The sequence below is a fragment of the Dromiciops gliroides genome, chromosome 4, assembly GCF_019393635.1.
Source record: "Dromiciops gliroides isolate mDroGli1 chromosome 4, mDroGli1.pri, whole genome shotgun sequence".
Taxonomy (NCBI): Eukaryota; Metazoa; Chordata; class Mammalia; order Microbiotheria; family Microbiotheriidae; genus Dromiciops; species Dromiciops gliroides.
The window spans coordinates 173,545,080-173,617,168 of record NC_057864.1 but is presented as its reverse complement, the minus strand read 5'-3'; the positions used below and the strand labels follow the sequence as shown (position 1 = coordinate 173,617,168).

At 37.7% G+C, this 72,089-nt stretch overlaps 1 pseudogene; it reads right to left on the bottom strand.

The window, feature by feature from the left end:
• Nucleotides 1–32,575: 32,575 nt before the first annotated feature.
• On the bottom strand, nt 32,576–65,267 carry LOC122754782 (annotated as a pseudogene).
• Between the last annotated feature and the right edge of the window lie 6,822 nt (nt 65,268–72,089).

Sequence of the window (72,089 nt, the reverse complement as noted above, 5' to 3'; positions counted from 1 at the left end):
GATTTGAACTTAGGTACTCCTGAATCCAGGGCTGGTGCTTTATCCTCTGCGACACCTAGCTGCCCCTGCTCCACCGTCTCTTGATGGTGTTCCTTGTCCAATTCTCATGACAAGCATTGCTATCTTTATTAATTATTAAATATTTTATATTATAGTTCAACAAGACTCCCCTTCAGCAAAATGATGTCATGACCTTTAGAAAGGCTTATAAGATCACAAAATTTAGAGCTAGAAGACACCTTAGAGATAATCCAGCTCATTCTACATAAGATGAAACTTAGTCCCAGAAAATTTAATTTACTTTTCCAAAACCACAGAGGAAGTAAGTAAAAGAGACAATATTTGATGTCAGATACCCTGACTCCAAACCTGTTGATTGTCCATTGCAATACATTGCTTCTCATCCTCACTCCCCACCTCACATCACATTAAACACCTCATCAATTTTGAGTTTCATATTTAAGTTCATAGGAATCCTGGCCAATTTTCATCAGAGTTTTTTTTTTTTTTTTTTTTTAGTAAGGCAATTGGGGTTAAGTGACTTGCCCAGGGTCACACAGCTAGTAAGTGTTAAGTGTCTGAGGCTGGATTTGAAATCAGGTACTCCTGAATCCAGGGCTGGTGCTCTATCCACTGCGCCATCTAGCTGCCCCATCAGAGTTTAAATACAAAGCCTTCTTTTGTTAATCAATGAAAAATTCCTGAATGAGGCAAACCTTGGAACTAACCTTCAAACATATGAAATATGCTGTAATAAAGGAGAGAGATAATACAGTCTAGGTGTGGGTTCAGAGACAGAATAAGGAAGATTGAGTACCATGCTATCTCCCCTCTGATGGATCTTTCTTCATTCTGTAGATAGAAAGTATTACTATCTTAGTCAATACTATTCAATCTACTCCAAAAATTATTTACTAAATAACTACCTACTATGTGGAATTACTGATGAGGATAAACACACACACACACACACACACACACACACACAAAGTTACTTCCCCCAAAGAACTTACATTTTACTAAGTAGATCCCTTAGGGCACTTTTGGCTACTTTTTTTCTTTCCAAATATTTATTCATGCAAAATGGAAAAAACTTTATTAAATATTGAATTCATCCTACTTTTTAAAGTTATCACAGAAAGGGAAGAATTATACTAGCCTTGCTGGGTACTTAATTTTATCTCAGGAGAGATTATCTCTTGCATTTTGGAATAGATGCACACATGTATACATACATGCATATATACATATATGATTGTACCTATATGTGTGTACATGTATGGATATATACATATATGTGTGTACACATATATATGTATGGATATATACATATATGTGTGTACACATATATATGTGTGTATATGTATATGGACTATATGTGTGTGTATATATATGAACTATGTGTGTATATATATGTATACATGTGTGTGTGTGTGTATATATATGTATATATATATATGGACTAGCCTTTAAATTCTTCACTGATACTCCCATTTAAGAATTTTAAAAGTTGGGCTAGCACTTCCTAGTTCTGTGCCTCAAATCTAGACTACCTTGTACCCAAGAAGCAATGAATGTTTTGGGCAAGTTCAGGTTTAAAAGCTTTGCTTAGAATCACCAAGGCCTTTTCTAAGGTTATCTCCATTCAAATAAGCCTTTGTTAGTGAAACTGTGTTTTTTAAAGGGCTAGAAGTATTTATCCTGAAGTACTTCCCCAAATGCCAAAATCTCAGGCTTCGTTATGGAAAGTATGTAGGTTAGGAGAGAAGCACACAATGATTTATTTATTCTGAAGTACTTTCCCAAGTTCCAAAACCTCATACTTGGTTGTGGAAAGTGTGTGTAGGTTTGCAGAGAGTCAAGAAGTCAGTAGTGAGGCATTGGAGAGATAAAGGAGAGAGGAAGAGATGAGGGAAATAAATTGGTCTAGAAATAACACTATTTTGCTTAAGGCAAGAATAGTTGGACTCCTAAATAACTTCAATTTAATCCAAAGAAACATATAATTTCATAAGGCTCACTAATGCAAACAGGAATGACCAAGTCAAACTACTGTCATCATTTTTTTGGTCTATTGTCTTCCCCAAAATGCCTGGAAAAGGAATGTTTCCAATGATTGATATTTCACTTCCTCTTCCATCATCAGTACAATTAAGAATGTCTCCCCACTGCACTGACTTCTTGGGGAGCACATGGGAAATCTAAGGAAACTTCAAAAGAAAACAGAGTTGTAATGTATGTTTTTTTTCTGACTTTATCACTTTTTTCCATGAGACAATTCTGAACCCAGGGAATTCTTTCTTTGCTTTTCCATTCTTGATGAAGTAGGATGTGGAAATTAGATGGAATAACACCATATTCCCTCTCCCTTCACCACTGATTCACTTTATACCAAGGATACAGGAGGAAGTTGGGAGATGACTAAATGAAGCACCCCACAAGAAGGAAGATATTGGCTCAAGGAGGGAATAACATACACACTCATTTAGGTGGAGTAATCCATCTAACCCTGCAGGAAAATAGGAGGGAAGGGGATAAAAAGAGAGGGGCCAAAGAAGGGAGGGCAGAGTGAGGGAGGGGACAGACAGAAGCAAATAGCTTTTGAAGAGGGATAGGGTGAAAGAAGATAGATAATAGAGTAAATATCATGGGGAAGGGAATAGGATGAAGGGAAACAGTTAACAATAATAATCTTGAAAAAGAGAAAAGGGGGGAAATTGTACAAAAATATTTATAGCAACTCTTTGTGGTGGCTAAGAATTAGGAATCAAGGGAATTTCCATCAATTAAGGAATGACTGAAGAAGATGTGGTGGTATATGATTGTAGTGGAATGGTATTTTGCTATAGGAAATGACAAACAGGATGATACCAGAAAAAACTGGACTCATATGAACTGATACATAGTGAAGTGACCAGAACTGGGAGGGCATTGTGCATAGTGACAGCAGTATTGTTCAATGAGCAGTTGTGAATTACTTAACTACTCTCAGCAATACAATGATCCAAGACAATCCCAAGGGACTAATGATGAAACATACTATCCACTCCCATAGAAAGAACTGATAAAAAGATCACTTGTAGATTGAACATATATAACCTATACCAGATTGGTTGCTGTCTTGTGGAGTGGGAAGGAAAGGGAGGAAGGGAGAAAAATTTGGAACTCTAAATCTTATGAAAATGAATGTTGAAAACTTCCCTTACATGTAACTAGAAAAAATAAAATAAATGTAAAAAAAGCACATGCAAAAAAAGCACAAAAAAATCTCTCTCTTGACCCAACAATTGCCCAAATCTGTCATCCTACATATCTCCTCCAGATTAATTTAATAAACACACACACACATACCATCACTACTACACTCATTGACACCACTTTACCTTTCTCACTCACTTCTCACTCCCTTTCACTTTGGCTTTTAAGTTTATAATTTGACTGAAATTGTATTCTCCAAAGTTATGAATGATCTTTTATTTATCCAATTCAATGGCCCTTTATCATTTTTATGCTACTTGACCTCCCTTCAATATCTGACACTATTAATCATCACTCCTCTTGGATAATCTATCCTCTTGGTTTTCATGACATTCCTCTCTTGATCCTCTTTTCTAAGTGCTTAACTGTTCCTACTAAGTCTCCTTTACTGGATCATCATCCATATCTCATCACCTAACCAGGGCTGTTATGATTAAAAAATTCCAAGAGACCTAATTTCTGGTTAATTTAATAGCTTTATTAATAAAGCTATTATGTTTGTTAATAAAAGGATATTCATTTGGCTGTCTTTCTTAGACTGAAGACCCCTCATGGAGGCGAGCTCACAGATTACATGTCCTTTGAAGAGTAGGTGTTCTTGAGGGGTATACTCAGGTCTAATTGGTAAGCACAGTGGGAGGTGGTCTATATTAAAATGAGAATATTGAGGTAGTTGACTTGGGACACTCAAATCTTGTCAAAGAGTCATCAATTTCCATATTACCTGTCTTGCCAAAATGGAGAATTAACACTTTCCAGGATTTTTCTGAGCAAATACAATGAACAGGAATACACCATTAGCCCAAACTTAGAATTTCTTTGACTATCTGATTAGATCTTGTCCTGAATAAATCTCTAAAAAAGATTTCCCACACTAGTTGTTTTCCAGATGAGGAAATAAAAAAGGGGAAAACTTTGGTCCTGATTCAATAATTAGTCACTAAATACAAAAGAGAAATATTTATTTCTCACAGAGTATACCCCAAGGTTCTGCCCTTGATCCTTTTCTCTTCTTACATTCTATTTGTTAACTTCTGTGTCTTTAATTATCATCTCTATAAGGTGACTGTCAGATCTATATATCTAGTACAAGTCACTTCCCTGAGCTGCTGCCATATATCACCAATATGTCAATTTGCATGTCCTATAGTCACCTCAAACTCAACATGTCCAAATCAGAACTCATTATATTCCCTCAAATATCTACCCCTCTGCAGAATGTCTTCATTTCTATATAGGGTGCAAACATTCTCAGTCATCTCGACTCATCAGCTCAGCGTCATGCTTAACTCCTTTACTCCATAAGTCCAATCAGTTGTTCCCTTGTTAATTCTATTTCTTTATATAATTGCACCCCATTTCTTCACGTCTGCCAAAATCAACCCAAAGGGAAGGTATTAGGTCATCATTATGCCTCATCTGGATTATTGCAACAACCTCCTGATAGGTCTCCCATACTCAGTTCTCCCCATTATCTAATCTGCCCTCCAAACAATTGCCAAAGTGATATTTCTAAAGCATAGGTCTGGACATGTCATTTCTAGACTCATTAAATGTTTGAGCAGCCCTATACCTGTAGGACTAAATACAAACTGCTTCTTGCTCATACCTCTTTGCTTATTTATTTAATGTAGTTATATATGTTTATGTTTGTGTATATATATATATATGTGTGTGTGAGTGATACATGTGCAGGTACATATACATGTACATGTACATAAACATATACATATATACATAAAACATTACACATTGTATACATCTTACACCTCCATGTCTTTGCACTGTCAATTTCCCATGCCTATAATGCACTTACTTATCTCTTTTTCTTAGAATACCTACCATCCTTCAAAGTTCAGCTGAAATGGCCCTGGAAACTAGGATTTTTATAATTCCCTCAGTTATTAATGGCTCCCTCAATAAAAAATGACCTTGATTTTATTTCCTACTTGTTTTGCATGTATTACATATATACATTGTTGTCTACCCTGATGGGAATATTAGCCTTGAGGGCAAGTAATATTTAATTATTTTCTTTTTATTCTTTTTTTTCAGCAACAAACATTTATTTTATTTTTTCCAGTTACATGTAAGGGTACTTTTCAACATTCATTTTCATAAGATTTAGAGTTCCAAATTTTTTCCCTCCCTTCCTCCCTTTCCTCCCCGCTGAACAAGACTGCAACTAGGTTATATATGTACAATCCACATGTGTTCTTTTTATCAGTTCTTTCTATAGCAGTGCATAGTAAGCTTCCTCATTAGTTCCTTGGGATTGTCTTGGATCATCGCATTGCTGAGAGTAGCTAAGTCATTCACAATTACTCATTGAACAATACTGCACAATATCCTCTCAGCTCTGCTCACTTCACCATACATCGATGTTCATTAGTCTTTCCAGGTTTTTCGGGAATCATCCTGTTTGTCATTTCCTGTAGCACAAGACCATTCCACTACAATCATATAGCACAGCTTTTTCCATCATTCCTCAATTGATGGACATTCCCTTGATTCTCAATTCTTAGCTTCCACCAAGAGTTGCTATAAATATTCTGTACAATTTTCCCCCCCTTTTCTCTTTTTCATGATTACTATTGCTAACTGCTTCTCTTCCATCCTATTCTCTTCCCCATGATATTTCTTCAAAAGGGATTTGCTCTGTCTGTCCCCTCCCCCATTCTGCCCTTCCTTCTTTTGCCCCTCTCTCTTTATCCCCTTCCCCTCCTATTTTCCTGCAGGGTTAGAGAGATTACCCAGCCCAATTGAGTGTGTACCTTATTCCCTCCTTGAGCCAATTCTAATGAGATTGAGGTCTTTGAGCCAATTCTGATGAGTGTTAGGCTCATTTACTGCCTAGATTAAATAAATAACTCAACCCAATTGGGTGTGTCTGTTAGTCCCTCCTTGAGGCAGTTCTGATGAGTTTAAGGTCTTTGAGCCTTTTCTGATGATTGTAAAATTCATTTACTGCCCTGCTCCTCTCCCATCTCTTCCCCTACTTCATAAGCCTTTTCCTGTTACTTTCATGTAGGATTTCACTTCTGCCCTTCCCCCTCCCCCAGTGAATTCCCTTCACGCCTCAATTTAACCCTAAAGATGTTATCATTTAGCTAAGTGACACAGTGAAAAAATCATCACCCCTGGACCCAGGGGAATCACAGCCAAAACCTGGCCTCAGACACAAAACAGTCGCCCACTGTACTACCCCAGGTATGTCCCCCAGCTCCATTTTTTTTTTATGGTTCTCTAGGGTCTTGTATTTGAAAGTCAAATTTGCCATTCAGTTCAGGTCTTTCCATCACAAATATCTGAAAGTCTTCTTTTTCATTAAAGTCCCATTTTTTCTCCTGAAAGATAATGCTGAGTTTTGCTGGGTAGGTGATTCTTGGTTGTAACTCCATTTCCTTTGCCCTCTGGAATATCATATTCCATTCCCTCTGGTCCTTTAATGTAGAAGCTTCTAGATCTTGTGCTATCCTGACTGGGCCTCCACAGTACTTGAATTCTTTCTTTTTGGCAACTTGCAATATTTCCTCCTAGACTTAAGAGCTCTGGAATTTGGCTATAATATTCCTTGGAGTTTTCCTTTTGGGATCTCTTTCTGGAGGTGATTGGTGGATTCTTTCAATTTCTATTTTAGCTTCTTCTTCTAGAATTTCAGGGCAATTTTCCCTGAGAATATCTTGAAAGATGATGTCTAAGTTCTTTCCTTGATAATGGTTTTCAGGTAGACCAATAATTTTCAAATTATTTCTCCTGGACCTATTTTCCAGGTCGGCAGTTTTCCCAAAAGATATTTCACATTGTTCTCTATTTTTTTATTCATTTGGATTTGCTTTATTGTTTCTTGGTTTCTCATAAAGTCACTGGCTTCCATTTGTTCAATCCTAATTCTTAGGCAATTATTTTCATCAGAGAGCTTTCGTACCTCCTTTTCCATTTGGCCAATTTGGCTTTTCAAGCTGTTCACATTTTTCTCATGTCTTTCCTGCTTCTCCCTCATTTCTCTTTCCATTTTTTCCTCTACCTCTCTAACTTTTTCTTCAAAGTCCTTTTTGAGCACCTCTATGGCCTGAGACCAATTCATATTTTTCTTGGAAGCTTTAGATATAGGGGCCCTGATGTTGATATCTTCCTCTGAGGGTGCCCCTTGGTCTTCTTGTTACTGAAGAAACTTTCTATGGTCCTTACCTTTCTGTGTCTGCTCATCTTGCCTTTCTTTTACTTGACTTTTAGCTCCTTAAAGTGGGACACTGTTTCCAGGCTGCAGTATCCCAAGCTTAAGAAGTCCCAGGTGGTATGATTTAAGGAGAATCAGGTTCTTCACTTGCCTGGCCTGTTCCCTGGTCCTTAGATGACCCCAGACCAACTTGCTAATCAACTATCTTTGTGTATTGTGGTTGTTAGCTCTGATGAGCCTTGCTCCTCCCCGACCTGGGCCACTGCTACTTGAGCCTACCTCCTGGTTCTTAGCAGGGGTGTAAAATCCAAGTTCTGCCTTAGCACCAGCATAGACTCCTATAGTCTCCCCCCTGCCCAGGGCTCAGCCCACTCACCAGACTGTGAGCTTAGTTCCAGATGACACTGGTGCTTCAGCTGATTCAGAGGCTCTGGGGGTCTGCTTCTCTGGTGAGGCCTTCCTGGTACTGGATCTGTGTCAGGGTGACTGTGGGGTTGGGCTTGACTCCTGTATTAGCACAGCAGCTCCCTCCTTTTGACCTTCCAAGCTGTTCTTGGTTAGAAGATGATTTCAGCACATTCTTCTGTGAGTTTTGCTGCTCCATGAATTTTCCTATGGCGTTATTTGGATGTTTTTGGAGTGATCATGTCATGAGTTTGGGAGCTTACTGCCTTTCCTCCACCATCTTGGCTCCCTTCTTTGTATTCTTAATACCTAAGACAGTAGTGGGCATAGAGTTGGTACTTCAAATGCTTGTAAATTGTTTAACTTTCGGGAGGGTTTCCAGAGACAAGACATGGACCATATTTTAGTAATCCTGAGTCATATTTGAAGTCATGCCATTGGTTATGAATAGAGGTCAATAAAGGGATTTCTTTTCCTTGATGGACTTTTTTTTTGATGATGATGTCAACTGCCTGAGAATCTGTACAGAGAATATCTTTGGTCTATGAAACAGAAGAACTTTGATGGAACCAGTGGGCCATTCTCTAAGTTGTCAATAAGCTTTTATTAAGTTCTGTAGTGTACAGTCATTATGGTAAGTATTAGCTATACAAAGAAAAACAAAAACAAAAAACAAGTCCCTGTTTTCCAACAGTTCACAGTCTAATGAGGGGAGATAATCTATAAATAAAACATCTGCATAGATATACATATGTGCATATATGCATTTATGTAAATACATACATATACCTATGTACACACATATATATGCATATATATGCATGTATGAATAACTCTCAGAGGAAAGGAAATGGCATTAAGGATCCAGAAAAGTTTCTTATACAAGGCAGGATTTTAGCTGAGATTTAAAGACAATGGAGCCAGAAGCGTGATATAAGAATTCTAGGCATAGGACAGAACCAGCAAAAAGGCAAAAATTCAGGAGACAGAGTGTCTTGTGAAGGGAACAAAGGTCAGTGTGACTGGTTCATATTGTACATGGAAGGAAATAAAGTGTAAGAAGACTACAAGAGTAAGAAGCAGTCAGATTGTGAAAGAAAGGCTTTAAAAAATGATTTTATATTTTATCATGGAGGTAACAGAGAACCACTGTTTATTAAATAGGGGTTTAAAACATTAATAACAATAATAAATAACATTTATGTAGTGCTTTAATGTGTGCCAGATGTTGCTCTAAGTTGTAATTATCTCATTTTGATCCTTACAACAACCCTGGAAGGCAAGTGCTATTATTTTCCTCATTTAACAAATGAGAAACTGAGGCAAACAGAGTTGAAGTGACTTGCTCAGGGTTAAATATCCTGGAAGTGACTGAGGTCAGATTTGAACTCAGACCATCCTGACTCTAGGCTCAAGATTCTTTCCAGTGTGATATGTCACTACCTCTGTCATAGTCATAAATAACACTTAAGGAAAATCATATTGACAGTTGAGTAGAGGATGGACTGGAGCAAGCAGAAACCTGAGGTAGGGAGATGAATCAAAAGGCTATTGTCATAAGCCAGAAGTGAGGTATTGAAGGCTTGTAGCAGAGTGATAGCAGTATCAGGGGAAAGTAAAGGGCATAGATGAGAGATATTACAAAGGTGAAAATGGCAGGACTTGCCAAGTTATTTAATATTAGAGATGAAAGAAAATGAAGACTGAAGGATGATACATAGGTTGTGATCTTGAGTGACTGAAAGGATAATGGTGCTCAACAGTATTAGGGAAGGTAGAAAGAGGGGAAAGTTGATGGGAGGCTAATGAGTTCTCTTTCATAAATGTGATGTATGCCTATAAGACAGCCAGTTTAATATATCCAATAGACAGAAAGGGATACAAGACTGGAGGTCAGGAGGGCATGAACAAATACAGACCTCAAAATCAGCAGCATAGAGATAATGATTTAATTCATAGAAGCTGATGAGATCATAAAGTGAAACATTTTAGAAGGAGAAGAGGGCCGGGAAGAGACCTCTGGAAGACATCCACACTTACTGAAAACAACCAGGATGAAGATTCAGAAAAAGAATCTGAGAAGAAGTAATGAGACAAATAAGAGAAACAGGACAGCGCAGTGTCACAAAAACCTAGAGAAAAAAGAGCATCAGGGACTAGAGAGTGATCAGTGGTATCAAAGAGGTCTCTGGGGTTGTCAAGTCAAAAAAAGTGAGGACTGAGAAAAGGTCACTGGGTTTGTTTTAATAGTAAAATGACACCTACTCTCCATAGTCTTAAAGCTGGCAGGGCATGAGCTGGTACAAGTTGCTATTCCTGCTACATTGTCCTAAATGTCACCTGGGATGCCCACGAAATGCACAGGGAGCTTGAACCTGTGTCACACTAAAGATTTGTCATTAGCTGCTGCAGTAATGCTTTATTTCAGTGACATTGTATAATTCTCAACTCTTGACAACTGATTAACTTTATTGTGGATAATAAGAATGGAATAATGTCTTCCTTGAAATGAAATCTTTGCCTAGATGTCTTATTCTGTCCTAATCATAATCCGAACAAAAAAGTCTACATAACCATTCTTTTCTTTAGCAAGGCTACTCTCATCTTGGCTATCTCTGATGAATTTAATTGGTGATAAATAATAGAAATTGCTGAAAGAGAATTATGAAGCCCATTCCTGCTCCCCACCTTGTGCAGCCCAATAAATTCTTAAGTGCTTTGTATAGTTTGGTATTAATGGGCTTAAAATGGAATGAGAGAACTGATTCTTTTCTCCTTGCCCTAAAGTTAATACATATTTGCTCCCATTGAGTCCATCATTTTAGAAGCAGTAAAATATAAGTGCAGTTAATAATATACTGCAATGTTTGGTGTCCTGAGACCTACTGGACTTGTACCATTTCCAGAATGTAGGGATAGTGTATATTTATGACTTTAGTATCTCTAGAGTTCTTTTCTTCCTTCTTCCTCTTCTGCTCTCCTCTGTCTTTCTCTGCCTCTCTGTGTCTGTCTGTATCTCTCCCCCTTCCATTTTGAAAAGCTCTCTCTTGATAGGATAGTTATTTCTGTACTCTAGAAATCTGAGAACTGTTTGAAATATAAGTCTCTTTTAATGTTACTTATCCTCTGCCATTTTCTATAGGATTTTTGGAATTTTTTGAGCCCTGATACCCTTTACAGAGCTGAAAAGACCACAGGATGTCATCAGGATTTCTGAGTTCTTGTTCTGATCCATTTCTGACTGACTGTGTGACCTTCAGAAAGTCGGTCCCCCTCTCTTAATTTAGATTGCTTTTCTATAAATAAGAAGAGGGAGTAAGACATGATGTTTCATTTCAATGTGAGGTAAATTTATTGAGTGCATCTTTTATGATTTTATGAAATATTAATTAAATGATACATTATATTGAGCAGAACTCAAAAACCAAAAATGTCCCACTGCTTTGCCATTCTCACAATTAGATTCTGTATGACTGTATCCTAAGTTTTAATTGGAATTTCCAATTTATTTTGACATAGCAGGCATAAAGCTGGATTCTATTATTGTTCACAGAGATGCCCTACAGCAAAATCTACACAATAGGGGGCTCCAAAAATGACAAATAATGATTGAGCACATACCCCCCTCCACAAACTCTCCCCTTCTCTACTGTCTTTTTTCCTTCAAATAGCTTAATGTCATCATTTTTCATCTTTGTACATGATAGTTAATGCAAATAGTGGGTATTTATTAAATATTTGTTGATTTATTCTTTTTCTGTCAAATGTGCTATCTTGCAATCTTCACCAGTTTGGAGGAATAAAATGATTTAAGTTGTTATGATGGCCCTGCAATTGGAGAGAAAGAGTTAATGAAACATGTGGAGGTAGAAAGAGTCTTCCTAAATTAATAACATGATGGGTAATAGAAAAGAAAGAGTCAAGGATGATGCTGAGGTTGTGAATCTGAGTGACTAGAAGAATTCTGGTACCTTCAACACAAATAGAGAAGTTAGGAAGGAGTGACTTGGGGTGGGGGGAGAGGGGGGAATCTTCTCCCAAACCAGACAATGTATACCTACCATTGATCTTCACAATATCTCAGATTTGAAAGGGATTACAATTGTCTGCTAATCTAACCTGAACAGATATTTCTTCTATAATATACATGACAAATCAAAGGATATGAACAGGCAGTTTTCAGATGAAGAAATTAAAGCTATGCATAGGCATATAAAAATGTTCTCAATCACTACTGATTAGAAAAATGCAAATGTAAACTACTCTGAGGTACTACCTCACACCTATCAGATTGGCTAGTATGACAAAAAAGAAAAATGTTAAATGTTAGAGAATATGTGGGAAAACTGAAACACTAATGCACTGTTGGTGGAGTTGTGAACTGATCCAACCATTTTGGAGACGATTTAGAACTATGCCCAAAGGGCTATAAAACTGTGCATACACTTTGACCCAGCAACACTACTACTAGGTCTGTATCCCAAAGAGATCATAAAAAGGGGAAAGGAACTATATGTATGAAAAATATTTATAACTGCTTTTTTTTTGTGGTGGCAAAGATTTGGAAATTGAGGGGATACCCATAAATTGGGGATTGGCTGAACAAGTTGTGGTATATGAATGTAAGAGAATACTATTGTGCTATAAGAAATGAAGAGCAAGCAGATTTCAGAAAAACCTAGAAATATTTGCATGCACTGGTGGTTAGTGAAATGAGCAGAACCACAGTAACAACAACATTGTGTGATGAGCAGCCATGATATATTTTACTCTTCTCAACAATACAATGATCCAATACAATTCCAAAGGCCTCACGATGAAAAATGCTCTCCACATCCAGAGAAAGGACTATGGAGTCTGAATGCAGAATGAATCATACTATTTTCATTTTTTTTTTCGTTGAGGTTTTTCCCTTTTGTTCTGATTCTTCTTTCACAACATGACTAATGTGGAAATATGTTTAACATGATTGTACATACATATCCTATATCAGACTGGTTGCTGTCTTGTGGAGGGGGGGAGGGAAGGGAAGGAGAGAGGAAGATTTGGAACTCAAAATCTTATAAAAATGGATGTTGAAAACTATCTTTACATGTAACTGGAAAAAATAAAATTCTATTAAGATTGATAAAAGTGACAAGGGATATTGAAATTCTGTTTATATTCTTTTAATGATGGGGAATTTACTACCTCACTGCCCTCAGAGAGCAATCTATTCCACTTAAGCAATTATAAAGTTTTTCCTTATATAAAATTTAAAATCTATATCTTTATAAATTTATAAATAAAATGTCTTTACAAATTGAGCACATCTCATGCTTATAGTTCTGCCCTCTTGGCTCAAGCAGAGCAAGTCTAATCCTTCCACCCCATTTTCAAAATTTCAAATACTTGAAGATAACTAACATGTTCCCCAAGTCTTCCCTTCTCTAGACAAAAAAGTCTTAGTTCCTTCATATCAAACTCAACAAGCCACAGAACACAGGATAGTGCTGATTTCTGAACTTACTGTTGCAGACACAAATGTTTTTTAGCTTGTGGAATGAATCCAAGTTATGGTCAATTGCTCTGATGAACCAGATTTTGCCTACTTCTGTCCTTTAATTAAGATAGTTGCCAATCAAAGTGGCTTGTTATCCTGTTAATTGGAGGTAGATAATAACTACAACAATGATTGGAGAAATAGACCCACCTGGGCTTGAGTTACAATGATTGCTTCATGACATTTCTGGTTTTAGCTCAGAGCAACCCAGCAGTTGCTGCTTAATCCTACATCACATCAACTGACTCCACTGCCTCTTTTTTTGTGATAGCCAGGTTCCTCAGCTAGTCCCATTTCAGTCCTAATTTGGATATATCAGAGTGTTTTAATTGGCATTTAAGTAACAGTTACAGGGCTAATGCTACACTGAGATTCCATTTCAAATGACAGGAGATGAATCCCATAATGAAGGAATTTTTTATCTTTCTCTTGAATGGCATGCCTTTCCTGGGTAGGCAAACTCAGTTTGCCTACTCCTAGTTTGGTCTGTGTTGTGCCCTCTGAACCACCAAGAATTTCCATCTGTACTGTTCCTAGTTCACTAGAACTTGCAACATATTTTGCTACTCCCATTTAAGGACCACAGGGCCTTACCATCTGCCCTATAGCTGTACCCTAAGGACTCCTAAAACTTGCCTTTCTCCAACCTCTGGAGACTGAGAACTACTGGACCTTTCTATCTATACTGAATCTAAATTCTCCAATATGTGTTATCTTCTTCAATCCAAATATAACCTCCTTGAAAGAAGGAACTTAATGTTTTCTCTTTATATCCTAAGACTTTAGCAGTGTTTGGCACATGGTAATTGTTCAACAAATGCTATGGGTTTTATTCATTAATTCATTCATTATTGACAGTGTAGTTAAAAGAACTAGACCTGAAATCAAGAAAGACAAGTTAATTAGTACTCTAGCTAGTTTTACTGTTTGATTATGGTCAAGTCAATTAACTTCCTAAGCTTCAATTTTTCCATCTGTAAAATAGGTGAATGAGATAATCTGTGCATCACCTATTATAAAGGACAAGTGTAAGAAAAGCTCGTTGTAAATGTTAAAGCACCATAGGAAAATGTATTCTTAAAGGAAGATTCCATATTTACCATGGGGAAATACACAAGATTATTTTGGAAACTTGACATCCATGTATATATATATATATATATATATATATATATATATATATATATGTGTGTGTGTGTGTATATATATATGTATATATATATGTATATATATATATATGTATATATATATACATATATATATATATATATATTTGTATACTATATGGTATTGGGATGTTTAAGGGATTTTTACCAAGTCCTTTAAGTATCTGAGTGTGGATACTTCCTTACAGGATGGTAAGAAGTATCATACTCCACAAAACCTTCATATAACATCCTTAGGATTTTGATAGTTACCCCTGAGGCAAAGAAAGGAAGCCTAGGTCCTATCTAGATTGACAATGTAAGGAAATAAATAGGAGACTTGAATACATGAACCTCTTTTTTGTTACAGAACTTTGCTTTCCTGGAAAACTCCAAAAACTTCTGAGGATGTGGCTAAGGGAGCAAGATGATTCTTGGAAAAGACACATATCTTCATTGCTGTCATAAGAAGATTCAGCAGAAATATACTGACTTCCTAGCTCCTTTCTAGAGCTTTTGAGAAAATCATGAGCATTTGGAAGAGAATGGTCTCTCCATTTTTCAGAGGAAGCAGAAAGCAATTGAGGATGTTGGTACCTAACTTGGAGGTGGTGGGGGAAGACCTCAGTGATATTGACCAAATTTGTGCAATAGATGCTATTAATTGTTAATTCCAGAAAGTCAAAACCTAAGATGATTTTCTTGGGGAGGTAGGTGTTATTATTGCTCCCACTTTAACAAGTGAAGAAGCTGAGACTAGGAGAGGTTAAGTAACTGGCCAGGGTCACACAAAATTTAGGGCAAAGTTGAACTCAGGTCTTCTTAACTCTAAGTCCATTCCTCTAACCACTGCACCAATTAGCTGTCTCAGGCTTTCTGAATCCTTCCCCATTGGTTTTCTTACACACACACACACACACACACACACACACACACACACACACACACACCCTTCTATCATCTTTGTGCCTCTTGTTCAACATGCCTAGAAGAAAAACGTACCTAGCCCTAACCATAACCCTGGAATAACCTTTCTCTTCACGTTTGCTTCTTAGAAATCCATTTTTTTGGAATCTCATCTTAAATGCGACCTCCTTCAAGAGACTTTCCCTGTCCCAAGGACTAGCTTCTAGAGTCTCTGCCCTGACTCTCCTGTACTCCTGAAAATCACTTGGAATTTCTTTTGTTCATCTGTATAAGTGGAGGGAAGATCTATACCAAAGTTCTTCATACCAATGAAATCAGTTAGTCTAGTCAGAAAACACAGACACACACACACATTTCCCCATTAGAATATTGAGATTAGAGATTTTTTGAATTTTCTGTCTTTGAATCTCCAGACCTACCAAAGTGCCTATTTCATAGTAATATAAATATTTATTAATTAATTGTTCATCATTGTTAGATTAATTGCTCCAGAGGGTCCAATGGTGAGGTAGTAAGTTACCTGATTTAAAAAAATCCTCAGACAGAAATGGATATTCTAAACTACACCAGGATCCCTTACACTCATGATAGAAGGTTAAAAAAAATCAACCTTCTATTTTTATGGAACTTTAAGATTTACAAAATGCTCCCTACCATAACATCTTTATGATGAAATTAATTGTGCAAGTCCTCATAACCCCATTGCATAGATGAGAAAACTGAGGCTCAGAAAGTTTAAGTACTTAACCCATGATCAACCAACAAATCGATCCAAAAATTCAGAACCATTTTCCTAAACTCTAGATCCAGCCCCTCTCTCCACTTCACCCCAATGCCTGTTAGAGATGGGAAGGGGGCCTACATAAGTAAAATTGTATTTGCCTCATGCAAAAGAATTAAAAACTCCTTATTAACATTTAAGTCAATTTTCTTCTTGGATAACATCAGACATCTTAGAGGAGCAAGAGGGATATTATCACAGTAATTCCTGGAAGGTAAAAAACAGTTGACTTTGGGTTCAGTTCTGAAGGTGTTGGCCTTTTTATTTTAATGGCACATTCTCTATGCCATGCATGGCAGATTACTTCTATAAATCTTATTAACTGTGATGGGAGTTGCTGTGCTAATCTCCCACGAAGCACTCAAATAGCTCCCTTAGTGTCCTCATGTGTTTTGTGTGTCAGGTTTGAATGGGAGCCAGGAGAATGCTATCTGCTCAGTGGTAGAGCAAAGGTTGCCAAAATGTGGGTATGAGTAAGTTCTCACACACGCAAAAGTGTGTGCTTATGAAGCACTATGTACAGTATGCCATGTTGATGATGGCAGGGGGAGGATGGAGTATAGAAAAACAACAGAATACAGCACCCTTGCTTCAGAGTATTTGTAATCTGCTGAGAAAGTTGAACACAAACACTGTTACATTAAAAGTAACATCAGTGACTCCATTTTGCCTGTATCCACAATTTTGTGAAGCTAAGTTTTTTTAGGAAGAAGTAACAAGATTCTCCCCCTCACAAAGGTCACCTAACTTAAGGAATATCACAAAACCACTCCTCTCCCTCTCACCTAAGAAACCAGTGTCTCAATCCCCATAATTCTGTTTTGTTTTGTTTTGATTTTTTGTTTTTTTCACTCTCCTCCAATGTTATATATTAACTTTGTAGAATCAAGATTCTGGGTCCTGGAGCCTTAGATCAAGTTTGTTTTGCAACCATATGCATTGCTAAATAAATCACTGTTTGGATCTAACAAATCAGTTTCTATATTCCACCATAATGTTTATGGTGACCAATGAAGGGGCTATGAGACCTTGAGTCTCAGATTTCAAATCTTTTTGTGACAGTTGGGACTTCATTGAAATAACACTTTGGGGTACTTTGTTAAGATTTCTACCAATGGAGTTCTTCAGCAAAGGACTGTCCATACCCAGGCTTCCATGTCCTCTGGAACCATACCTAGATAGTAGCTCCTTAGAGTGGAGTGGTCCCTGATGAGGAACCACTTAGGGAAGTTCTTAGAGGCCTTAGAAAAAGAAAAGTTTCTCATTCAGAAGGAGATAACTAAGGATAGAGTTTCTAAGAAATGCCTGAACAGAGGCATAATATAAAAAGAATTCTTAAAAAGGGTGGAGTTTCAAAACATTCCTCTCAGCCATGAATAATATCAATCCAGAACTTAATCTCCTGTACTTTTTGATTAAAACTTTCAGTGGGAGATAAGAAGGCAAAACTCCATCAGTGGATGCTTTTTATGTGTCTAGACTGTCATATTGTCTGTGCTTTGTGTCTTGGTAAATCAAACTAATTTTTTCCTATGGTCTGATGAGCCAAAAGAAAAAGAATGTAAGGGAGTCAAAATTTTTCATAGTTTTCATAAAGAATATCTCTCCCTTTCCCATCCTTTCTAAGTCTGGCCAAGTCAGGGAGGCAAACAAGAAACAACAGACATAAGCAGAAAGTTAATATTTTTCTCCCTGTCTGCAGGAATTTATGGCATTTTAAATTTGTGATGAAAGATAGGTTCTCTACTATAAATTCCAAATTATAGTTTGAATGTTTCCAGAAATGCTGAAATATTTTGGTGAGTTTGGGGTACAACTCTATAGAATGGGGAAAAATTAAATTCTGTGAAAGTTACATGGAAACAGTGCTTAGACCTTTTATTACTCTTTCCTGGAGAATGACAGATTTATTGTTTTAGGGTAAGAAAAGAAAGTGATTTCACTGATTAGAGAAAAAATAGGGTTGCAGTTTAAATTTAAGAATGTTATTAAAATTTATTTCTTGATCATGGAAAGAAAAACTTTTAAATCAGAGAGTAACTTAAAAGTAAGTAAAATTTACTCTGGAAGAATTGGTTTTGAGTTACCATTGTAGTTCTATGAATTATATGACAGACTAGAAGCAAAGTCACCAAAAAGTATTGGAATAGACCATGCATTTGAAAGTTTTTAAGAACCCCAAAGGCAACAGTATTTCAATTAATTGGTTTTGTGTAAAAAAAAGAACTTTTGCTAAATACAGTAGAGTTAACATTAGTTCTATGGATAGTCTGGGATATGACTGGAATTAAAGAATAGAGGAGTTAAGCAAGTAGAAAAAAAGTAATAGAAGTATCATGTCAGAATAAGGAAAGAAAAAAGAAAGATTCAGTTTTGAAAGACTTTAACCAAAGTCCACTGGAAGAATATAACAGAAAAAAAAAACAGAAAGTTTAATCAAGTAGTAATAAGAGGAATGGTAGAAAGCTACAAAAGTGGTGGTCTATACTGAGTGTGAATTGTTGGTTTGAAAGTAAAGGACTTAGAAATTTTGGACATGAGGTTTGAGAAGGGTTTTCATCTCAATCAGATAAAAAAGATATAAGAGATTTTATTTGGTTATTCTTTTTTTTAAGGTGAGGCAATTGGGGTTTAGTGACTTGCCCAGGGTCACACAGCTAGTAAGTGGTTAAGTGTCTGAGGCTGGATTTGAACTCAGGTACTCCTGACTCCAGGGCGGTGCTCTTTCACTGCACCACCTAGCTGCCCCTGGTTATTCTTTATAATGTGGAAAACAGTAGAACTATGTTTGCAGCATTAAATTATTGGGAATAGCATAACAAAACTCTGTCCTTGCAGGACCATTACAGGGACATGTTTTAATCCTTATGTGAAGAATATACACTTGTAATTTCATGACTACATAACAAAAGTTATGTCTGCAATGTCCATATTTCAGAAAATCTTCATGAATCCTAAAAGAGGGTTAATAATACAACATTGTCATTTGAAATCTTTGGCACTAGACTAATTGAAAGTAGCTGGCCCTATAATCTGAAGTACTAGAAGTAAATAGTCTTTGGGAAAATTGAGCTACAAAATATTTTCATGTGAGATAAAAAATCGAAGGCTTTTTCTGATTAAATTTCATCCTGCAAACTGAATTATGTGGTCTCATTTACAGTGAGATGTGTTCTCCTACAGGATATTTTTGGTAAATTAGAAATTAATGGAAGAGACATTTCGTATTAGTAGTAAGGCAACATGTTCAGGAAATTGCATGGATTGGGGGAAAACTGAGTAATAATCCAGTTTTGACAAATTTATTAGCCATGTGACTTTAAGGCAAGTTATTTCACCTCATTTTACATCCATGTCCTAATCTGTAAAAGCTATCCCCAACAAGGATCATATGAGGATCACTTGATTGCCAAAGTGCTTAGCATGGTGCCTGACAAATGAAAAGCACTATATTAATATTAATACCTGTAAATACTCTATATTGGTCTTGAATGCAATGAATATAACATGTCAAAAGTGATGAAAATTAATGATTTTATTTGTAAGATATTTTGGAAATGCATTTAATCAAATTGATGTCACTTGACTGGCAATACATTTTGTTTCATGTTTTAAATACATGATATCATGAGAGACAGAGCAAAGATTGTGGAGAAAAAGCTAGCAAGTTGCCTAAGCTCTCCTGTGGTTCCCTCAAAAAGAACATTAAATCAAGCCTCTAAACAGATTCTGAAGCTACAAAACCTATAAAAAGACAGAGACATAGAATCTTCCAACTCTAGATAATTTAGAAGACTTCAGGAAAGGTTGGTCTCACTCAAGCAAAAGGGGAGCACAACTCAGTTCAGCACGGCATAGCAAAGCACAAAGGAGGTCTTGGGAAGTCAGAAGGAAGCTTTTGGCCACAGCAGAACAACTGAGGCCCCTTGATCCTGGCTCCGCAAGCTGGTGGCTCAGCAGGCAAGTTGTGAGATCCACCAGAACTACTTGAGAGGGCAGGCTGCCAGCTGGAGGACCACCTACAGGCCATGCAGAGCCTGGAGGAAGAGCAGGGAGCAAGCCAGGGCAGTGAGGAAATCCACAAGCCACAGAGGCCTCAAAGTACAAAGTTAGTGACAAGCCCCTATCCCCTTGCACAAGAAGCTTGAAACAGTGACCCTTGTGCCCCAGGAGCCAACCTCAACTTTAAAAAATAAGCCACAATATCAGTAAGAAACAGAAAAGATCTCTTACTATTGAGAGCTTCTGTGTCAACAGGAAAGAGGAAAACACAAACTCAGATGAGGACAAAACTATCAGATTGCCTACATGTGAAGCCTCCAGAGGGAAGACGAATAGTTCTTAAGAAGAAAAAGCCTTCTTGGAAGAGCTCAAAAAGGTTTCTAAAAATAAATTGAGAGAGGCAGAAGAAAAATGGGGAGAGAAGTGAAAGGAACATAAGAAAATTATGAAAAAAGAATCAACAGCTTGGAAAAGGAAGCAAAAATATTGGCTAAAGAAAGCAATTCCTTAAACATTTCATTTAAATGAGCTCCCGAAGTCATGACACGATCGCTCCAAAAAACATCCAAATAAGGTCACAGGAAAATTCCCGGAGCAGCAAAACTCACAGAAGAATGTGTTGAAATCATCTTCTAAGCAAGAACTGCTTGGAAGGTCAGAAGGAGAGAGCTGTTGTGCTGATACAGGAGTCGGGCCCAACCCCACAGTTACCCTGATGCAGATCTAGTCTCAGGAAGTCCTCACCAGAGAAGGAGACCCCCAGAGCCTCTGAATCAGCTGAAGCACCAGTGTCATCTGGAACTAAGCTCACAGTCTGGTGAGTGGGCTGAGCCCTGAGCAGGGGGAGAGACTACAGGGGTCTATGCTGGTGCTAAGGCAGAACTTGGATTTTACACCCCTACTGAGAACCAGGTGGTAGGCTGGAGTAGAAGTGGCCCAGGTGGGGGAGGGACACAGGCTCATTGAAACTAACAACCACAATACACAAAGCTGGTTGATTGGCAAGTTGGTCTGGGGTCATCTAGGACCAGGAAACAGGCTGGGCAAGGGAAGAACCTGATTCTCCTTAAATAATACCACCTGGGACATCTTAAGCTTGGGATACTGCAGCCTGGAAACAGTGCCCTACTTTAAGGAGCTAAAAGTCTAGTAAAAGAAAGGCAAGATGAGCAGACAGAGAAAGGTGAAGACCATAGAAAGTTTCTTCAGTAACAAGGAAGACCAAGGGGCACCCTCAGAGGAAGATGTCAACATCAGAGCCCCTATATCTAAAGCTTCCAAGAAAAATATGAATTGGTCTCAGGCCATAGAGGTGCTCAAAAAGGACTTTGAAGATAAAATTAGAGAGGTAGAGGAAAAAATGGAAACAGAAATGAGGGTGATGCAGGAAAGACATGAGAAAAAAGTCAACAGCTTGAAAAGTCAAATGGAAAAGGAGGTACAAAAGCTCTCTGATGGAAATAATTGCCTAAGAATTAGGATTGAACAAATGGAAGCCAGTGACTTTATGAGAAACCAAGACACAATAAAGCAAAACCAAATGAATAAAAAAATAGAGAACAATGTGAAATATCTTCTGGGAAAAACTGCCGACCTGGAAAATAGGTCCAGGAGAAAAAATTTGAAAATTATTGGTCTACCTGAAAACCATGATCAAGGAAAGAGCTTAGACACCATCTTCCAAGATATTCTGAAGGAAAATTGCCCTGAAATTCTAGAAGAAGAAGCTAAAATAGAAATTGAAAGAATCCACCAATCACCTCCAGAAAGAGATCCCAAAAAGAAAACTCCAAGGAATATTATAGCCAAATTCCAGAGCTTTTAAGTCTAGGAGGAAATATTGCAAGATGCCAAAAATAAAGAATTCAAGTACTGTGGAGCCCCAGTCAGGAAAGCACAAGATCTATCAGCTTCTATATTAAAGGACCAGAGGGCATGGGATATGATATTCCAAAGGGCAAAGGAAATGGAGTTACAACCAAGAATCACCTACCCAGCAAAACTCAGCATTATCTTTCAGGAGAAAAAATGGGACTTTAATGAAAAAGAAGACTTTCAGATATTTGTGATGGAAAGACCTGAACTGAATGGCAAATTTGACTTTCAAATACAAGACCCTAGAGAACCATAAAAAAAAAAATAATGGAACTGGGAGGCATACCTGGGGTAGTACAGTGGGCGACTGTCTTGTGTCTGAGGCCAGGTTTTGGCTGGGATTCCCCTGGGTCCAGGGGTGATGATTTTTCCACTATGTCACTTAGTTAAATGATAACATCTTTAGGGTTAAATTGAGGGGTGAAGGGAATTCACTGGGGGAGGGGGAAGGGCAGAAGTGAAATCCTACATGAAAGTAACAGGAAAAGGCTTATGGAGTAGGGGAAGAGATGGGAGAGGAGCAGGGCAGTAAATGAATTTTACAATCATCAGAAAAGGCTCAAAGATCTTAAACTCATCAGAGCTGCCACAAGGAGGGATTAACACACACACCCAACTGGGTGGAGTAATCTCTTTAATCTGAGCAGCAAATGAGCCTAACACTCATTAAAATTGGCTCAAAGACCTCAATCTCATTCGAATTGGCTCAAGGAGGGAATAAGGTACACACTCAATTGGGCTGGGTAATCTCTCTAACCCTGCAGGAAAATAGGAGGGGAAGGGGATAAAGAGAGAGGGGCAAAAGAAGGAAGGGCAGAATGGGGGAGGGGACAGACAGAGCAAATCCCTTTTGAAGAGAGATAGGATGAAAGAAGTTGGATAATAGAATAAATATCATGGGGAAGAGAATAGGATGGAAGAGAAGCAGTTAGCAATAGTAATCATGAAAAAGAGAAAAGGGGGGGAAATTGTACAGAATATTTATAGCAACTATTGGTGGAAGCTAAGAATTGAGAATCAAGGGAATGTCCATCAATTGAGGAATGATGGAAAAAGCTGTGCTATATGATTGTAGTGGAATGGTCTTGTGCTACAGGAAATGACAAACAGGATGATCCCTGAAAAACCTTGAAAGACTAATGAACATCGATGTATGGTGAAGTGAGCAGAGCTGAGAGGATATTTTGCAGTATTGTTCAATGAGTAATTGTGAATGACTTAGCTACTCTCAACAGTACAATGATCCAGGACAATCCCAAGGAACTAATGAGGAAGCATACTATGCACTGCTATAGAAAGAACTGATCAAAAGAACACTTGTGGATTGTACATATATAACCTGATTGCAATCTTGTGGAGGGGGGAGGAAAGGGAAGGAGGCAGGGAGAAAAATTTGGAACTCTAAATCTTATGAAAATGAATTTTGAAAACTACCCTTACATGTAAATGGAAAATAAAATAAATGTTGGTAAAGAAAAACAACAACAACAAAACATTTCATTTAGCCAAATGAAAAAGGAGGTGCAAAAGCTTACTGAAGAAAAGAATGCCTTAAAAATTCAAATTGGACAGATGGAAGCTAATGACTCCATGAGACACCAGGAAGCAGTCAAACAGAATGAAAAGAATGAAAAATTAGAAGAAAATGTGAAATACATCATTGGAAAGACAACTGACCTGGAAAATAGATCTAGGGGAGACAATTTGAGAATTATTGGACTGCCTGAAAGCCATGATCAGAAAAAAGAGTCTAGACACCATATTCCAGAAAATTATTAAGGAGAACTGCCATGATATTATAGAAACAGAGGATAAAATTGTCATTGAAAGAATCCACCAATCACCTCCTGAAAGAGACCCCAAAAGGAAAACTCCAAGAAATATTGTAGCCAAATTCCAGAATTATCAGGTGAAGGATAAAATAAACCAAGCAGCCAGAGAGAAGCAATTAAAATATCATAGAGCCACAGTCAGGATTGCACAGGACCTGGCAGTTTCAACATTAAAGTATTGCAAGCCTTGGAATATGATATTTTAGAAGGCAAAGAAGCTTGAATTGCAATCAATAATCAAGTACCTGGCAAAACTGATCATTCTCTTTTAGGGGAAAAGATGGACATTCAATAAAATAGGGGAATTCCAAGGTTTCCTGATGAAAAGACCAGAATTGAATAGAAAATTCAATCTTAACATACAGGACTCAAGAGAAGGTTAAAAACTCAATAATGTCAAACTGTTTACATCCCTACTTGGGAAAAATACTTATGACTCTTGAGAACTGTGTGTGTGTGTGTGTGTGTGTGTGTGTGTGTGTGTGTGTGTGTGTGTGTGTGTGTGTGTGTATATATTTGGCCAAACAGAAGGATTATACACAGAGGGTATAAATACAAATTGTCTTTGCTGTGATGATATAAATAAAATTAAGGGGTGAAAAAAGGAGTATATGGGGAGAAGAGGAAAGCGGAGGTGGAATGGGGTTAATTACATCATATGATGAATCACAAAAAAACCTATTACAATAGAGGAAAAGAAAGGAGGGGTGAGCATTGTTTCAACCTTACTCTCATCAGATTTGGTACAAAGAGGGAATAACATATATGCTCATTTGGATAAAGAAATTTAGCTTATTCTTTAGGGAAGTAAAAGGTTAAGGAGAAAGGGGGGAACTGATAGAAGGGAGGGCAGAAGCAGAGCAGAAAATGGTAAAGAAAAGGTAGGGGGGCTTATAAAGAGGAGAGAAGATTGGGGGATGCAGGGATCGAAAGTAAAATGCTGGTGAGGAAGAATAGGGTGAAAGAAGGGGAAAAAATACAAAGGGGGTAAATAGGATGGAGGGAAATAGACAGTAAAAATAACTGTGAATGTGAATGGGATGAACTCTGCCTTAAAATGGAAGTGAATATTGGAGTGAATTAAAAACCAGAATCCTACAATATGCTGTTTACAAGAAACACTTTTGAAGGAGAGAAATACACACGGAGTAAAAGTAAATGGTTACCACAGAATATATTATGCTTAAGCTGAAGTAAAAAAAAGCAGGGGTAGCAATCCTTATCTCAGACAAAGCAAAGGCAAAAATAGATCTAATTAAAAGAGATAAGGAAGGAAACTATATCTTGATAAAAGGTATGATAGATAATGAAGTTATATCAGTACTAAACATGTATGCACCAAGTAGTAAAGCATCCAAATTCTTAGAGGAGAAGTTAAATGAGTTACAAGAGGAAATAGACAGTAAAACTATATTAGTTGGGGATCTGAATCTTCCCCTCTCAGATTTAAATCTAGCCACAAAATAAGTAAGAAAGAAGTTAAAGAGGTGAATAGAATGTTAGAAAAGGTAGATATGATAGATGTCTGGAGGAAATTGAATAGGGATAGAAAGGAATATACAATTTTCTCAGCCTTACCTGGCACATATTCAAAAATTGACCATGCATTAGGGTACAAAAACCTCATAGTCAAATGTAGAAAGGCAGAAATAGTAAATGTATCCTTCTCAGATCATGATGCAATAAAAATTACATGTGATAAAGAGCCATGGAAAGGTAGACTGAAAATTAATTGGAAACTAAATAATCTCCCATCAGTCCAATTTTAATTTTTCAGGCCTTATATTCCTCAGTAAGCTTTTGCACCTCTTTTTCCATTTAGCCATCTTTCCCTCCCATTTGGCCAATTTTTCTCCCATTTGGCCATTTTTTTCCTCTCATTTGACCAATTGTATTTCTTAAGGAGTTGTTTTCCTCAGTCAATTTTCTTGTTCTTTTTTACATTATAACTCATTTCTCTTGTTTCTTTATCCATTTTTTCTTCTATCTCTCTCATTTGGATTTTAAAAGCCTTTTTGAGCTCTTCAAAGAAGGCTTTTTGGTCTTGAGACAAGATCATCTTCCCACTTGAGTCTTCACTTGTAGGCATTTTGACAAACTCATCTGAGTTTCAGTTTTGGTCTTCTCTTTCACCATAGAAGCTGTTAATGGTAAGGGTCCTTTTTTTTTTCTTGCTCATGTTGTAGCCTATTTTTAAACTTATAAATTGAAGTCTGCTCCTGGGCCACAGTGTTTGCTGTTGCAAGTTTCTTACTACTCTCAGCTACCCCACTCTCAGCTGTGTCAAGTTGCAATAGTGTGAGCTACCCACTGAGAAGAGCTGTGCTGAGCTGAGTTGCTAGCTGAGCTGAGCAGTGCTAAACCTACCTCCCCTTTCACCCAGGTGAGACAGACCTTTCCTGAAATCTTCTTAATTATTTCAAGTAGGACTATTGTGTCTCTGTTTTTGTAGGTTCTGTAGTTCCATAATCTGTTCAGAGGCTTGATTTAATGTTGTTTTTGAGGAAACACTGGAAAGCTCAGGCAATTTCCTGGCTTCTCTCTGTCATCTTGGTTAAGTTGTGATTAGTTAAATTTTGCCATATGAGGTAATTTTCAGAGGACTGTAATTTGATATTATTCTGAGTTTTATTTCCAGTGAGATTGTCTTAATTGCCATGAAGCCAATAGTCCACCATTCAAAGCAAATATCATATGATGCCCCCAAAAAATATGCAGTCAAACAACTGCTACAGATGGATGTTTGCCCCTTAGAAACATTGAGGAGGTGACTCAGCTTTCCCATTGTGCTATTTCCTTTATGAACAGAATATTATACCATTCTGAGCTACCTTTGGTACCCTATGAATAATGAGGATCTTTGCCACATGATTGGCTGTTAAAAGAATCAAACAGACTTATGGGAGTTTTCTCCTATATAGCTTATGTCAGGTCAGTCTGTGCCCTTGAGGGGAAATTCTTGAAATCATTATAACCACATCCCCTTTGCTTTCATAGCAAATTTTTATAATCAGGGCAGGTGAACAGTGAAAAATTTCTCATTGCAATATTAAAATATCTCTGAGTTAGTATAATAGGATAGAAGTATGAAAAATCTTACTATTTCAATATGAATTTGCAGTCAATTGCATATCCTAAGAAACTAAATAAATGAGTTCTTGGACTTGTCATCTACTTACTAAAAGTTATAATTTATATATAAGACTATGTCCTTGAAGTATATAATTCTTTGAGAGTGATATAGCAATAATATCCTTTGGGGGCGAGGGAGTTGACCATGACAAAGATTTAAGAATACAACAAAGATGTAAAAGTCTTCTAATTAAATGTTGTAGTAAATTTTGAAAGAGCAACAGAATCAACTTTTCCTTAAGAACTAGGAATATAACTGGGCAGCTAGGTGGAACAGTGGATAAAGCACTGGCCCTGGATTCAGGAGGACCTGAGTTAAAATCTGGCCTCAGACACTTGACACATACTAGCTGTGTGACTCTGGGCAAGTCACTTAACCCTCATTGCCCTGCCAAAAAAAAAAAGAACTAGGAATATATATATATATATGTGTGTGTGTGTGTATGTGCATACATATGAATGTAAATAAATATGCATGCATGCAATTGCTTTTCAAATGTGTCTAATGGGATACATAAAACTTGAATATATTTTAGTAATAGGTTTTAAAAATTGGATTAAAGATATTACATATAGTTTGCATTGATAATTGTATAGAAAGAGAAATTATTTTGCTATTTTGAAATCTCTGATAACATTAAGAGCAGAAGGGTTCATTTTTCAAGTCAGGCCCTCATGGATTCTTTTTAAGACTCTTTCTTTAGCCTATTGATGTCAATGTCCATAACAGTTCAGGGTTTAAATAAAGACGGAAACAACAACTTATATTAAAAAAAAACTGAAATTCTCTGAAGTTTCAAGTGAATTATGAGTTCCTAATTTTATGTTCTTCTCATTGTTCTGTTGTTTATAAGATCCAAACCATGAGTCTTGAGCTGGTTTTCATCAAAAAAAACTAATTATTGGAAAACCAAATTTAAGAGGCTGTACTAAATTATATTGTCTTGTTACTGGCAGATTTTGGCAAAATTGTCCAGGATTCACTGCAAGTGACTTAAAACCAAAGGAGATCTACTAGGTGGAGCCACCTTCAGAACTTCCCTGAGAATGAGACCTATTATGGAATGTCTAAGGTAAAATGTTTCCAGGGACCAGACAACTAACAGACACATCTAGGATCAAGATGAAATGTGTAGAATAAATGGACATTGGGACTAGGTCACCAGATTACAGGTGAATTATGTTGTTTAATATTTATTATAATTATTTTATTATTTCAACTTTTTGTTCCATGGTATTGTTTGCTGAGTTTTCTTGCTTACTTTGGTGACATGTAAATCTTCCCTCTCAAATTAGTCCATGGTGACCGCTCTAAGTAATTTGATTTGTAGCCTGATTTGATTTACCTATTGAGTCTATTTAACAAGGTTTCTTTCCTTATGGGATATATGGGCTTTCTACTCTGCTTACACTCTTTGTGTGTCTCACCCTACCACTTTGATTCCCCTAAAGGTAGACCATCAGTCTGTCCAGAAATCCTTGATATATGAACCAGATAAATATGTGGTTCTGGGGGGTTAAGAACCTCAGGATCAAAAGGAAGAATGTTACATTAAAAACAATGTTGATGACAATTTTGCCTTTATCTACCATTTTATGAAGCTAAATTTTAGCTGCTTGTAAGTCACATAGTTTGGAGATATCATACAGTCATTTCCCCTCATAAAGAATATCTGTCTTAAGTAATATCACAAAACTGCTCCTCTTTCTTTCACCACAGTCTCACCTGATTCTCTCCACCAATAAGAAACCTTGTGTTTCTGTACGTATAATCCTTGTTTTTTTCCTGATTTTTTACTTTCTTCAAGTCCTATGTTAACTTCAGGAAATCAGGTTCTGGAACTGGTTTGTTTTGCAACCACGTACATTGCTAAATAAATCATTTCCTGGATGTAGTTACTCAATTTCTTTATTCCATCATAACATACATGAAAATGTTGTGGGTTTTGTTTTGGGATTTTTTGGTTGTGGGTTTTTGGTATTTTTTTTTTTTGATCCTGACTACTGATTTCCTTGGTATAGTATAACTACCAGTTTTCTTGGTTTAGAGCATCCCTCAACATCTTGTCTATGATTTATTATTTTGAAGAATTGCTGAGGACATTTAGAGGTTAAGTTATTGCCCATTGACGACCATTAATTTATGTGTCAAAATTAGAACTCAAATCCAGGTCTTCCTGACTTTTAAGTCCACCTTCTATTCATTATTTCTTTTTTGATTATATGTTTTTACAAAATTTTATTCATTTTAAACTTAAACTTAAAAATGAGAAAAGGAAATAAAAAGGACATTTCCATGTACACAGCAGAACATGAGAAGTTTTAACATAAAACAATAAATTTGGGGCAGCTAGGTGGTTGCGGTGGATAAAACACTGGCCCTGTATTCAGGAAGACCTGAGTTCAAATCCATCCTCAGACAGTTGATACTTGCTAGCTGGGCAAGTCACTTAACCCTCATTGCCTCACAAAAAAATAAAATAAAACAATAAATTGTCATTTCAAGAAAAACTCTGTAATAAATACTACACATCATTTTCAAAGGTACCTAGCTTTTCTTTGCTTCCATCTAGGTTTTCTTTTGCTCTCTGCTGTGTACTTTTTATTTCATCTTTTTTCTCCCTCCCTTTCTCTCCCCACCCTAAAGAAGGCTATTATTAAATTCAGATAGAGAAAGAGATAGATAGATAGATTGAAGCATGTACATATATGCACATATACCCTAATAAACATATGTAAGACTCTAACTATGCATATTTCCACTTCTCATGTCGTTCTCTGGAGTTAGCATCTTCCTTCATAGTTCAAGTCTTTCCATGTTTTTCTAAATCAACCAGTTCGTCATTTCCTAAACCACAGAAGTATTCTTTATTTCTTTTCTTACTTTCGTATGGCATTTAAATGTTTTTATTAATGTATCTTGTTTTTGACATCTCATGGTTTTCCCCAGTTTCCCTACACACCCCTCCTAGAGAGCCCTTCCACTAAAACACATAGCATTTCATAGCACACATTAACGTTTGTAAACCTACTTTATGTTGCATCTCATTAGAATTCCTTCAGCAACCTAATGATGTACTGCCCCACTGAGACTCTGAAACATTAATTGGCTTGCCTATCATCACCTAGTTTATCAGGGTCAGGACTTGAACCAAAGTTTTCTTAACTTTAAATCTAAGGTTTTAACAATGATATCATTATTCTTCTCAAAAATTAATAGGAACAGAAAAAGGCAACCCAGTAAGACAAATGAATATACTGAATGAAGCACATATGAATAATGGTTGAGGAAAAGAAGAGGCATTTTGTCCTATTCTCTGTGCTTCTTCAAAGCTGGATTATGGCTCAACAATAGCATATACAAGTTAGTACCCCCTAACATAGTTCATTTGATCCAGGTAACCTGAAAACTCACTGATGTCAGAGCAGTTTTTAGGAGTTGGAGGCATTCCAGATCAACAGAAAATTATCTCCCTTGCCTCTTGGATCACCCCTACCTTCATGTTTACGGTTCTATTTCTCTTCCACATCCTTTCTGTGAGCTTTTGGATGTTTAGTCACCACCTTTACCTTTACCACCTTGTTTTCTCTAAGGTTGGATGGGACCCGTGACTCTTCCAGGACATTATAATAGAAGTACAATTATCCAGAGAAGGAAAGCCTCTTGATCCTACCCAAGCATCTTTTCCCCTTAACACTACTGTTCTAGTTTATTGTTCCCAGGGAAACCATGAAGTAATAAGCTTATATGGTTTGTTACACCACTTAGAGAAGTTTATAAAATATAGCAAATCAATAAAATTCTCTCTCATTTAGCTTGGGATCCCCCAGATAAGCAAAAATCTCAACATTCAGAGAGAGTTCACATTCTCTCATTGCCTTTCGATTGTGTCTATACACTGCTGTTTCTCCACTGTCCACTTTTTGCTGACGTCCCCTTCACTTCAGTAAGAACATAGAACAAAAGCTACTATCCAGCTATAATCAAACATTATCTAGATAGTATTCAAACTAATTAAACAGGAATAATAAATTACACAGAATCATAGATTTAATACTGGAAGGGACCTTAAAGACCATCAAGTACACCCCCTCATTTTACATATGAGGAAACTGAGAGAGGACTAGTGACTTTCCTAGTCATACAATTTACAATTATCTGATTTGAGATTTAAACCCAGGTTTTCCCGATTACAAATCCAGCCTCCTAACCGATATGAGACATTGTTTATTACTTTAAAGACTTTGGAACAAGAAAACAGTCTCCTAAGGAAGGAGGAGGAAGAGAACAAGAGAGAAGCATTGTCAGCATCCTACTCATGCAAAATCAAGCAGCCACAACCTCTTATTTCAGCCCCAGGTGATATTTGTAAGATTTAACCTCCTGATTGAAATAATGGAATCAGCTAACAACTCCCTATATCTCTTGCTCTTTGCTTGAATCTTTGCTCATCCCTGTGACCTGGTGCTACTAAGTCTCTTGATTGTTCCTCTTCCAAGTGAGGGAAAATGACAATGGGGTTCCTTTAAGAACCACTCAAGTAACTAAGCACTGAATAGGGCATGGATTCTGGGTTCTCTTCCCCACCCCCCTAAAAAAAATCTGGGATGGGTTTTGCTAAATAAGGTGTTTTTAAATATGATCCAAGGATTCCTAGTGGTTCCTGAAGCCTGTTCATGGTATCCATGAGGTCAAAACAATTTTCATAGTAATGCTAAGATATTATTTCTTTATTAAAGTACTTCTCCCCTTTCCAACTATACTTCCCTATGATACTGAATACCATTATGTACTTCAACCCAAAAAATTATTTGAATAAATTGAATTCAGAAGCATTTATGAAAAGCCAGATATATTTTATTAAATCAGACATTAGACTTGCAAATAATATAAAATAATACCTCTCTTCCAATTATCTACCTTAGAAAATGTATTTGTTTCATAAAATATTATTTATGTTTCTATGTAGTATATTTATTTTTGTTATTCTAAATAAATTAATAAATATTTTCATTTTTTCAGTTTTCATTTCTAATATGGTAATATATATTTATATATACCAGGTAAACAAAAGGTTTTAGAATCCTCAATAATTTGGGGGGGGGGTTGGGGGGGAGGCATGGCTGGCAAGTTTATTGGATGGGTGTTTCAGTACAAGAAGCAGATGACAAAGTTAAGGCAGCTCCTGGGCCCCACCCTCCATGGGGAGGCTCCCCAAAGCCCTTCCAACCCCAGCTTCTCCAGAGAGATATTGTCAGGAAAAACTAAGCCGACTTCTGAGCAGTCCAGAGAAGATGGCCCTTCAGACCTTTGGGGTCGGAGCTTCTTACAGCAAGTGGCTGTGTGGGCCCGAAGAGGAAAGACTGTCTAAAGGGGAGGTCACCCACCAGCAGCCTCATCATTGGGGTCCTCTCCCCTACCTGGGCTGCATCCCAGAGAAGCCTCTCTAAACGTGAGGGGATGACGGTGCCATTCCAGGGCAAGGCGGGGCTCAGTTACCATCGCTGCCCCCCCCCCCCAGGGCCTGGGAGAGGGGGAGGGAGGGGCTCCACCAGAATAGTGAGAACTTGGTGTCCGCAAAAACCTCATTCATGCAAGTCTCAAAGAAGCGTTTGAAGGCCAATGACGGACTGGACACCAGCTTTGTCCTCAGTGAGTTTGCTGAATTGCTTGAACATGCTTGAACATTCGGCCCACGTCCTGGGCAAATTCCTGGGGGGAGTCGTAGGGATGTGATAGCTTCTCCTACAGGCGAGCTCTGATCAGAGTGAGGTCCAGGGTGCCCGCCTGCTCTGCTGAGGGAATGGGGTATGTTGCCAGTCGGTGCAGAGGACGGCAGGGCTCATGACAGAGTAAGGCCAGCAGCACACGCTCACACTTCTGCTGGTTGGTAGGCGACAGCTTGGCGGGGCAGGTGTCCACATCAGAGGTCAAGGCCACACTCTTGGGCCAGAAAGAGATACCTCATCTTTACAGTCCACCACCTCCTGGCACAGGAAGCATCTCCACTCCTCCCTAGGCACCTCCTGCACAGTAGGCAGGTGGCATTCCAAATGGAAGAAGAATTCGCACTGGCTACATATGACCAGGTCACCTGGCTTCTGGCTGACAAGGCAGATAGTGGTGCTGTCATCCACAGCTCCAGGGACACTAGTGGCTGCATCAGGCCCACCCAGCACTTCCAGGCCAGAACTGGTGCTGCTGCTGGGTGAAAGTAGGTGAGGGCCCTCGGGTCCTGAGGCCTCCAGGGAAGGCAGGAGCAGCGGTTTTGTCTCCAGCCACTCCACTCCTGGGCGGGGGGGGGGGGGGGGGGGGGGGGGGGGGGGGGGGGGGGGGGGGCTCTGATGGCAACCTCAGTCTCTTCCTCCTTAACCATGGCCAGGGGTGGCATGTGAGCCCCCCCCCCCACCATGACAATGAGGTTGTAGTGCTCGTTGGTGGTCCCAGGGAAGACTTTGAAGACAGGGGCTGGCTGTCCGCTGTGAGGTCCAGATCAAGGCTTTCCAAGCTCACTCCAGGTACCTTCTACATAAGGCCACTCACTTCCCCATCACCATATCTGGAACTTTTCATCCCGGACACATTGGGCTCAGCACTATAGGGATCACCTGAGGCTTAGTTCCCATAGCCCTCCTGCAGGTCCATGGCCTGATTGCCTCCAGGCTTGCCGGGGAGGGGGAGGGGCCATGGAGCCAGCACCACTCCTCTCTGAAACAATCTTGCCAAAGGCCTCAGCACTTTTGGTCCAAGCCTTGAGGTCCCACTGGAACTTCATGTTCCCCTTGGGCTCCACACAGCCCATGATCATCTTGAGGGCCAGGTGAAGCTGGAAGTAAATCAGCTTCTTGGAGAGCAGTTGGGCAGTATTGTTGTCACTCTCCAAGGCCCAGGAGGCCAAGTGTAGGATGTGCTCCTGGTGACGCTGGATCTTGGTCATGGTCCAGTGCTGGTGCTCCAAGTGCTCCTGCTGCTCCTCTGTCACCTTCTGGGTGTCATTGCCCTCTATTTTTAAAATTCATTTGGATTTGCTTTATTATGTCTCAGTTTCTCATAAAGTCACTAGCTTGAGGGGGCGGAGCCAAGATGGCGGAGGAGAGGCTGTGACTCCCACAAGCTCCAGATAAACCCGTCCATTCACGCCCAAATAATGCGGTAAAAATCAAAACCCAGAACAGCCTAATGCACATAGGAACAGAGTGAGACTGTTTCTCCGCAAAAGAGGGCAATTCTGATCACCTACTGATCAGGCTGAACAGCTCAGCGCAGTCCGGACCCTGCCAGGGAGAGTGCCTCCAACACGTCAGAGTCTTCAGCACCAGCAGCTTCTGAGGCTCCGATCACGGACTGGTAAGGGGGTTCGGAGGTAGGCCGGGGTGAAGTGGAGGCAGTATCTGCTGGAGTTGGGGCAAAGCGCCCTGGGTCTGAACCAGTGGGCTGAATCGAGTGGTGGTGGCCCAGTGGGGGAGGGGTAAAAGCACGCCAAGCTTCCGACCATAGAGAATCAGAGTTCAATCAGACTTCTGTTTCCGGGTCAAAGAGAAAGCAGCTGTGATTACTCACAAGCCAGGCAGGCTGAGAAGAAGCCCAATCACCCCCTGGGCCACGCTGTAGCAGGAACAGTGTGTCCGGGAAGCAGCGCTACACTTTAAGGAGTAAAAAGCCAAGAAACAGTAAGCCAGGATGAGTAGGCAGAGAAAGCAGAAGACCATCGAAAACTTCTTTGGGGGAAAGGTAGACCACAATACATCCTCAGAAGAAGAAGATAATAATAGGGTCAAAGCTGCAACATCCAAAGCTTCCAAGAAAAATATGAACTGGTCTCAGGCCATGGAAGCTCTCAAAAGGGACTTTGAAGAGAAAGTAGGAGAGATAGAACGAAGATGTAGAGAAAGAGAGGAAGGAATGGAAAGAGAAATGAGAGCAATGCAGGAGAGTCATGAGAAAAAAGTCAACAGTTTGAAAAGCCAAATGGAAAAGGAGATTAAAAAACTGTCTGCTGAAAATAATTGCCTAAGAATTAGGATAGAACAAACGGAAGCTAGTGAGCTTATGAGAAACCAAGACACAGTAAAGCAAATCCAATTGAATGAAAAAATAGAAGGCAATGTGAAATATCTCCTTGGAAAAACAGCTGACCTAGAAAATAAATCTAGGAGAGATAATTTGAAAATCATTGGACTACCTGAAACCATGACCAAAACAAGAGTTTAGACACCATCCTCCAAGAGATTGTGAGGGAAAATTGCCCTGATATTCTAGAAGCAGAAGCTAAAATAGAAATGAAAGAATCCACCGATCAACCTCCTGAAAGAGATCCCAAAGGAAAACCTCCAGGAATATTATAGCCAATTCCAGAACTCCCAGGTCAAGGAGAAAATATTGCAAGCAGCTAGAAAAAAGGAATTTAAATACTTGTGGAGCTCCAATAAGGATAAGCAAGATCTAGCAGCTTCTACATTAAAGGACCGGAGGGCATGGAATATGATATTCCAGAGGGCAAAGGAACTGGGACTACAGCCAAAAATCACATACCCAGCAAAACTAAGCATCATCTTTCAAGAGGCAAACATGGACTTCAAGGAGAAAGAAGACTTTCAGGCATTTGTTATGAAAAGACCTGAACTGAATAGAAAATTTGACTTGCAAATACAACACCCTGGAGAAGCATAAAAAGATAAACAGGAAAAAGACTCATGAGGGATATTAAAAGATCAAAACTGTTAACAGTCCTATATGGGAAGATAATACAGAAGACACAGGTCTGAACTGAATACGAAGGGAAGTATGTTTTGTTCTTTGTGGGGTGTGTCTTATGTATGGGGCCGGATTTGGGCTTGGGGCCTCCTGGGTCCAGGGCTGGTGCATTGTCCACTGTGCCACCTAACTAACCCATAATGACATCCTTAAAAATAGGGTTGAGTGTAGGAGAAATAGACTGGGGGAGGGGGAGAGGGAGCGATGGTCTGGGGAGAGGTTGTTCATATGAAGGAAACAAGAAAAAAGCTTATGGAGGGGAGGGGAAGAGGGGGTAGGAATTGGGGAGTGTTTGAACCTTAATATGAGAATGACTCAAAGAAGGACTAACATACATTACTCAAGTGGGTATAGTAATATATTTTGCCCTGAGGGAGGGGAGGGAGATAAGGGGGGGGGAGGGGAAGGAGGAAGGGCAGATTCTGGGAGAGAGTAGTAAAAAGCAAAATACTTTCAAGGAAGGTGAAGATGTTCTGCATAACAGCACAAGTATGAAATATTGAATTGCTTGATTTCATAGGGAGGGTTGAGGAGAGAGGGAAGAAGAAAATTTGGAACATAGAATTAGCTCAAAGACCTTAAACTCATCAGAGTTGGCTCATGGAGGGAATAACATTCACACCCAGTTGGGAGGAGTAATCTATTTAACCTTACAGGAAAGTATGAGGGGAAGAGGATAAGGAAGGAAGGGTGAAAAAAAAGGGAGTGCAGAGTAGGGGAGGGGACAGTCAGAAGTAAAATACTTTTGAGGAGGAATAGTTTAAAAGAAGATGGAAAATAGAGTAAATATCATGGGAAGGGAATAGGATGGAGGGAAATAGTTATGATGACTTTGCTGGGCTAATATGAAGAAAATTCTTTGTCAAGTTTAAGGTACATTATTTAGGGTATGATGAACAGGATACTATTAGAAAAACCTGGAAAGACCTACATGAACTGAAGCAGAGTGAAATGCACTGTATACAAAATAACAGCAATAGTGTAAAATGATCTGCTGGGAAGCATGCGGTTATTTTCAGCAAGGTAATGGTCCAGTATAACCCTGAAGGACTATGAAAACGGCAACCCATCTACAGAGAAAGAAGTGATAGTATCTGAAATAGATGGAAACACATTTTTTTTCTTTTCTTTTTTTTCTTTTTTGGTGAGGCAATTGGGGGTGGGTGGCTTGCCCGGGATCATGTGGCTGGTGGGTGTTGGTTGTGTGGGGCCGGATTTGGGCTCGGGTGCTCCTGGTTCCAGAGCCGGTGCTCTGTCTGCTGCACCACCTAGCTGCCCCTGGAAACACATTTAAAAAAAAAAAATGTTTTTTCTCTTTGACAATTCCTTAGTCTGAAGTTTTGGGAGTTTTTTGACTGTTTTTTTCTCACAACCTAGCTAATGTGGGAATGTTTTCCATGACTACTCATGTATAATTTATTTTGAAATGCTTGGGTTCTAGTGGGTGGGGGTGGGAATAGAGGAGGAAGAGAAGTTGGAACAATTTTTTTTTTAAATTGATGTTAAAATAAATTTGTTTTTACATAAAAAAAATAAAGTCACTAGCTTCCATTTGTTCAATCTTAATTCTTGGGTGATTATTTTCTTCAGAGAGCTTTTGCATCTCCATTTCCATTTGGCTTTTCAAGCTGTTGACTTTTTTCTTATGACTTTCCTGTATCACTCTCATTTCTCTTTCCATTTTTTCCTCTACCTCTCTTACTTTGTCTTCAAAGTCCTTTTTGAGGGGCTCTATGACCTGAGATCAATTCATATTTTTCTTGGAAGCTTTGGATGTAGGGGCCCTGAGGTTACCATCCTCTTCTGAGCATGCACCTCAATCTTCCTTGTGACTAAAGAAACTTTCTATGGCTTACAACTTTCTCTGCTTGCTCATCTTGCCTGTCTTTTACTTGCTTTTTAACACCTTATAGTGGGGTCCTAATTCCAAGCTACACTGTCCCAATCTTCAAGGGTCCAAGGTGTTTTGATTTAAGGAAGGGCAGGTTTTTCACCCACTTGGCCCATTCTTTGGTCCATAGATAACCTCAGGCCAACTTGCTAATTAACCAGGCAGCAAAACTGTGTGCTGTGATTGTTAACTCTGATGAGCCTGTGCCCCTCTGCCACCTGGGCCTCCTCCACTCAATGTTTCTTCCTGATTCTCTATGGGGTAGGACTACCAAATTCCTCCTCAGCTTCTGCAGACACCCCTGTATTCACCCCCCACACACACACTGTGGGCCACCTGTTTAGCCCTCCCACCCAACCATGAGATTAGTTCCAGAAGACACTGGTGCTGCAGCTGATTTGGAGGCTTGGGGGTAAGTTCCTCTGATGCAGCCTGCCTGGGGCTGGATCTGTGTCAGCATGATCTCAGGGTTGGACTCCACTCCCAGCCTAGCACCTCCTCCTGCCAAACTTCTAAGCCATCTTTGGCTGGAAAATAATCTCAGTCCATCTTTTTGTGGGCTCTGCTGCTCCAGGGGTTGTCTTATGGCTGTGTTTCAAGCTTTTTGGAGTAATTGTGTCAGGAGCACTGAGCACTTCAAGTAGAAGGAATTTTAATGGGTATTTAAAGGAAACCAAAAAAGACAAGGAGCTAGAGATGAGGAAGGAGAGAATCCTAGGAATGAGAAGCAAATGGTATAAATTCCCAGAGTCAGGAGATGAAGTGCCCAACAACAGGATCAGTCAAGAGGCCAATGTCACTCTAGTATTGGAGAGTATGTGGAGGTGGTTAGGGTGTAAGAAGCCTGGAACGACAGGAAGGGATCATGTTATAAAAGGCTTTAAAAGCCAAACAAAGGATTTTATATTTGATCTTGAAGCCAATAGGTACCAAAGGAATTGGTTAAGGGTGCAGAGTAGAAGATTTAACATGGTCAGATCTGTGCTTTCAAAATATCACTGGAAATTGATTGGAGGTTAACCTGGAATAGGGTGAGATGAGGTGGGGAGACCAATCAGCAAGATATGGTAATAGTGTAGACACAAGGTCATAAGGGCCTACCCAGACTGGTGTCAGTATCAGAGGAAAGAAGATAGTATATAAAGAGGTGTTATATAGCCTTACACCTAGTTTCCATGCCTAAAATGCAGCATTTATAAAACACCCTAATGCCACATTTTTAGCTACATTTAAGTATTTTAGTGAATATTTGATTTATAAAATTTAATTACTGTCAATATTAAAGCATTAAGATTGTAAGGTTATATTTATTATAAAATAGTAGTCAAATAATGAAAATATTCAGCAAGGAATGCCTTCTGATACTATATTTCATAAAGCAGAATAGGATGCCAGTTCTTTTGTAACATGGTAATAGATCCTTGCATTAAATTTGCACATTAAACCCATGTAATTAGTAAAATTGATCCTTTAATATGCCATTCTATCCATTCTTAGAAGCCCTCAGTTTAAAGCACTGAGATGTTTCATTATCAGACATTCCACATATCACTACAAAGCATCTCTCGGTAAAGATGGTAAATTATAGTCAAAAAAGGTGAAAATTAAGCGACTATTATGTTATATTGAGCTTTTAACACTAACTGAAATGATAATTTTAGAGGCAGGGGATGTGAACTATTTCTGTAATTAAATGGCATTTCTTTATAGAGCAGATTTTAGTCCTTTAGTCCCCAAAGGGTCATAATTTGCTGTACTTCCCTACCTGCCATTAACTCTCTAGTAGATTTCAGAACTAGCCATTGGTCTTGGAAACGAGGGTCAGCCTGGCATAGTAGACAAAGGACTAGACTGTAGGTCAAAAGATTTAGAGTCTAGCCTAGTCTTGTCTAATACCCTGTGTGACCTTCATAAAGACATATTTTCTGAGTTTCCCTTTTCTCCTCTACAAATATAAGGATAATTTGACTAGATTATCTGTAATATCCCTCCCAAATCATAGTATTAAATGAATTACCTTCTTGGGAAATATGAAACCATAGGTTCACTAGATTTTAGAGCTGACCGTAGAAACCATATGTCCTTTTTCAGGGGAATAAGGTGAGTCCTGATAGTGGAAATACCTTGCTCATGGTTGCATATTAGATCATGAGCAAGTTGAGAGCAAAAATTTCTTTTGTCTTTTTCTGAGTGTGTATCCCTAGCACTTGGCACAGTGTCTAGCACACACAAGGCATATAATACATGCTTCTGGACTTGACTTAAGAGAGGAAATAAAAAGCAGAAATAAGATTTGAACACTGGTATCATGATTCCAAATTCAGTGCCCTGGCCCCATATACTGATGTGTATTTAGTAAAATAAATAACTATTTTTTGATTGTTTAGAGGTAGACCTTCCTGAGAGCTGATATATGGACACCATAGTATCTCAAGATTCCTTCCAATCCGATGACTCTGTGACCTCTAATTTCCCAGGATTGTAAAGGGTTTTACCACCCTTATGTATCATAGAATGTAAGATGAAAGGGTAAAAAAAGAAAAGGAACAATGGTCCTATAATCTCTATTTGTTCTAGTAGACTTCTTGCTATCTACATAATAAATATGTAATAATACATTGAAATTATAAATAATCCAACTTATTATTGTCCAGAGGAATTCAATGCAAATTCTAAGTCTGATCTACTCTCAGCAAGACACACATTTTGGGTTGTTTTCCAGTAGTGCAAAGGGTTTCTGTTGAATTATCCTAATTTTTTTAGCTGTATGTTCTAATGGTGCTTTAGATGTTTATGTTTGCAGATGACATTGTGCTTATTGAATCAGTGCTAGAACATTAAAGGGCTTCTTTAATGTTGTTATAGCCATTCATATAAGAAAAAAAGCAAGTTGAGAGAAAATATATATTGGCCGAATTATTACATGCACTTAGATGCCTATTAGATTACTCCATCAATGCATATTTCCTGGACTAGATCTGCTGATGGACAATAAAGTGGTCTCAGAATTGAATACAAAGAGGAGACTGTGACATTCTCACAATCACAAGTCATGTCCTGATGCCAAATCCCATCATTTTAACATGAATATTCTCTTGATGATATATGCACAAATCCTGAAGCATAATGATCCCTAAAGAATAAAAATTTCAGGTATTACAAAGGACAATGTTAGTATCAGTAGATTGTGGAATATTACCAACAATGACTTGACTTGTATGGAAGGAATAGCATAAAAGGCATTGTCAGAGACAAGCATTACTAAAAAAGGAGGTATACTAGTTGTGTAGAAAGAGCACATGATAATTAATGAACCACATTGCTGTCTTGTTGCTTATTCAGTTATTTTCAATCATGTCTGACTCTTTGTGAGCCTCTTTAGTGTTTTCCTGGCAAAGATACTGGAATGGTTCACCATTTCCTTCTTTAGCTCATTTTTGAGATGAGAAAACTGAGGCAAACAGGGTGAAGTGACTTGCCCGGTGTCACATAGCTTATAAGTATCTGAAACCAGATTTGAACTCAGGAAGATGAGTCTAGTCTTGGCACACTATCCACTGCACCACCTAGTTGCCCCAATCTTGTCTTGTTGGTTTCTGTGTAATGAAAAAAATACCTAAAAGAAAGGTTTGGATCTCATAAATCTTCTAGAGACATGGACTAGAATTTAGTAGGCAAAGAAGGCATAGATAGTTTCTTATTCTGACTAGAGTAAGAAAATCCATGTGAATTAGATCATGGAGAAGTAAACAGGAACACGTGGATTTATAAGTTAATTCTATCAGATTTTCAAATAACAATTATCTCCAATTTTACATATATGTTTATAAAATCTTGATAACCAAAATAGGTAGAACCCAAGTAGAATAAAATATTATATATCAACATCCCTAACACTAATAATACTGAATAAAATATATCAGAGATTATACAGAAACATTTTTTAAAAAGCTAAGAGTACCCTAGAAGAATACTTCATCGTTTGGCCTCTTCCTTTGATTGATTAGTTCTTCCTAGAATTTCCATTTTAAATAAAGTGCCCATACCCATCATATTTACTCCCTCATTCCTCTCTGGGTTCTGTTCCTGACTCTCTGACTTCTGCCATGCTTCTGTGCACATAAATACTCTTTACATGCCCATTGGGGAGCTTTCTTTTAAGTGCTTTCTTCCCCAGGCAAAAAGTAAGCTAATTGTGGACATGGACTGTATTTCTTTTTCTTTGTATTTTAATCCTAGCTCTTAGCACAGTATCAGTCACATGGTTGAGTGCTTAATAAATACATATTGATATGATCAGAATGTATTTATATTAAGAATTTAGGTTCAGTATTAAGAAAACATAGTAAATAATACTAATTATAAAAACATGAAATTATATGATTGTGTCAGTTGCAGAAAATTTTTCAACACAGTAACAATCCCTTTTCATACTAAAATACCTGGAAGCATAGAAATAACTAGAGGTTTTCTTAATGTTTTATATGTGTGTATGCATGTATGTGTGTGTGTGTATATATATATATATATATATATATATATATATATATATATATATATATATATATATATATATATATATATATAAATAAATACATATATGTGTGTGTGTGTGTGTGTTCTTCAAAACCAAGAGTAGACATCATCTATAATGGAGTCATATTAGAGACCTTTTCAGTAAGCTCAAAAATAAAACAAAGATGTTAATCATTATAACCAATTATTTTATATAGTCCTAGAAATACTTGGCTATAGCAAGAAGAAAAGCAAAAATTAAAAGATAAGCATAAACAAAGAAAAAAACAAAATTATTACTTTTGACAGTTGCTTGATAGTTTCTTAGAAAACCCTATAGATAAAACTAAAAAGTTAATTAAATTATTGATAATGTTAATAATGTAATAGGACACAAAATAAATCTATAAAAAGTATTCTTTCTATGCACTGCTTCTTCTCTCTCCACCCCTCCTCCCCAAATCAGAAAGGGCTTAATTAAAAGAAATTCCATTCAAAATGTTTATGAAATGTATAAAATATATGGAAATACACTTCCAAAGACATATACAGAAATTGTATGAATTTAGCTACAAAAACATCTTTGCAAAAATAAAGAAAACAGAATTGGAAAGGAATTCATTGCTCAAGATTGGGCTATACTAATATAATAAAAATTATAATAGATCTAGGGGTAGCAAGGTATCTCAGTGATAGAGCACTGACCCTGAAGTCAAGAGGACATGAGTTCAAATCCAACTTCAGACACTTGACACTTACTAGCTGTGTTATCCTGAGCAAGTCACTTAAGTCACTTAACTTCAATTGCCTCAAAACATCTGAAGCCATTTCCAGTTGTCCTGATGTATGTGTGTGTATACATATATATGTATGTATACACACACATGCATATATATATACATACATACACACACACACACACACACACACACACACACATATATATCCACTGAATTCAGCTGGCTATGGAGGACAGAGTGAGGTTTGTGACTTTGCTTAGCGTTTCCTCACTTAAATCCAATTCCTTGCAAGTCATGATATCTGTCATGGTCCTCTTTGGGAACAAAAGACAAACAACAATAACAATATATTTTAAGTTAATTTGCAGATTTAATGCCATAACAACCAAACTCTCAAATGATTATATGAAAGAACTAAATAAAATATATTGAAATCTACCACTATTACCCAAAGTTCAAGAATTTCAAAAGTAATAACGGAAAAATTGTGAAGGAAGGGAGCTATCAGTACCAGTTCTTAATCTATATTAAAAAGCAGTCATCATAAATACTGTTTGGTAATATTTAAAATAGAAAATCTGGTCAATGAATAGATTAATAAGACCTAGAAGCAACAGAACATAGTAACAGTGTTTAATAAGCCCTAGGACAAAAACTACTAGGGTAACGATTCAGTGTTCCACACAAACTGCTAGAGAAATTAAAGAGCAATCTGTTCTTAATTCCAACAAAATGTTATATTATAAAATGTCGTATTATAAACAAATTAGAAAGGAATAGGATAGCTCTTCTACAACTGTAAATATTGAGAGAATTCTTGACCGAACACATATAAGGATCACAGATTTTTTTATTTTCATGGATAACTTTGAATAATACAATTGAAGCTTTTATTAAAGATAATTAAAGATAGTTAAAAGATAATTAAAAAGGGAAATAGCTAATGGGGAGGGGGAAATCAATGAATCACAGAATATGAGGATTATAAGTGATCTGAGTAACTATGCACTTCAACCCACACAACAAATAAGTTTCCATTATAACACACACAACAGTGATCATCTAGATCTCTGTCTGAATATCTTAAAGGAAAGGGAACCCACCATTGCTGCAACCAGCCCATTCTAATTTTACACAACCCTAATATACTTTTCGTTACATCAAATTTAATGTAGCCCTTTTGCAACTTCAAGACATTACTCCTAGTTGCACCCTCCAGGACCAAACAGAATAAACCTAATCCCTTATTCTGATTACAGTCTCCTAAGGAAATCTTAGTGGCCAATTTTTCTGATAAAGCTCTGGTATAAAAATATATTGATAATGCATTCTTATATGTAGGAATGAGAGTCATTCCCCAATAGATAAATAAATGATTATAAGATATAAACAGGTAGTTCTCAAAAAAAAGCAAATTAAAAAATAATTGTTGATAAATAGCCATATTTTTATTTTAATATTTGATTTTCCCCAACTCTATGTAAGAACAATTTTAACATTCATTTTTTATTGTTATTTTTTGTTTTGGGGTTTTTTTGTGAGGCAATTGGGGTTAAGTGACTTACCCAGGGTCACACAGCTAGTAAGTGTCAAGTGTCTGAGGCTGGATTTGAATTCAGGTCCTCCTGAGTCCAGGGCCAGTGCTCTATCCACTGCACCACCTAGCTGCCCCTACATTAATTTTTTTTTAAATTTTTTTGAGTTCCAAATTTTCTCCCTCTTTCCCTTCCTTCCCTCCATTAAAGAAAAAGAAAAGGAAAGAAAGTAAAGAAAAATATGCTTTGATCTGAATTCAGACCTCCATCAGTTCTACCTCTGGAGATGGATAGCATTTTCCATCATAAATCCTCCAGGATCATCTTGGATCATTGTATTGCTAAAAATAACTGTCATTCACAGTTGATCATCCATATGATATTGTTGTGACTGTATACAATTTTCTCCTGGTTCTGCTCACTTCACTTCAGTTCATGTAAGTTTTTCCAAGTTTTTTTTTTTTTCCCCTGACAGCATCCTTCTCATCACTTCTTATAGCACGATAGTATTCAATGATGTACAACAAACTTGTTCATGCATTCCCCAATTGATGGATATCCATCTTTGCCACCACTAAAAGAGAACAGCCATATTTTTGGATGTTCCAAATCACTTAGAGAAAAGGAAACACAAATTAAAATAACTCTGAAGTTTCATCGCACATCCAGAAAATTGACAAAGTTGATTAGATAAATTCAATGTTGCAGGGTCAGTGAGAAAACTGGCATATTAATACACTCTTGGTAAAAGATTGAATTGGTTCAAATGCTCCTATAAATAATTTGAATCTATTCAAGAAAAGTGACAACATGCTAAATGCTTTCTTGATTTTGTGATCTCCCTACCTACTAAACAGCTCCAATGTATATCAAAATGCATATAACAGCCCTTTCAGTGGTAGGAAAAACTGGAAGCAAAGGGAGTATCCATTGATTGGAGAATGACTGAACAAATTTTGTTTCATAAATTGGGTAGAATATTACTGCACAGCTAAAAAAGTGAACTATAAGGAATTTGGAAAAAATACTAAGACTTGTATGAACAAATGGTGAACAAACTAAAGAAAATCAGGGGAGCAATATATACAATAACTACAACAATGTGAATGAAGAGTGAAAGGAATCTGAACTCTGAGTAATGTTAATGACTAATCAATCCTAGAAAAAGGAGCATAGATCCAAAGCTGGAAAGGACTTCAGAGTTTCCCTGGTCCCAAACCCTCTTTTTTCAAATTATAAGACTGAAGCTCAGAGAAATTATATGACTTGTTTCAAATCACATAGCTAGTTAATGGCAGAGCTGGGGTAATGAAACATACCTCCTGCCTCTCTGCATGGAAGAGAACTAAGCAGACCTGTGCTGTATAAGCCTGTAAGATACAATACTTCTACTGGCTCTTTTTGCTCAATTTCGTTATTATGAGAGTGGGGCTCAATGATGGAGGGGAAAGCATATTCATAAATGACTGCCAGGGGAAAAGACTTTTTTAAATTTAGAAAACATGACACTTAAAAAAAACATTTAAGTAAAAACATTCTATAGAGATCAGAAGTGAATACATTCTAAATGGATGTACAAAAATGAAAATATATCATTTGTATAAAAATCAAGAAACTAGCCATAAGCAAGTTAGGCAAGGAAAAAGGAAATGCTTTCCTCTAATCACATGTTCCATGAAGTCTTTTCTGATCCTTACCCCCAAACTTGTTAATAACATCTTTCTGTTAGATTAACCTAGCATATTATTTTCTTCCACTCCAAGGTACTTATACATTATTTGTCATTATAATCACCTCTGAATAACATATCCTTCTCCTAGACCATAAGCTTCATGAGAACTACTACTGTGTTTCATAAAAATGCTACATTACTCCTCAGACCTAGTGTATAGTAGGTGCATTCAGCTGGCTAAAGAAATGCTTGTTGTTTGGGGGCAGCTAGTTGGCACAGTGGATAAAGCACTGGCCCTGGATTCAGGAGGACCTGAGTTCAAATCTGACCTCAGACACTTGACACATAACTAGCTGTGTGACCCTGGGCAAGTCACTTAACCCCAATTGCCTCCCCCGCAAAAAAATTAAATTAAAAAGAGAGAGAAAAAAAGAAATGCTAGTTGAATTGCACTGATCAATCCAGAAAGTCTTAATAGAGTAGAGAATTTTTAAGAGCTATTTTAATTATGAAGGAAGAGAGTATAGTCTAGGTATTTCATCAATGGATTGTTGACAAATGGATAAATGATGAATGGATCATTCATCAATTTTCATATGGCCATTGTTGTCCTTTCAATGTTAATGAACTTGATTATACATACATATATACACATACATACACAAATATGTGTGTATGAAATCTGTATATGTGTATTATATATGCTATATATTTACATGCATACATATATACATATACACATTTGTTTGAGCAATTTATTATTCTCTGCTTATTATTATAGTACTAGCAATCTTGGGTGAAATGAAAATTTAGCAAAGGTCAGGAAGTCTCTATGAAAGATTTTCATTCACTTGGGTCTTATTGGATCTATGATCAGAGCCCATGCTTTGTTTATGTTTTTATTTCTTTTTTTTAAATTTCCCTCAAAAGCTGGTGTGAAATTTAGGTCATTTGAGAATGGTAATTATTTATATTTGAGTTGACACTTGAAGCTTTCCCAACATCATCAGACAGACTGATGGCATGGATATAGGGCTATTAAGCCCCATTATCTGGAGATGTGCTATTAGTAATCAGCAAATACTGATATTTCCTAAATTAGAAAGTATATAAAACAAAAGATGAAGTTGTTAAATGCTAGAAGGATTGTTTTGAGGACAAGCACATTAATGTGCTGTTAGTTGAGCTGCAAATTGGTCCAACTATTCCAGAAAACAATTTGAACTAATAATAGAAAAATTACTAAACTGTGCATAACTTTTGATACAATGATAATGCTATATAATATTTACCAAAAGGTCAAAGACAAAGGTTCTATAGATATAAAAATACCTATCATAGTGTTTTTATAATGGTAAAGAACAGGAAACAAAACAAATGCCCATTGATTGAGAAAATGGCTGATCAAATTATGGTAAGTGAATGTAATGGAATGTCACTGCACCATAAGAAATGATAAATATAATTAATGAATTCAGGAAAACATGGAAATCTTATATGACCTGATGCAAAACAAAGCAAGTGAAACCAGGTGATCAGTTTGTACAATACCACAAATGTAAAGGAAAACTCTAAAAGACTTCAGAACTCTGAGCAATGCAGTGACCATCTTGGCTTTAGAGGACTGACAGGAATTCATGAATCAGTCCTTTTGGCAGAGATGGTGAACATAGCTGGGAAAAGTGATGTAGGTTCTCAGAGAAGGGGGTTGATTTGCTTTGCTTAACAGTACTTCATTATAATGTTCAGGGAGGTGATCTATAAAAGAGAGAAGAGGTGCCCTTATAAAGTTATAATGATGTAACATGCTTTGCAAAACTTTTTTTAAAAGCACTATGAAGATATGTGTGCACATTGCTATGTATGTATATGTGTGTTAGAGAATCACTAAAATATTTTTAAGTAAAATAAAAGGTGATGCAAAATTTGGTTCTAAATCACTTAGAAACACCATATAGCAACTGCAGGAAAAATTCCAAATCTGCAAGTTAAAAATTTTATGGATACCATTAATTAAAGCTAGTATTTCCTAGTCAAGAACCATCATTCAAGTTTCAGAATCTTACAAGCAGGTAGGGGACTCATAGGAGTCAAGGTAGGTGTAGTAGAGGATAGATTTGGTCTAAAAGATGTATTTTAACTCAAAAGCAGCTCGATGTGTCTTAGGGTGAAGAAAATCACCTAATCCTAGAAATGAGAATAGGATGAAAGAGTAACCACTCAAGATTATCATTAAAGCTTCCAGAAGGTACTACTAGTGTTGGCATTATGGGCTAGGGTTTTTTCCCTTGGCATTTTCATCTTTTTTAATATTTTCAAACTTTTTGGCCAAGTTCCACATTCTGAGCCACATGGAGTTGTGTTCCAAAACCTCAAAACTACAATAAGACTTTTGGAATGTCTTGTATTATCAGAGTTAGTCCAAAGTCATGACAGTGTTATAAAGTCCATAATATACTCACCGAACCATCTCTTAGCTGATTTTAATTTTTTTCAATTTTTTAAGAAGCTAGTTCTTTACCTAGGCATAAAGGGTATACAAAGCCACTACTATTTTTTGGCAGGGCAGGGAGGGTTAAGTGACTTGCCCAAAGTTGCACAGCTAATAATTGTCAAGTGTCTGAGGCCAGATTTGAACTCAGGTCCTCCTGAATCCAGTGCTGGTGCTTTATCCACTGCACCAACTAGCTGCCTTAAGCCACTACTGTTTTTAAAAGTTTCTCACAAACCTGCCACGCCCTTTCTTCCTTCTTAACCTGAAGTACCCAGGAGCATTAAAGATATGGCAAGATAGAGAGCTAGAAGGAAGTATAAGATAAGATAAGATATTCTAATCCTCTAATTGTCCTGATGATGAAACCAAGGCCCAGAAAGGAGAAGCAACTCATCTAAATTCATTCAAGCATTTAATTTTACAAGAGACATTGGAAGAATTATTCTAAGCCACAGAAAATGCTCCATACTTTCTACCCTTCTTTGCTTGAAGTACTAGGTAAAGGATTAGAAAAGAGTCCCAAGGCAGGAAGACCTCAAAAAGGTAGAAACTAATTCTTATAGGCTATAAAAAGGGAACCGGTTTCTTCTTAGAATAATAGTCTGTCTTCTTGAGTCTCAGTCACCAATCATCTTGCTCACTAAGGACTAATAGCAGTTCATTATAACCTCCCAACAAGGCTCATGTCACCCTTGCCTTACCCCTCCACTTTTCTGTCTTTAGCCCATTAGCAAGGAAGGTGGATTGTTGTTTTATTTCACTTTCCATGAGGCATATGGTGCAAAGGAGAAATATGGCTACTCTGTTAGTCATAAGCCAATGCTAACAACATCAGACACATATAAATTATTCCAGTTGAGTCTCCAAGTATCTAGGGAATAAAAAGAGGTTACCAAGAAAGAGAGGGCAATAAGAAGCAAATATATTTGTCATAGGAAGACAATGAAAGGTGAAGGAAAATAGATATTAACTCTTCTCACTTCACAATTTCCCCTAGGCACCAAATATCTTTTAGTGTTTATGCAGAATGCCAATTCCATAAAGGAAAAGACTGTTTAGTTTCTGTCTTTGTATCTCTACTGTGCATAGTAGGTGATTAATAATTGTTTGTTTTGTTGAATTTGATTGGTTTTTGCCTAATGGGAGAATTATATGATAATATAAGAAAATCTGATTATTTGTTGATTGAGTTTATAGAAATAGCAAGATCAAAAAGTGGTTATTCATTTAATAATAAAATAGGCTCATTTAAATACCAGATTGAAGTGTTAGGTTATGGTTCATTATAGTTTTTTAAGATCTTCATAGAAGAGCTAGTGGTACAGGTTAGTAAGACATATAAAATGAAAACAAAAATATTTGGAACCTCTCTCTATGGAAGGTCAATTAGAAATTAAGATAAAGCTACTCTAAATCATAGTCAAAGTCAATGGGAAAGTTACATTTGGCTTACACACATTTGATTTACAAACCTTTTTTATGATAATAAGCAAGGTGAGCATGTGTTATTTCAAAATAGACCATAAATTTACTTTTAATTTGGGTTCTATTTCTTCAAGTCAGATCTTTAAATCTCTTGAGATTGTGTAAGCTTCTTTGAAGAATAAATGAATGAAAAAAGCATTCATTGTGTACCAGGCCTGTGTACCAGGCTCTATATTAGGCAATAAAGATAAAACTAAAAAGGAAAAAATCCTTTTCTACGAGGAGCTAACATTTTATGTGGAGGAACAACATATTTAGGATAGAGGAAGTTAAGAGAATATGCTTTGGACTGGGAAATCATTGGGAGGGTGAGGTGAGCCATAAGGAACTAAATTGGCATAGTTCCTTTTCTCTGGCAGTGATAGGGTTGATTTGATTATTGCTCCTAGAACAAGATGGAAAAGGTCCTAGTGGAGAGGAGAGGCAAAGAATGAGAGCATGGCAGGAAAATGGCTGAAATGAAACCTGGTTAGGAATCTTGCACTAGTTTGATATATGGTGAATACGGTGATATGTGACTTATTTGGGACAAACAGCAATTTTCATATGGTCTTATTTTATGACTGCAGTAGTCATACATGTGCTTCTGCTAACTCTAGGCTGACTCATAATATTTAACCAGATGAAACCAAATTGAGCTGTTTTTTTTTTTCTGGTGACTTAATTCTCTTTCAAATTAATGCTATATTTATACACTATGCACATGTATTTCATCTGTCTGTTTTGTTGTATTATAAGAATGGGTATAAACTCCAAGGAAATGTGTAAAGAAGCTGTCAAACTTAAAGAGCACACATAAATAACTATTAGAGATATTGTAATAGCTGTTGAAGTGGAGAAGTCAAACATTTTAAGAATCTTTCAAGTCCACAATAAAACAGGATTGGTTATGCCAAAGCATGCAGTAAAGTAAAAAAGGAGAGAATTGACAAATTATTGCTGCAAAGCAGCTTAATTAAGCCTCAGAAAATAATCAAAGAGACCTTCAAAAGGCTCTAACAGCTGCAAGGGTCATATTGATTTCTCGGCAGTGTGGCATAGGCTTCTTAAAGTTGGAAAGACAGCAATAAGAACAGTAAAAAGCAAAATGTAAGAAAGAAAAAATGCCTTTTATGGGTAAGAAAATACAAGTATCAAAGGTCAGAGAATTCATTTTTACTAATGATACTCATTTTTTCATACAGACTTATACCAAAGTGTTGTCAGGAGACATTCAGGTATGAGGATATAAGATCTTGACAGCCTCATCATATTATAAAACATCTATCTCCCTAAAAATGTTTTGGCCATGTTTTATTTCTTGTGGCTTGAGAGTATTATATCCTTTGAGGAAAAGATAAACTCAGATACATATAATGATAGATTAAAATTGTTTTTAAAATCTGTTCTAAAATAACAGAAATTAACAAATGGAGATGCAATAAAACCATGGGTAGCCTTTGCTCTTTGCCACATGACATAAAAGATTAGCAAGTCCAGACAAAAGATGAATATAAATATGTTTCAGTGGCCAAAGAACTCATTTCATTCAAACCTTATTGAAAACCTATGGACTGTAATCAAGGCTAGATTTGGAAAATGGACTATTCATCAAAGGTCCACTTAAGAGTTGTTTAGTCATTTCATTTGTGTCTGATACTTCTTGGCTCCATTTGGGGTTTTCTTGGCAAAGAAACTGGAATAGTTTGCCATTTCCTTCTCCAGCTCTTTTTTTTTTTTTAACAATGAGGAAATGAGATAAACAGAGTTAAGTGACTTGCCTAGGGTCATACAAATAGGAAGTGTCTGGGGCCAGATTTGAACTCAGGAAGATGAGTCTTCCTGACTCCAGGCCCAGTGCTCTATCCATAGTGCCACACAACTGCTCCCCTAGTTAGTACCCAATATTACAAAAGTGTGTTTTTCTGATAAAGAATTTTTTAAAAATACTTTGAAATCATATGAATGAAATGCCTAATTATGGAATAGAAGTGATTGCAGCAAAAGGATATGTTGCTCAGTGGCTACAGTGCTGGGCCTGGAATCAGGAAGACCTGAGTTCAAATTCAGTCTCAGACACTCACTGACTGTTACCCTGGCATGTCATTTAACCTCTGTTTGCCTTACTCCACTGGAGAAGGAGATGGCAAATCATTCCAGTGTCTTTGTCAAGAAAGCCACATATAGGGTCATAAAGAGTTGGACACAACTGAACAACAATGAAAAATGTAAGGTTTGTTGTAGGATAACTTAATAATTCTATTATTTTACTTTTCCCCAGGTAATTTTCACACAACTATAATGAGTCCTTATCAATCAGGATAACAAAAGCACAATAGCATCAAAAGAAACAGGGAAGTATGGTAGAAAGAAAGTCAGTGATAAAGCATAGTCAAGAATAAAAGGCCAGTTAACTATAGAGCTGGTGAAGGACTGGTTTGGAGAAACAAGAGGTGATCATTAAGAAATATAGACCTCCAGCATATTGCCCTCTCTTCTCAAAGGGATTTGAACAGATAAATGATACAGCAGGACTAATGCTAAGAGAGCTAGATTGCAGAGTGGATAGAGTGCTGGACCTGGAGTCAGGAAAACCGGAGTTCAAATATGATCTCACATATCTGCTGACCGTGTGACTCTGATCCAATCATTTAACTTCTGTGGGCCTCAGTTTCCTTATCTGTAAGATGAGGATAATAACAATAGCACCCCCCCGGGGGCAGCTGGGTGGCACAGTAGATAAAGCACCAGCCCTGGATTCAGGAGGACCTGAGTTCATATCCGACCTCATACACTTGACACTTACTAGTTGTGTGAGCCTGGGCAAGTCACTTAACCCTCCTTGTCCTGCCAAAAAAAAAAAAAATATTATATATATATATATATATAATAGCACCTGCCTTATAGGGTTGTTACAAGGATCCAAGGAGATAATATATGTAAAGCACTTTGCAAAACTTAAGCTCTGTATAAATATTTTATCATCATCATCATCATTAACATTATTATTATTATTATTATTTTTATCATTGCTTTCACCACTGAAAATTGCACACTGTGGATTGTAAGAAGCATCATGATAGCCCTGTGCCTGTAAGGTTGTATAAGTGGTTGAATGAAGAAGTTATCTAAGAAAGCTGTGTCAATAATAATAATAATAATAATAATAACAACAATAATAATAATTCTCTGTCAAATTGTGTCTCTTTCAAAATGTAAAGTTTGTCTTTTCCCTTTTGGGAAGCCAGTGTGTGCTCTAAAAATTTAGCTAAGCACATGCCATTTCTTAAAACATCACCTATACTAGAGACTAGACAACTGGTATATCAGAGACAATTTAGTCAATGAGGTGTGAGAAGAGAGACCATTTCAATTGTACCATGATTGAATATAGGCCCTGGGGAATTACTACGACTAATGTTGAGTATACTGTTGCATTTTGGAGGGTGGAGAGAGGTATGGTGGAGGAACTCATTATAGGATTATAGACTCGTAAATTTAGAGCTAAAAGGGATTTTAAAAGCCACTGAAACTCCCTCTCCTCATTTTCCAGATGAAGAAACTGAGGAACCCAGCACCTTACCCACTGTATCACACCAGAAATATCTAGTGGATATTTCTCAATGAAAACAAAACATTCTTTTTTGCCCCATAACAACAACAAATCTTCTTTGGACTATCAAAATCACTCCAAAGTTCACATTTTTATTCCAATATTACAGATGAAAGATGGATTTCTATTTGTGACTTTATTTCTATGCTCTTCATAAGGCATGATGGCGTAATACCAGATGACCTCAAAGCCAATCAGAAAGACACATTAATGAAGTTGTTCATTTCTCTCCCTCTTACTGCTCTACATTGATTTACAAATCCAATCCCTATAACATCAAGCTAGTTCATTCCTGATGTCCCATTTGGCAAAGGAGGCACAGATTATAAGCCTCCCCATTTTGCATATTATTCTCTATTTAAACTAACTCCAAATGTATTTTAAGTGTGTCTCACACTCCCACAGATGAATCCAGAGCTATTCTTCTAGATTCAAAAGTGACCTGTCATTCCACTTGTTTCGACATGCTCGTTTAGTCTGGCATCCAGAGTAACCCAGAATTCATCTTTTTTCATCTTCTCTCAGTAGAGGGCTATGGATTTTCTGAGACTTGCAAATACATTTGGAGCCCTCTCAGCAATTCATTTTGCATTCTTCTTTCCCGGGTAGCTGAATAAACAGTTCTCCTAGGACTTTGCTTCATTCCATTCCTGGTGGCAAAATATTACTTTATTATGCCAGCAGTCAGGATTGTTTTAGCTCTGACTCCACTTTTCTGTAGAGCGACTCTCTGTGCCATGTCTGCAGAGTGCCAGAGAATTGTGGAAAGTGAAAAGCTCAGTCAGCCATCTGGATGTTTCTGCTATACTGTGCCAAGCATATGGAGACATAGAGGCACATCTAGAAGAATCAATTGTATTACTAATAATGGCAATAAGTAGCATAGTGAGTAGAGAAATGAATTGGAGTCAGTGGACCTGAGTTCAAATACCAGCTGTGCTATTTATTAAACTGTGTGATATTGAGCAAGTTAAAGAGCCTTCCCAGGTCTTAACTTCCCTATTTGTAAAGAAAAGGGTAAAGAAGGAAGGAAGGAAGGAAGGAAGGAAGGAAGGAAGGAAGGAAAGGAGGGAGGGAGAGAGGAAGGAAGGAAGGAAAGGAGGGAGGGAGAGAGAAAGGAAGGAAGAAAAGAAGAGAGGAAAGGAGGGACAGGGAAAGGAAAAGATGAATTTTTATTAAACACTTTCTGTGGCAGTAAAAGGTTTACCAATATCATTTCATTTGATCCTCTTGTACTTGATGATCTCTAGCTCCCTTACAGATTTCAATCTATAGAGATGATCCTATAGATATAAAATATCTTGAAAGTTAAATTATAAGGATCTCAGTGATGTTTGGAATTCTCATGCCATCTCCTACTTCCACACCTCTACTCAGGCTAACCTCATGTTCATAATGTCCTCCTTCCTCACCTCTTTCTCTTAGAATTCCTAGCTTCTTTCAAAGATCAGCTTACATGCCACTTTTACTGATCACTTAACCGGAAAATATATTCCTTTTTACATGTCTGAATTCTATTCCCAGGTTGAATTCTATAGAATCCAGGCATGTAAACAAAAATGTTTACATAATGAGTTGATGAGAAAAATACTATTAACTATTTAGTGAATGAGGAAAATGGACTAATTTTTGCCCTCTCTAGGAAAAGGAATCAGGATATATTTCAAATTAACTCATGCCTAGCTCTCACTGTTGTGTTTAAAAAGGTTTCTACCCCCTCAAAACTATTTTAAAGATGTCATCATGGGTTAGCTAGATGGCACAGTGGACAAAGTACCAGCCCTGGACCCAGGAGGCCCCGAGCCCAAATCTGGCCCAAGACATAAGACACCCACCCTTTTTTCCCCACAAAGAACAAAGATAAACAAAAAATAAATGCTTTACATATATCATCCCTTCATATTCAGTTCAGACCTGTGTCTTCCATGTATTCCTTACTGAGAAAGTTCTTATGAGTTGGAAGTATTAACTTCTCATGTAAGAATGTAAACAGTTTAACCTTTTAATGTGCCTCATGATTTCTTTTTCCTGTTTACCTTTTATACTTCACCAGGGTCTTGTATTTGAAAGTCAAATTTTCTATTCAGTTCAGGCCTTTTCATCACAAATGCCTGAAAGTCCTCTTTTTCATTGAAGCCCCATTTTTTCCTCTGAAATATTACAGTAAGGTTTGCTGGATATGTGATTCTTGGCTGTAGTCCCAGTTCCTTTGCCCTCTAGAGTATCATATTCCATGCCCTCCAGTCCTTTAATGTAGATGCTGCTAGATCTTGTTTTATCTTTATTGGAGCTCCACAGTATTTGAATTCCTTTTTTCTAGCCACTTGCAATATTTTCTCCTTGACCTGGGAGTTCTAGAATTTGGCTATAATATTCCTGGAGGTTTTCCTTTTGGGATCTCTTTCAGGAGGTTATTGGTAGATTCTTTAGATTTCTATTTTGCCTTCTGCTTCTAGAATATAAGGGCAATTTTCCCTAATGATCTCTTGGAAGATGTTATCTAAGCTCCAATTTTGGTCATGGTTTTCAGGTAGTCCAATGATTTTCAAATTATCTCTTCTAGATCTATTTTCCACGTCAGCTGTTTTTCCAAGGAGATATTTCATATCCCCTCTATTTTTTTTTTATTCATTTGGATTTGCTTTACTGTGTCTTGGTTTCTCATAAAGACATTAGCTTCCATTTGTTCAATCCTAGTTCTTCGGCAATAATTTTCTTCAGATAGCTTTTTAATCTCCTTTTCCATTTGGCTTTTCAAGCTGTTGACTTTTTTCTCATGACTCTCCTGCATTGCTCTCATTTCCCTTTATATTCTTTACTTCACCTTTCTAAATCTTCCTTCTTTCTCTCTTATTTTCTCTTCAAAGTCCCTTTTGAGCACTTCCATGGCCTGAGACCAATTAATATTTTTCTTGTAAGCTTTGGATGTAGATCCCTGAGGTTGTTATCCTCTTCTGAGGGTGCACCTTGTTCTTCCTTGTTGCTGAAGAAACTTTCTATAGTTCTCAACTTTCTTTCCTTTGTCATCTTGCAATCTTTTACTGGACTTTTAACTCCCCACTGAGGCTACACTGTCCCAAGCTTCAGAGGGTCCCAGGTGTTTTGGTTTTAGGGAGGGCAGGTTTTTCTCTCACCTGGCCCGTTCTCTAGTCTGAAGATAACCTCAAGCCAACTTACTAATTAACCAACCAGCAAAGCTTTCTCTGCTGTGGTTTTTAGCTTCTACCAGCCTGCCCCCCTCCCCTACCTGGGCCTCCCACCATTCAGGATTTTTTCCTGGTTCCCTGCTGGGGTGGGACAGCCGAAGTTCTTCCTAGGTCTTGCTGACACCCTTGCACTTCCCCCCCTGCCCCAGCCAGCCATTCAGCCCTGTCACCAGACCAAAAGCTCAGTTCCAGAAGATTCTGGTGCTGCAGCTGATTCAGAGGCTCAGGGTAAGTTCCTCTGGTGTGGCATGCCTGGGGTCTCTATCAGCGCAATTGCAGGGTTAGACTTTACCGCAGCCCAGTATAGCCCCCTTTAATCTGTCTATGACTGGAAAATAATCTCAGCCTGTCTTTTTGTGGGTTTTTCTGCTCCAAAGGTTCTTTTATTGCTGTTTTGGGGGTAATTATATCAGGAGCTCTGTGTGTTTAATGTCTTTCTTCTGACATCTTGGCTCCACCCCCTGTATAGTACTTTTAAAGAGAAAGGCAATAGCAGTTGTAAGTATTGAGAAAAGGCTTCATTCAAAAGGAATGTTGAGTTGAGATTTGAAAGAATACACTGATTCTAAAAAGAGACAAGGAAAGAGAACAATCCAAGCATGGAAGACAATAGATGCAAAGATACACAAAAGCATTATAGAGTATCATGTATTAAGAACAGCAAATAAGCAAGTATGGTTAGAACATAAGAATACATGGAGTGGCATAATCTAATATTTAAGAAGGACTATAAAGATAGGAAGGTCTGGGTTTGAGAAGCTTATATAGATGAGTTTCTGGTTGGTCTTAAAGATAATAGGGGACCACTGGAGTTTATTAAGTAGGTAGACAAATATGGTAAGACCTAAACTTTAGGACAATTGCTTTCACAAGTGTGTGGGGAATGGATTGAAGAATAGGGAGACTTAGAACAGGGAAAACCATTAAGAGCCTATTGTAAAAATCCAGATGAGAAATAATTAGGTTCTGAATTAGTGGTAGCTGTGTGAGTGGAGAGAAACAAATGTACATAAAAGATGTTATGGTGAAAAAAATACAAAGATTTGGCAATTGATTTGGATATGTACAGTGAGGGTGAGATGTCAACAACACCAAAGTTGCAAAGTTATAAATATGGGTTACTGAAAGGATGGAAATGACTTCAACAGAAATAGGAATGTTAAGAAGATAAGTTGGTTTGGTGTGAAAAATAATTAATTCTTTTGGGGAGATTTTTGGGATGTCCCTAAAGAAGTGATGTCAAAAGTAACATCATCTACATTTTATTCTATTTTTTATATTCTATCTTTTTAAATATTTCCTAATTACATTTTAATCTGATTCAGGCCACACTTGAGAGAATTGTGGGTGGCACATAGGTTATGTGTTTGATATGTCTGAAATGCCCAACAAGTAGTTTGTAATATAGGACTAAAGCTCAGTAAAGAGATTAGGGATATGTAGAGATGGGAGTCTGTGTAGGGATAAAATTATTGAATCTTTAGGAGCTAATGAGAACAACAAGTGAGAGAGTACAGAGAAGAAAAGACAAGAGGGTCCAGGACAGAACAGCACCATGTTAAGAGCTGGGAATATAAATATAAAAGTAAGACAGTGTCTACCCTCAAAAATCTCATATTCTAATGGGGAACACAACAAACTACAAGCTAGATAGGAAGGTCCCATGGTGTTTAGGATGCAGCAGCAAAGTTTAATGTTATTTCCACTGTACAAAGGCATGTCAGGCTTTCTGGGGGGCAGAGCCAAAATGGTGGAGAGAAGCCAGGAAGTTGCCTGAGTTTTCCTGTGTTTCCCTCAAAAACAACATTAAATCAATCCTCTAAATAGATTCTGGAACTACAAAATCTACAAAATGGCAGAGAGACACAATCCACCCACTTGAGATAATTTAGAGGACTTCAGGAGAGATCTGTCTCATCTGGCTGAAAGGGGAGGGTGGCTTGGCACTGCTGGGCTCAGCTCTGCTGGGCTCAGCAGGCAGCTCAACACAGCTGCAGTTCAACACAGCTGAGAGTAGGGCAGCTCAGAGCTGTAGGAAGTGATCCCTATGCCCCAGGAGCAGACTTCAACTTTATAAGTTTAAAAATAGGCTACAACATGAGTATAAACAAAAAAGGACCCTTACCATTGCCAGCTTCCATGGTAAAAGGGAAAGACCAAAACTCAAACTCAGATGAAGTTTGTCAAATGCTTGCAAGTAAAGACTCAAATGGGAAGCGGATCTGTCTCAAGACCAAAAAGCCTTTTTGAAGAGCTCAAAAAGGCTATTCAAAAAACAAAATGAGAGATAGAAGAAAAAAATGGAAAAGAAATGAGAGTTATGCTGGAAAAAGAAGCACAAAAATTGACTGAGGGAAACAATTCCTTAAAAAATACAATTGGCCAAAAGGGAGAAAAGAATGGCCAAACAGGAGAAAAAAATGGCCAAATTAAAAAAGAGGTTCAAAATCTTACTGAGGAAAATAATAGCTTAAAAATTAAAATTGGGAATATGAAAACTAATAACTCCAGCAGACACCAAGAATCTATAAAGCAAAATCAAAAGACTGAAAAAATAGAAGAAAATGTGATATATCTCATTGGAAAAACAAATGACCTGGAAAATAGATCCAGGAGAGATAATCTAAGAATTGTTGGACTACCAGAAAGGCATGATCAAGAAAAGAGTCAAGACACCATATTCCAGGAAATTATCAAGAACTGCCCTGAAATTATATAATCAGAAGATAAAGTCATCATTGAAAGAATCCACTGATCACCTCTTGAAAGAGACCCGAAAAGGAAAACTTCAAGGAATATATTGTAGCCAAACTCAAGAATTATCAGGTGAGGGGGCAGTGTATAAAGCACTGGCCTTGGATTCAGGAGGACCTGAGTTCAAATCCAGCCTCAGCCACTTGACACTTAACTACCTGTGTGACCCTGGGCAAATCACTTAACCCTTATTGCCCTGCAAAAAAAACCCAAAACAAACAACAAAGAATTATCAGGTAAAGGAGAAAATACCCAAACATTTAAAGAACAATTAATTCCAATACTATGCAATCTATTTGGGAGAATAGGTGAAGAAGGAGTTCTACCAAATTCCTTTTATGACACAAATATGGTGTTGATACCTAAACCAGACAGAGCCAAAACAGAGAAGGAAAATTACAGACCAATTCCCCTGATGACTATCGATGCAAAAATCTTAAATAAAATATTAGTATGGAGATTACAGCAATTCATCACCAGGATAAAAAGTAAGTGTACAACCACAATTAATGAAACCAAAATTAGAAGGGAAGCAGAAAGCAAGAAAACAATTTTTATAACCAGTGTTTCTGATAAAGGCTTCATTTCTAAAATATATAGGGAACTAAATCAAATTGATAAGAATGCAAGTCATTCATCAATTGAGAAGTGGTCAAAGAATATGAATAGGCAGTTTTTAGATGAAGAAATCAGAACTATATATTACCGTATTTTAAAAAAAAATGTTCTAAATCACTATTGATCAGAGAAATGCAAATTAAAACAATACTGTGGTACCACCTGACAACTATCAGATTGGCTAATATGACAAAAAAGGAAAATAATAAATGTTGGAGAATCTGTGGAAAAATTGGAACATTGATGCATTGTTGGTGGAGCTGTGAAGTGATCCAACCATTCTGGAGAGCAATTTGGAACTATGCCCAAAGGGCTATGGGACTGTTCATACCCTTTAATCCAGTGGTATCATTAATAGGTCTGTATCACAAAGAGACCATAAAAGAGGGAAAAGGATCCACATGTACAAAAATATTTATAGCAGCTCTCTTTGTGGTGGCAAAGAATTGGAAATTGAGGGAATGCCCATCAATAGGGGAATGGCTAAACAAGTTGTGTTATATGAATGTAATGGAATACTATTGTGCTATAAGAAACGATGAGTAGGAGGAGTTTAGAGAAACCTGGAAGGAATTACCTGAACTGATGGTGACTGAAAGGAGCGGAACCAGGATAACATTGTACACAGTAAGAACAACATCGTGTGATGAAAGATGGGGATGTACTTGGTTCTTCTCAGCAGTGCAACAATCTAAAACAATTTCAAGGAACTCATGATAGAAAATGTTCTCAACATCAAGAAAGAAGAACTGTGGGGGCAGCTAGATGGCGCAGTGGATAGAACACCGGCCCTGGATTCAGGAGTACCTGAGTTCAAATCCGGCCTCAGACACTTAACACTTACTAGCTGTGTGACCACGGGCAAGTCACTTAACCCCAATTACCTCACTTAAAAAAGAAAAAAAAAAGAAAGAAGAACTGTGGATTATGAATGCAGATTGAACCATACTGTTTCTACTTTGGGGCTGTTTTTTTTTCCTTCCTTTTTGAGGTTTTTCCCTTGTGCTCTGATTCTTCTTTCACAAGATGACTAATGCAGAAATATGTTAAAGTGATTGCATGTATATAACATATATCAGATTGCTTTCTGTCTTGGGAGGAGAGAGGGAAGGCGAGGGTGGGATAAAATTTTGGAACTAAAAATCCTATGAAACAAATGTCGAAAAACTATCCTTATGTGTACTGGAAAATAATAAAATACTTGAAAAATTTTCAAAAGCAGTCAGGGGGGCAGCTAGTTGGCTCAGTGGATAAAGTACTGGCCCTGGATTCAGGAGGACCTGAGTTCAAATTTGACCTCAGACACTTGACACTTAAAAGCTGTGTGCCCCTTGGCAAGCCACTTAACCCTCATTGCCCCACAAAAATAGCATGTCAGTTTCTAATTATTTGATAATACCAAGGACTTTGGTGACAATAACTTTCCTTTCTGGGTCTTTAGAAGCTGTGGCTGTAAAGCCGACAAAGGCAATTGCTGGGCTACACCTCCAGAGGCGATTCTTTTAAAGATAGTGTCTGAAGGCAATAGGCTAACAATGAGAGTATTCCCAAGACTCTTGGTTTTAGAGTCCTAGGCTGTTTCCATCATGGTTTGAGGGGAGGTGGTAGTCAAGGAGGTATGTGCTGCTTCCTGTCTCTCTCTCAGGGTACATCACTGTTTCAGCTGGCTGGCTTGCCTTCCCTCTGACTGGCAGTTGATAGGCAGTTGTTGATAATATGTCTGACCCCTTTCCATAGGAGTTGCTTCCTTGGTTAATGACTGTGAGAGACTGGGCTAGAAGGGGTGCTGCCATTCCTAGGGCTGTCTGTTGTTAGTCACAGGTCAGCAATTGTTATTGGTGGAGATAAGGAAGATAGGCCCCTCCTCTCCACAATGATTCATTCCCTTAATGATGGTGATGATGACTGGGCTCAAAGAACTGATAACTTGGGAAATGTTGCCATTCCTAAAGTTCTTGGATGCAAGAGGGCTCTCAACCCTGAGTTATCTCTACCAGAGTCAGATGGGAGCTAGTGGTCAAGGTGGTGGTGGTGGTGGTGGTGGTGGTGGTAGCCTGAGCAAACATCCACATGGTGCCGTCCTGTCTCTCCCTCAGGGTGCCTGCTGGCATAAAAATCCCCAGGGTAAACCAACTCCAACCTTTTGTGAGTGGAGTCTCACATATGTTCATGCTTTTCTGGTGCTCTTTCTTCTTGAATGGAGCCTTCATGTCCCATTGTTTAATGAGTTTGTGATTCAATTTAAACTGTTCTTGCAGTAGGGTGGATCCAAGGAGAAATTTTGAGGTCCCTATGTTGTTTCAGGAACCCAGAGGATTTTATGTGCCATGTGTAGAAAAGGATATCTGTATTTTTGTCTGGGCCTCCAGATGGGTTCCCTGTGTGTTAAGGATAATTTTTTAAATGTGCGTGTCCTACATTATTACAGTGAATCAGAGGACCTTTATAGAATGAAACACCAACTTTATGGAATAAAAAACCAACTGTGAGTGTTGGTCCACAGTGAAGCCTAAGGAGAAATTCCTTAGAAGGAAAAGTAGAAGGCAAGTGCCCCAGTGCCCCCTAGACCTAGTGACAGTTTGTTGTATTTGACTAAGAGTTAATAGCCAAGTAGCAAGGCAAATCAGATTGGTTTTCACCTGAGGACAAATGGTAAATGTGAGTTGGTCCCAAGACCTAAATCCCTAAATCCCTACATCTTATAGACCAAATTTCCTATTCAGAGAGGAAATTCTATTTTCTTTGCCTTTTCCTTTTCTTATACATTTTTATTGGAGAAAGGCATTTCCAGCACTAACAATCCCCTGTTAAGCACTAATTTAGCAGTAACCTCAATAAACTTTGTAAAAATATTCTTATTACTTCTGCATAACTATGTATTTGGGAGCAGTTGTAATTTCCTGTATAGAAGAGACTATATATATATATATATACAATCTGTACCACATTGACTGTTTTGAGACTCTCTCATTATGCAAGGGAGAAACAAATGAAAGGACAATTTTTTTATACCTCCCCAGAACCCCAGAGAACTGTACTAGAATGAGGATATGGATATTGAACTCAGGTCCTCCTGAATTCAGGGCCAGTGCTTTATCCACTGGTGCCACTAGCTACCCCCATGATATGTTATTTCACTACTATAATCAATTCATTGCTGGGTTGGGCCAAGCAAGTTGCTCCTTGGCATTGGCTTTTTTCCAGACATGTCTTCTATGGCTACTATCAAACTAAACTATAGGGGCAGCTAGGTGGTGCAGTGGATAGAGCACCAGTCCTGGATTCAGGAAGACCTGGGTTCAAATTTGGCCTCAAACATTTGACACTAGTTGTGTCCTTGGTATCAATTCCCCACAGAGAATTGAAGAGCCAATTTAGAGAAGTCTGTTTTGGTGAGTGGTCCTTTTCCTCTCTGATCCAAACCATGCACAGGTATTCTCTATTTACTGTTGGCTTCCCACTTACTACATGTTGATGAAAATCCTATTAATTTCCATTGAGACAGAATCAAGCATACCTACAAAAAGGTTTGAACTAACTGAACTCTGCCTGGAAGCTTTTTTTTTTTTTTTTTTTTTTTTTTGCTGGGCAATGGGGGTTAAGTGACTTGCCCAGGGTCACACAGCTAGTAAGTGTTAACTGTCTGAGGCTGGATTTGAACTCAGGTACTCCTGAATCCAGGGCCAGCGCTTTAACCACTGCGCATCTAGCTGCCCCCTGCCTGGAGAGCTTTTGAATGAGAAAAAGGAATGCTATGAGTCTTCATATGGGAAGAAAGATAGTGACAAAGTTAATACCATTTAATAGTATAGCTACCTTCTTTCCCTTCCAAGCAACCATGTGGCTATGAACACATGGCACTTAGTTTCTTCTATTCCTGTAGTATCTCTTTCTTCATTTTAGGAGAATGAATATCAGTGTACAAAGCATGTGAGCTTTGTGAGGTCAGAAGAGCCACTAGAGGTTCAGAAACTGGAGTCTATAGTTGAGTTTTGTGTTGTTGTTTTTTTTTTTATTTTGGTGAGGCAATTGGGGTTAAGTGACTTGCCCAAGGTCCCACAGCTAGTAAGTGTCAAGTGTCTGAGACTGGATTTGAACTCAGGTCCTCCTGAATCCAGGGCTGGTGCTCTATCCACTGCACCACCTAGCTGTCCCTATAGTTGAGTTTGATAGTAGCCATAGAAGACATGTCTGGAAAAAAGCCAATGCCAAGGAGCAACTTGCTTGGCCCAACCCAGCAATGAATTGATATAGTAGTTGAAATAACATATCATGGGGGTAGCTAGGTGGCACAGTGGATAAAGCACTGGCCCTGGATTCAGGAGGACCTGAGTTCAGATCTGATCTCAGACACTTGGCACTTACTAGCTGTGTGACCCTGGGAAAGTCACTTAACCCTCATTGCCCCACAAAAAGAAGAAAGAAAGAAAGAAAGAAAGAAAGAAAGAAAGAAAGAAAGAAAGAAAGGGAAAGAAATGACATTGTATAACATAGGGAAAGACTCGTTCATCAGTTGTGCAAAACTGAAGAGTAAATTTGGTGGAAGAATTGTTGCTAATTACAACTTTAAATATGAATCTACTCTCTTCGGAAACTAAGATGATGGAAGAGAATGTGCTTTCAGTTTTAAAGGGTTTTTTAGTTGAAACACATGCAGTGGTCCTGTTGAATCTGAGACTAGACCATACATTTTAGTTTCTCTTACCCTGAGCTTAAGTCATCTAAAAGTAATCATCAGGCAGATATTCCTAGCCTTGGTGTCAACCAATTTGAATACTTGTGAGTTTAAAAAACTGGGAACTCTTGTGTTCCTCTGTCACAGATGACTGACAACAGGAAAAGTTTCTGCTTCCAAAAGGATGGTCAGTGATCAAAAATGGATCCTGATGTGTGTCCTGGCTGACCACAACCCTTGGAGTTGCTCGAGCCATCCTATGTGCTCATTCCTGACCTTGTTAATATAGTGGACTAGCCAGGGGAAGTGACTCTCTGACATGGGATGAGGAGAGAGTAGAGAAGTATAAGGGTCTGGCCCCACAAAGAGGAGCAATAGAAGATCTTGGATTCCAACAGAAGAAGCAACAGTATCATTCATGTCCTAGCTAAAGGACCAAAAAGGGCTTATAGGCCTCACCAAAAGAGGCCAGGAGAGCACACAGGGGCCAGAAGAAGGGGCAATGACAGCACTTGAATCTTGACAAAGGGAGTAGCAGAAAATCTTGAGTCCTGGCATAATAGGAGTATAGAAAGATCTATGCTTGACTTTTGCTTACAATAATCTGTAAGTCGGGGCAGCTAGGTGGCACAGTGGATAAAGCACTGGCCCTGGATTCAGGAGTACCTGAGTTCAAATCTGGCCTCAGACACTTGACACTTACTAGCTGTGTGACCCTGGGCAAGTCACTTAACTCCCATTGCCCTGCAAAAACAAAAAAAAACAAACAAACACACACACACACACTCACAAAATAATCTGTAAGTCATCTGACCCTTACACATTGCTGCTAGCATGGCACCTACTGAGTAATAGACAAATCCTTCACAAAGAGTACTTGGAAAACAAAAGGGTGAAATGAAGAAGTGCCTTGTTTTCTAATGTCAAGAGCGATATGAAACTGTCCCTCCTCCCTTAGAAGAAGGGGGCATATCCTCAATATTCATATTTTTTTTTTTTAGTGAGGCAATTGGGGTTAAGTAACTTGCCCAGGGTAGCACAGCTAGTAAGTGTGTGTTAAGTGTCTGAGGCCGGATTTGAACTCAGGTACTCCTGACTCCAGGGCCGGTGCTCTATCCACTGTGTCACCTAGCTGCCCCTCAGTATTAATTTCTAAAGGAATAAAGATTTGACACCATTCCAACCCACCTCCAATACACACACACACACACACACACACACACACACACACACACACACACATAAACACATACACACCATGGGGCTTGCAGGGAGGAAGAAATACTAGACAGTGAACATTGAGTGGATAGGGATTTAGGGCAAATCTTGGTATCTACTTTAGCCCTGGGAAAGGCTTCTTAGCTGCCTTACCACCAATGACCTTGATCAAAGATAGAGATTATTTATTGTGTTTGGCATATCTTCTCTGCTATGACCCTGATAATCCTCATCACAGGTGACCACTATCACCACTCTGTATTGGGAAACCAACTATGACATATGAAGATTTATCCTCTTTCACCACATAAAGCAAATCATTAAGATATGTTTTTCAGTTCTTCAGAAAAAAGAATTGTATCTGGTGATTCCTGACCTTTATTTTCCATATTTGCTCAATTTTTCAGGGGTTGTCTTTCTCAGTCTTTTACCTATACTAAGATCCTCCTCCAGTGTTCCCTGTTCTAAGCTTTTCAAATCCTTGAGGTCAGGACTCTTCAGTAATGGTCCTAGGACCATATGTGTGATGGAAGAGCCTCTAGAATACTTTAGAAACTTTCCACCAAGGGGTCTAAGAGTAACATCTACTTGCCACAAAGGCTAGGATGCTTTTTTTTCCCTATAGACCAATATCCAAAGAGCTGCCATAGCTTTACGTTAGCTATTCAGGCACATTAACATGATTACTGAGAAAGTAAAGAAGCTATACCCAATTAAATCAATATTTTATTATTGTCCTTTCAATGTTATTATTTTTTTGGTGGGGCAATAAGGGTTAAGTGACTGCCCAGGATCACACAGATGGTAAGTGTCCAGTGTCTGAGGCTGGATTTGAACGCAGGTCCTCCTGAATCCAGTGCTTTATCCACTGTGCCACCTAGCTGCCCCTAAATGTTATTATTAAATGTCATTTTGTTCAATGTTATTATTAATCAAATGTCCTTTTGTTGAATATTAGATGACATACAAAGGTCTCATTTCACTTGACTCCTGGCCTGAATCACTGATCTGGACTCAATTGGGTCTAACCAAAAATTTAGATTTTCTAAAAGGACAGCCCTGAGGCTAGTTCTGTTTAAGAACTTTCCCTTCCTTCTCTTGAAGAGTTTCCAATACCTACTTTCATGGTTTCCCTCTCTTAAGCCAATAGAGTTAAAAGCATGGTCAAAGGCAATGTCCCTCTCTCATTGTCTCTCTAGAACTAGGCCTAGGCCCACACAATCTTTCTCCCTATTCCACCATTGTCTAAAATGCTGTGAATCAATAGGCAAAGGCTTAGGCTACTTCAGCTTCCACCACAGCAGAGATAAAGGTTAACACTAGCTAGATTTTGAATCTACACTATTTCAGACATTGAACTATTACTTGGAACTATTAAAATATACAATCTCTAACTATCCTCCAACACATGATAATAATAACAAAGAAATGTCCCTCAAAGGCAAAGAAAAAGTAAATAAGAAACTTTTAAACTTGTATGCCTACCCACTGATCTCATCCATTTCCAGTGTCTCACCAATCTGTTCCCTCATGAGGGTTTTTGAAAACACTGTCTATTCCCTATCACAGAAAAATACTTTTGTAGAAAAATATGCTGCAATGGATTGTGTACATATCTGATAGCTATACCATGTATCAGTCATTGATCCAGGATGTAGGAAGCAGAATATTGTTCATTTTTGTCTCCAATCAGTGAACTGTCTTTCCCAGATCCAAGTTGCCCTAGATTAACAGGTGGCAAGTAGAAGTCAACAGCAAGCTATCACCCCTTTGTGCTTTCCCTAACACTTAGAACTGTGCTCAGTGCTTTGGAGGTGCTTAATAATAATTTCTTGAATCAAATTTCTTTAAACTGTCAGCTCACATATGCTCACTACCTCTGAACTGACAGAGTTTAATGTGTTATTGCCCATGGTATACATACAGAATGAATGATGTGGCAAAGAAAGATTCCTCAGTCATCAGTGATTCCCTAGGTTTACATTTTCTAAAACTTCAACCATGTCACTGTTAAGGACGTTTTTACTTTGTAGGATCACATTTGCCAGCAGATTTTAAGCTCAAGGAATAGTCGTGGCAGACTGGTCCTAGACACACCATATTAAAAAAAGGATCCCCTAAGTATAAGAATACCCTCTTTTTGAGTATTTCCTTTCTGGTTTATAAATACCTCATCATCATCACAGAATGAACAGCAGCTATGAATACATCTTTGCACATCATTTTAGGGTCCAATTTCAACTTGAAATAATTCAGAAGTATGATTATTCAGTTTCTAGATTTGTAATCTATTTCATCTCACGTTAGTATACTGACATTTCTACATAGTATAGAAAGAAGGTCAATCCATCAAATAGAATCTTACAACCCTAGTAAATGTGCTACTATATCTGTGTAATGCTTTCTAACCACTGACTAATCTTTATAAATATTCTGAAATAATTTCAGTGATGAGTAGGAAATCATGTGATGTCTTATCATATCATCCCGCCCCCTCCTCCTGTGCTCCTGGGCATGTAGGCATAGAAAGGTTGCTGGGATTAAATGAGATGTGGAAAGGTCACAAGTGGATATAAAATGGGTCTATTTCCCATCAAGAATTCCCTACTGCCTGATTTGTTCAGCTCAGCTCCTATCTCTCTCCATACAACTTCCAAGGCAGAAATGTGAAAAGATACCAACCCCTAACCATCTGCATTCAAATGAATAATGAAGGCAATCTCTGCTTTGCCAAGATAACCAAATTTAACGGTTGCCATAAAAGGATTTTCCTAGAAATAATCTAATGACTATTGGCAGACCAAAAATAAATAGCTCCTCTCTTGTTATGTTTTTCAACATCTTCAGAAGTGTTTAAAATGTTCATCCTGTAATTTTTTTTTAAAAAATGGGATATAGCCTCATCAAAGACATATGTGTTAATTTTAAGCTTGTGACTGACTTTATGAAGGCAAAACTTAGAAAGGACCACAATCCAATTAGTCCTATTCTTCTCTGACTATGAAAGTTACCTCTCTTTGCTCACTTAGGGCCCTGCTAAATAATGTCATATAAAAAAGTGCATGAACAATTAAACACATATTGCCAGTGTTTTTTATTTTGTTACATATGTATCTTCCATTAATAACTTTAAGGTTCCCACACAAGTTTCACCCAAGAAGCCTAGCAGCATATTGACAGTAGAAAATCAGGTGAGAAAAGCATTTTCTTCTCTCAAAACCAGAAAGACATGCTCCAAGGCACATTTCATTTCCTGCCAAAGGGAACAAAATATCCAACTCTAACTTTTTTTTCAGTTGTTTATTTATGTAAAATTAAAATGTGGTATAGAGGATAGGGGGCCAGCTTTGGAGTCAGTAGTACCTACATTAAAGCCCTGCTTCATACAGAAACTAGCTCTGTGAGAAGAAAGTTGTTTAAATTCTTTGATTTTTAGGCAAAGCTCTAAGGCTATGAGTCACAGACAAGTTGCTGATCTGCATCAATGAAGGGAAATGACACAGTGGGAGTTCTTTATACCAAAGATATCATAGTTCCACCCAAAAGAGTGTATTTATGAGAGAGAAAGAGACAGAGACAGACAGACAGACTGACAGAGAGAGAGAGAGAGAGACAGACAGACAGACAGACAGACAGAGACATAGAGAAGAAAGATAAGAGAAATGGGAGAGAAATTGTTCTGGCACCTTCAAAGTTATAGTGCATCCAGTATTTTTTCTTCTGTGTGTATTTGATTCTTCTGCATGGATTTGATCAGGTCAAGTTGCTCTTTCTAATATTATTTAGTGCCATTCACATTTTTTCAGATATCCTATTAGATATCAAGATGTTAGAGTCTAAATATGGAAGTTTAACTGCTACTGATGATAACAATAGATACTATAAAAACACTGGTAAATTTGCTTCTTTTACATTTCTTTTATCTATTAATAAGTACAGCACAGTCTCTTCTTCCTCCCTGCCCCCACAGATTCTCCGGAGCCACTACCCAACTTATTAGTCACCTGTTTGAAATTTGGATTGCCAGAATAGAGCAGTTACTATCTTGGTGTCTAAGGCATCTTAGGATCTGAGGTCTTAAACCATAATTAATTAGCCCCCACTAATGTGTTTCCTAATAACATTCATCTAGAAAAAGAATCAGGCAGTGAGGTGGCACACTGGATAAAGCACTCTGGCCTGGAGCCAGAAAGACTTGAATTCAAATTCAGCCTCAGACATTTAATAGCTATGTGACTCTAGACAAATCACTTAACTTCTGTCTATCTTGGTTTCCTCAGTTGGAAAGGGGGGATGATAATAGCACATACTTGCTAGGTTTGTAGTGATGATAAAATGAGATAATATTTTAAATAAATAAATAAGATTAGATAAAATGCTTGGCACATAGTAGACACTTCATAAATGCTTGGGTTTTTTTCCCTTATAGACAATTTGCCCCTAGCAAAAGTATTTAATGAGTTAGCATAGTAAGCACATCCCAACCTAGAAAGTTTGGGGTATTGTTTCCAACAAATGCACACAGGGTACATGGGAAGAGGGGACACATACCAAGAATAGTGATGGTGAGGCACACTTACACAGTATATATGTGGCCACAGCCACATGGATTGGAGCCCTCACCAAGCTAATGTAATGTCTCTTCTCAGTTGTTTGCCTAGCTAGTATCTCACAATTAGCTCATCTTCACAGTTCAACTCAAAGTTACTAGGGTTAACTATGTCTTTATTTCATATCTGGCTCCTTTCTCTGCTGCCAGAGGCACCACTCCTAAAAGCTACTTCCTCCTTTGAGTTATTGCTGAAGGTCTATGTCTAATCTATGATGGATGCAGTGCTTCCTACTGGTTTATAGTAGCTCTACTTCAAAGTAACATGTCTGATGAAAATCTCCACCCTCAATCCTAAAAGAAATTCCTTTCAAAGTCTGAATTCCTTTTCTATTCCTGGCTCCTTTCTTGGACTGCCATAAAAAAAATTAGAACTAAGCATGTTAATGGTCATCAGAGGCATGTGGCCAATGTTGTTCTGCCCAGCCAAATCCCAAGCTGCTCTTTAAATTTTATCAGAAACAAGAATTCATACTTTGTAAAAGATCACTAGGTGTTGACGCATTTTGACCATATTAAGACCATACCATCTATAATTTCATCTCTTTCATAGGCATATGTTAAAATCATATAAGATTCCTTAATAGTTACAACCACAAAGATAAATGTGCTTATTGATTCTTTCTTTATCCATATTACAGAAGACATAATACAATAAGGAAAAAATACTTGACAAAAGTTGATCACAGTAATGAAAAGTGTACCATCCAGTCAATTCAATAAAAAAGATTTATTTCTATTCAAATGCTGGATATAAATGGAAGAAGGATTCTCTGTAGATGATGTTCTCCAGATGTTCCTGTTTGCAGAAGATATTATTTTAATTATATTAAATGCCAGAAAACTGCATAATCTCTTTAATGAGATTGATAGTTTCTCAAAAGAAATTGTATTAGCAATCAACACAGGAAAAAGCAAGTAGATAGAGAATACCTAGTTGTTTCCAGATTATGAAATGCATTTTGATAGGCATCCTATTGTGTTTGTCCAATGGTGCATATATCTTGGACGGACATTGCAAATAGACAAGAATTTGAAAGAAAGAGAAGAGGAAGGATTGATTGAACAAAATTTTGAAGTACTTTCATTAATCACAAGCTGTTCCTTGAAATAAAAATCCATATTTTCAGCCCTAATAGTCTTATAGTGATGCTATATATTTGTAAACCATGGGACATAACATTCCTTTAAGAATCGAATTTGGGGGTAATAAATGAGGAGGTTCGTGGTGAGCTTATGTAAGCTGTATAA